The following is a 72089-nucleotide window of genomic DNA, read 5'->3' on the forward strand; positions in this document are numbered from 1 at the left end:
GCTGACATTTCTTCCCCTCCAATGTTCTGCTGTCAGACTAAAAACCTTTCCACTTAAAATAGATACGTATGGTAATAGATATCTGAACGAAAGATCAAACAGACATTAAGCACCGCAAAAAGAGCCTGCTAAAAAGATGAAGTCACCCTCTAATGACATTATTATGACATACAAATTAAAAGAAGAACCAGTAAAGAGGATGATAATGCTATTGTGTTACTCAGGTATTTTACCAACAAAATGAAGTTACTTTCTATATCTATCCACTCAACTGACTTATATTCTCAGGATAAAATATACATGAAAATACATTTTTCTTCAACACTAGGAAGAAAAAAATCACCAAACAAACTATCTCTCTGTTTTGGGTTGGTATATAGTATCAGATGAACACTGTTTTTCAAATGTTTGATCCTGTGCCTCAAAAAACTACAAAACACCATAAACCAAAATTAAAAACTTCTCCAGCAGTCTATATACAGGAGGTTCGAACTGAAAACCCCCGAGGAGGGGATAATTATTACTTTGTTGTAAAGCAGATGCATTTTTGGAAGCAGATGCATGCAAGGTAACCTGACTTTGGGAAACCACATTTGAAGCAAATATTTATTTGTGTAACAAACTGAACACTTTCTACCAACCTATTAAGCAGATAAGACTAGCTCAGACCTTTGTTATGACATTTCATAGGTAAACTGAAATAAAATTTCAGTTGCTACAGTTTCAGTGGCTCTTCAACTATTCAACCACAGCATTTGGATCCAGCTAGTTGAGAGCCATGTCATGATCCTCCAACAGTAAAACCTACAGAGAGGGACAGAGGGAACCTTGAGACAAGGCTTAAAGGGTAATTCCTGAGGACTAGGCAGTTGTGAAGAAGACAAAATGTGTGACCTCTGAACCTCACAGATCTGGGAAATGCCTACCCAATAGATCCAGGAACCTTCACTTATAGAGACAGCCTGCGTTACCACTGGCAGCACAGTTCCCTGAGGAGCGGGGCTGCTGTGAACATGACCCATCACATCTCCAACCTACTCTCTTCCTACAAGAGGAGGACATCATAGATCAGGAGTTAATCAGCTTCTAGCAGCATTAACATCTGCTTAAATAAAAAGCGGAGACACATGCTGACCAGAGTGCTGTTTCCTACCCTTATTCCCTCTGGCACCTGCACTTTGCCTCCCACAAGCCATGAAATCATAACTCCATGAAGCTGCTACAGGCTCTAGAGAAATGGAGGAACTATTTCCCCTTTTGACTGCTTTGGGGAGGAGATGGGTTTCCCCACAGCATTGTATTTTTCTTAGCTGCTTGAAAGATAATTTTAAGCACAATTCAGCTCCTAGAGATTACTAAAGATGGCTTCACGGGGGTCGTATTTATTTTATTTAAAAGACTCCAGATTAAGTGTGCTCAGTTTGCATGTAAAGGTGTTTTTCTAACTCTTTTAACTCAACCTGGGATCTGAAAGTAGAGCTGGGTTATTTCCTTATGGTGTATCACCAGCAGTAATGAGGCTTCTGCAAACCACATTCTGCCTTCAACCCCACTGTATTCGGAGTATGCCATCAGGAATACTTGCCCGACCCTACTGTCTTCAGTGGGTTTGACTAAGTGTAACTGATTGGACCTGAGTGAAAAATTCTGTTGATGCATGAGGAGGAAGAGAATCCAGCTCATGCTCTCCTAGCCGTGTTTGCTTTCCGGGATGAATAGGAATAAATCATAGTAAACAATATTTTGGTTTATAACGCGATTAGCTGTAACTGAGTAAACCCACGTGCGTATCTGTGTGAGAAGGTATGATTCGGACACTCACTTTTCAGACTAGAACAGCCCTTTAGATAGATATACAGCAATAAAATGCATTTACCTTTACTAACAAAGTATTCCTTTCCTTTAGTAAAGAGAAGGATTTTGTTCCCTAGTCATCTCTAGCTGATTTTTTTCTGCCCTCATCTGCCAGCAATGGATTAACTGGTCTACTGGTCTAGCTTTCCACAGTTCCTTTGGAATCTAATAGCTAAAGCTTTCCTGGGCTCACTTTGAAGAAGTTGACTTCATTTGACCTTACCTGACACAGTAACAGTGTCGTGTCCACATGGCAGTAAGCATCTGTTGATTTGATTTATCTACACCATGTATAATACTGCTGTTATTTGGTTTAGCTCCTGGTGTTTGCCTGGAAAAAATACAGTCATAATTCTCAGGTTATCATCAAATAAGAGGCACAGCATAAATAATTGGTTTTAAAGCCACAGCAGACCAGTTGGGGTTCAATGCTGCAAAGATCAATGCACATGCTTAACATTAAACTTAACAGTACTCCCACTGAGTGCAGTGGGACTAGTCGCATGCATAAAGGTAAGCAGGTGTGTAAATCTTTAGAAGACCAGAGCTTTACAATTATCATGTACTAGACCTAAACCAAGACATTTTACAAAACAAAAATCAGAAAAAGAACACTGCATTCCTAGAAAGATCTGATACCTTAAGTGAGCATGTTTTTCCAGGTTTGTCTACCCTACAAGTGCAGCACTCCAGCAACACCGCTGTAGTTAGTGTTGGTCCTGCTTTGAGCCAAATAGACTAGATGACCTCCTGAGGTCTCTTCCACCCTTCTAGTCTATGATTCAATGAACACTTATGAAAGCAACAGAAGGGATTTTTCCATCACTGTAGCAAATCCACCCACTTAAGGGGTGGTAGCTATTTCAACAGAAGACTTCTTCCATTGATCTAGCTGCATCTACACTGGGGGCAGGCTGGCCTAACTACATCACACAGGTCATGAAATTTTTCACAGCCCTGAGTAATGTAGCTAGGCCGACCTACATTTTAGGCATAGACGAGGCCTTAGATAGTAAGGTCGTTGGGACAGGGTCCAAGTTAAGGGGTTAGCTATTTAAACAGACAGGTCAATCACCACAAGCCTAAGTTGATTACCCTTCCTATAGTTCAAACCAACCCATGGGAGCTCAGAAGAAGGAACCCAGTTAACTCTAATTGTGTCCTGAATAACTCAATATTCATCCTGAATTTGCCACTGCTCTGTGCATGAAACTTCCATTGACATCATTAGAAGTTCTGCAAACAAAATGGATGCAAAATCAGGCCCTTAATTATTATTTGTACTATGGTAGTGCCTACAGGCCCCAGTCATGCACTAGAATCCCATTGTGCTATGTGTGTAAAAACATGTCAAAAGAGATGTCCTTGCCCCAAAAGCTTACAATCTAAAAGCTGTTCCTTTTCTCCTCTGACTGTTTTTATAGCTATCACACGTTTATCTGATTGCACTGTACTTTTCCTAACATTTTTATACTAAATATTAAATGGCTGTATGATATTCAATGTATTTATTTTTGCTTTTGGGAAGTGCTAATCATTAGCTAATCTATAATTACCACATTGGTGAGGAGAAATTAATTATTAATAGAGATCTTCATATACACCTGTGACAAGATTTGAATTCAGCGGGCCAAATTTACTGCCATAAACGACCAGCAAACGTGTATTTACACCAGCAAATGAGTGTAGAATTTGTCTCAATACCTTTCTGACAAAGCAATATGTGGAGCTGAATTCTCCAGACCCTTGGCCCTTGTGTAATCATTTACACCTGTGCAAAGCAAATGTAAAATAGACGGATGGTGACATTAGACGGATGATGAGACACACTAGGTTTGCACTTTTAGAACATATGTGAATGACAGCACAAGGCAGTAGAGGATCAGACCCTTTATCTCGTAACAACAGAAGGCCTGATTCTTTTGTCACTGACAAGAGTGTAAATGAGAAGTGACTGCATGGAAGTCAGTCGAGTCCCATAAGTGTACACCCGTCATAAGTAAAAGCAGAACAAGGCCCATAGTCCTTATCCATGGCACTTTAAAAGTATTATTCTAGCCACCAGAGGGCTCACATTTTTCCTATTAATTCAAAAGAAATATTTTTGAGAATGACTAAGAGTTAGTAATGTTTTGAAGATAAAGGCTGTACAGTTCAAACAAAGTATGTTCCTACCAAGATCGGCCTCCAGGGGAAACAACATGACAATCAGTACTTACATTATATAATGTGTTCAGCTTCTTTCATTATTTGTGTTGAATGCACCCATTGCAACAGAGGCTGGAAGCCCCACAGGCAATTAAACAAACAGATCAACAACAACAACAAAAGTAGTGTTGTTTATATAGTTTCATTAAATGCAGGGTGTTTGGGAATGGTTGTAATTGAACCTAAATGATTCATTTGGCATGGGAGGGGGCGGGGGGGGCCAGTTATGAAGTGCATTAATAAAGTGCTTCCTAACAGGACTTGAATTTGTCACTAAATTACACAGTGGAGGTGGTTAATGTTGAATGGGATTTGCAGGTATTATTTTGGACACCAGAGGGTTACCATATTTTTTCACTAGTGCAACAGAACTGAAGAGAATGAAGAGGAGGGGGAAAGTCCCTTAAGAAAACAAAATGTGTGAAAGTAACAAAGTTCTACAAAATACATTCCCCTTGTTAATGCCAAGATCTACCTGCATGTGCAATCTCATTAAAATAAGATTCAAATGGCTGTATTTGCAAAAAAAAATAAGAATTTTCTACCCTGACTTCAGTACAACCACTCTCTATTTACCTTGGTGTAAATGACATCAGCCTGTGGCCCACTGGCTATAAATTCCACATATATAAGACATCTATTACAGTAATTTTTTTGCACGTGATATTAGTTTGAGTTGGTAGGTTTGCAAAAAATAAGATAAAATAAAACACAAAACAAATAAGATTCCAAACAGTGTGGTATTGTCAAGGCAAAACCCCAGATTCCAATTCCTGTTCAATCCTGTCGAGCTGGTAATGGCGTGCTCCATTCCTAACTTGGCTTCGATTCACTACCGTGACTCTCAATTCTCAAAAAATACATGATTCATCTCAATACTATTTAGGGAAGGACTCACAATGCCTTTGATAAGTCAAATGATGGTCAGATATTTTTCTTCCAACTCATTAATTTTCCCAAGAAATAATGGGCCAAATCCTTTGGTAAGTTACACCACTTAAGTCGATGTACTGGTTGGATGGTATCCTACAGCAACTTTTAACCTACATTGGAACTAAGCACCTCTTAATCATGAACAGGTTTGCACCACTTGGTTTGTGTTCTCTGAAATCCTTTTACAAGACCCCTCAAAACCATCCCTGAAACATTAACAAAACAAACTCCTGCACGTTAACCAGTAGCCTGGGCAAACTTCACCTGGGATAGTCCACTTAGTGCCAAATCCTGGCATGACATGGAGATCCTTGGGGCCTCAGCGTTCCACAATAAGCACCACAAAAGTCATCGAGACTAACAAGAAAACTGAAGCCCCACAACTCCCTGAGATGACTGTGTTAGATCCTAGGTGACTGCCAAGCCTTTCCTCCCCAGGGCTACAGATCATGAGTCTGGTTCTTCCCTGCCCCATGGCTGTCATGTATGGCAGTCAGCTGCTGAGGGAAGCTGTCAGAGAGGCAGTGCCTCTTGGAAGGAGTGGATCTCTCTCCCCTGCTTGGCAGTCAGTGTTGGAAAGGCCAAACTGGTTGTGTGGCCAGAACAGGGAGCTCCAAAATGGTCCGGAATATGACCCAACCATTCTGCTTCTTCTATACATGACTCCACTCTCTTCAATTTTATGTATATTTTTGCTGCTTGGGGCACTTTATGTTCCCACCCTGCTGGAGCTATATGGCTCAAGGGCTGTGCAAAAGAGAGGCGCATAATCTGACAGGCTTCTCAGGTGTAGGAACAGAGCTTGTCTGCATGAGCTCCAAGCTCCTGCAAGCAGCTCTTGCATGTCAAAGCACAGAGCAAGGCTGGGAGTTTCTACCGTCCTTCCACACTAGACCTGACCTGCTCAGGATTGCACAGCCGACTTCCATGGTAATAAGAGACTGCCACATACCATATGGCCTTGACATGCCCCATTCTTTTCTCCCGATGTGTTCTATTGGAAATGGCATTCTTCACTTCCTGCCCTAAAACTGCTGTGTGAGGCTGCTGTGCACTGTTAAACAACAGTGGCATTTTTCTACAAAATTGTCTTCACCCTAATGGTGGGCAGGCAATGTAATCTGCAAATACTATACATATAAGCCCCGATCTTGCAAACATGCATAACTGCATATTGATTTCAATGGGGCCACCCACATGAATACACTTATGCATGTGCTTAACTTTTTGCAGGATCAGGGCCATAGTTTGTACAGTCAGTGTTTGGGGTGAAAGGTGCTATATACATTTAATATCATTGTCGTTAAGACATTGAAAATGATGAATACTGTATTTGCAGATCAGGCTGTGAATAAAATTATACTTTTACTTCAAGTCAAATTATTTTTAAAATTACTAAATTTGGTTAAAAAACAAAATGGGAGGGGAATGTTTTATAGCAATATTGAATCTCAGGTCAAAGAATCAATGCCAGTTTGACTTAATGTTTTCATGCGTTTAATGAGACTGTTTCACACAGTTGTCTACTGAAGGCCATATTATGCAGAGTGGAGAAAGGGTATAAATGTTACAATGATTAGTTCAAAAATACAAAGTGGTTAATTTTTAGTTCAGAATTATACAATATAAAAAATTCTAAATTCCAAAATGTAAGCATTCTTCTTTTAGCTGCATTGCAAATACAGTCTAAACTTCTTTCCTTATTTGGGGCCAGATTCTGATACCTGTCATGCCCACTTACTACACAAGCACTCCCTATGATTTCAAGGAGACTAGTCATGAAGAAAGGTACTATTCCATCTGAACCAAGTGCATCGGAATCTGCCTCCTTATAACGAAGACATGACAGCTACTCTGATGCTTTTGGGTTCAGTATTATTCAGAAGTTTCTATTTTTATTTTTAATAAGATAGTTACCTTCTAGACTTTGTATGATTCATTAGAATTAGGAGACTTATTGAGAAACCTAAAATAATATAAAATCTCAATATTTAATACATTGAAATGAATTATATTTTAATCTATTTTTCATTTCTTTTCACTACTTGAAGTTTATGTGCTTTAAAATATACATAGAGTTTCCCACTGAGTTGCAGAAAGTAAGGAATTGAGAAAGAAAGATGACAAACATTTATGGCCAGATTTTCCTAAGACCTTAGCAACCAGCAGTTTCTGTTGTTCTCAATGGTGTTCTCAATGGGAGCATTTTTGAAAACCTGGTCTCAACTGTTGATATGGGGCATTCTGAAAATCTGCCCATATTATGTAGATTATGGTAGTGCCCATAGCAAGCAGGGTGCTGTCCAAACACAAAGGAAGACACAGTGCCTGCCCCAAAGCATGTAGAAAAGACAGGAAGATAAGGGAAATATACACCCATGGCATGGCAGATATTTAATGTCATCGCCAGGGTGCTGGAACAATTTGCATAGTAGGGGTGCTGAGAACCACTGAACCAAACTGTAAACCCTGTATATAATGGAAACCACTTCAAGCCACGGGGTGTGGCAGAACCCCCCAGCACCCCTAGTTCCAGCACTTACGATTATTGCTAAAACACTGAAAATGATCCATATTGGATTTTTCATATCAGGCTGTTAATAAAATTCTCCTTTTACTTCAAGATCTCTCCTGTTGGGCTGCAAGGACCCCACCTTCCTCCACATCCTCTCATTCCACCAGCAGGTACAGCTCCAGCTACCGCTGGTGGCCTGTGATGGGGAGGTCCTAGAGGGATCCTTCCTTGTGCCCTATAAGGGGGCCCAGTACCAGGTGCACTATTCCTTGGGGGAGGCTTGGTGCTTCCTCTGCCAGGCGAGCCCACTGTGGCAAAGGCCAGTGCCCAGTGGCCAGACCCTGAGCCTTTGTGTGCACCCCTCTCCAAGGCAGGGTGGCTATCCCCTCTACAATCTGCGGGGGCCGGTCTTAGGCAATCTGTTGCTGTGGCTGTGGGTGCCAAGCCCATTGTGGCGCTCAGTCCCAGCATCATTGAGGGCTCTCTTCCCACACCCGTTCCCTTGATCCCCGTGCCCAGTTGAGTGGTGCCACATCCTGGTGACCTAGCCGCCGGGGGCCCTGATCCCAGTCCCGCCCCTAGTCTTGATCCCATTCTTGTTCCTCCCACTTCTTCCCTTTTCCACTCCATTTCCCATGCTACTGCCGCCCCTGGGGTTGTCTTCTTTCCCTTCCCTGCTGACAACCCCCAGGAGGCATTTTTTGTATTTCCCTCTCCCGGCCCAGTCACGGCTGCTGCTCTCCCTCCACCATCACCCCTTGTGCTGGGGATCGAGGCAGGCTGCATGGCGGGCTCCACCCCATGCTTGCCCATCCCCAATGGGCTGGTGTGGGATCCCCAGTCTCCCCAGCAGAACTGTACTTGGCATTTCCAGATTGAGGGACTCACTCTCAACTAAATGGCACTCACTAGGCAAGGGACATGGGCAGGGCTGTCCTTAGACATTTTGGTGCCCTATGCAGCCCCCCCGTGGGGGGGAGCATCCCCAGGCCTCTGCGGGGGGCAGGAGCAGGCTTGGGGGGCAGGGGGAAACCCGTCCCCCAGCATGAGCCAACGGAGTGGAGCAGGTTGGGGCCGGGTTCCTCCAATTCCTGCCGTCCAGTGATTGCAGGGCAGGCCTAACCCCGCACTCACAGGGCGGCGGGAAATGGAGTGACCCAGCCCCAGCCCGCTCCGCTCTGCTCCCCTGGCTCCCAGCCTTGGGACTTGGGGGGCAAGGGGGAACCGCCCCCCAGCACTCACTGGCAGCATGGCTGGAAGCCAGCAGAGCAGAGCGGGCTGGGGCCTGGTCGCTCCACTTCCCGCCGCCCAGTAAGTACAGGGTGCGCCCAACCCCTGCTGCAGTCCCCTGGGACGTAGCTCAGGTGAAGGGGTGGAGTGGGGGTGGGGCTGGGGCAGAGCAGGGGTGGGGGCAGCTTTCCTGGCCAGCTCAGCCAGCTGGGGGATCGGGCTGGCTACTGGAGCAGCACGCAGCTGCGCAGGGCACCAGGAAATTTGGGACAATTTGGGGAAAATTTCCTGGTGCTCTATGCAGCTGTGTAGTTTGCATATGGGTAAGGATGGTCCTGGACATGGGTTCCAAAGCCCAGTGAGTTGAAAGAGAGCGGGGACAGCTATTTATATCTAGTGGTGTGGGCCTTGCCTAAGGGCTCCAGCCACTATTTGACCCTTTTTCTCTGCACTGTGAAAGAACACAGCTAATTTAGACTCAATTGAGAGTCTTGTTACAAACCGCAGAGCTGAAATCACTGATACCTAGGTCTAAGTATTAGACCAGCTTTGAGACAGTGTCTCTGATGCAAAAGACTGCCCAGCGAGCACCAGCAGTGAGGCTCCCCCACTAACAGCTGAAATTGCTGAGACCTGTGTTAAGTGGGGGACCCTAAAGACATCGTGGCAAGCGGCCAGCAGGGTGTCTGGTGGAGAGGCATGGCTGGCGAAGAGGCGCAGCAAGCGGGCAGCAAGGCAGCTGGCAGAGAGTGCTAGAGCAGAGCCCCACAGAGATGGGTGGCGAGTGAGTGCCTGAGCAGCAGAGCGAGTAAGGTGCCTCCTTACCCCCCACCCTTCACCCGGGGTGGGAGGTGAACTCTGCAGATGCACCTCTGAACTCTGGGTCTGCACTGGCTAAGGACAGCAACTGTGAGTGGGGTGCAGAGAAGGGACGGGCACCTTAAAGGGACTTTTGAGTAAGAACCTGAGGGGAAAAGGACACTGCCCAACTTGCTTGGTGGTGGGTCTTTTGCTCATGGTTTATGTTTATAAACCGTTGTGACAAAGTTCCTCCTCTACCTTGGTGGGTCTTGTGCTTATTTGCTCACCTCAGAGATTCATGGCAGCCCTCAGTTTGGCCGTTTTCGTGAACCCACAGTCCAGGTCAACTCCTCCTGTGTCTGACCAGGAGTTCGGAGGTTTGGGGGGAACCCAGGCCCGCCCTCTACTCCGGGTTCCAGCCCAGGGCCCTGTGGAATGCAGCTATCTAGAGTGCCTCCTGGAACAGCTGTGCGACAGCTACAACTCCCTGGGCTACTTTCCCATGGCATCCTCCCAACACCTTCCTCCTGGTGTCTGATAATGCTTGTACTCCTCAGTCCTCCAACAGTACGCGTTCTCGTTCTCTTTCTCCTTCTCACTCTCAGCTCCTAGCTCCTCTTGCTCCCAGCTCCTCACACGTGCACCACAAACTGAAGTGAGCTCCTTTTTAAACCCAGGTGCCCTGATTAGCCTGCCTTAATTGATTCTAGCAGCTTCTTGATTGGCTGCAGGTGTTCTAATCAGCCTGCCTGTCTTAATCGTTTCCAGAAGGTTCCTGATTGTTCTGGAACCTTCCCTGTTACCTTACCCAGGGACCTACTTAACCTGGGGCTAATATATCTGCCTTTTATCACTCTCCTGAAGCCATCTGGCCTGACCCTGTCACACCGTGTTTGCAGTGTTTCCCCAAATTAATGCCACATTATTTCCCTCCTTTTATTAAAAGTTTTTTGCTACACTCAGACTCTGTGCTTGCAAGAGGGGAAGTATTGCCTCTTAGAGGCACCCAGGGGGTGGCGTAGGTCACTGGGTTCGGGCTTGAGCCGGTTTTCCGTTGTATTGTTGAAAAGGATCCCCTAGATACTGAATCCGGCCCTTGTTTCTGCCAACTCTGACTGGCAGAAAGGTTACAGATGGTCTGTCATTGACTCTCTGTCCCTGTACCAGGAGAAGGCATTTGACAGGGTGAACCACAGGTATCTCTTAGGCACTCTGTGGGCATTCGGTTTCAGGCCCCACTTCATAGGCTTTCTCCAGGTGCTGTGTTCGGTCAAGCTCAAATGAACCCTGAAAGAACCCATCAGCTTCGGGCAAGGGGTGCATCAAGGCTGCCCCTGTCCAACCAACTGTACACTCTGGCCATCAAGCCCTTCCTCTGTCTCCTCTGCAGGAGGTTCACAGGATTGGTGCTCCACGAGTCAGATTTGTGGATGGTGCCTGTCAGCGTATGCCCATGACATTCTCCTCATGGTCCAGGACCCAGGTGACTTGGTGTAGGTGGAGGCCTGCCAAGCCATCTACTCAATGGCCTCCTCTGCCTGGGTCAACTGGGTCAAGAGCTCTGGACTGATGATCGGGGACAGGTGTCAAGTGAGCTTCCACCCACCCGTGCTCCAGGCCATTCGGTGGAGTGCAGGTCCGCTGCTCTATCTGGATGACTTCCATTTCACTGCCCATACCTCCCTGCTGGAGAACTGACACAATTTGGAAGGCAGGGTGGCTGAGCATCTGCAGAGGTGGACAGGACTGCTCTGGTGCATTTCCCTGCAGGGGAGGGCGCTGGTGCTTAACCAGCTGGTCCTGTACGTGCTCTGGCACCGGTGCAATAACCTGAGCCTGACCCCAGGTACTCTGGCCCACCTCCTAATTCTGGGTTACTTCTGGCCAGGGCTGCACTGGGTCTCTGCAGGGGTTTTGAGTCTTCCCCTGGAGGAGGGGTGGACGGGGCCTGCTCTGCCTTAGCAGTCAGGTCCATGTCTTCCACCTCCAGGACCTGCAGAGACTCCTTCATGGTGCAGGCAGTCCGGTGTGGAGTGTGCTGGCACATACCTCCCTTCATCACCTCCAAGGGCTCTGATACACCCGACCGCTTTTTCCCCTCCATCTGAGGGGATCTTCCGCCAGACTTGTCTGACATGCCAGTCTTCTAACAGAACCTCCTCTGGACCTGGAAGCTGGTCTCAGTGACTGCCGAGGGGGAAGATCTCCTCACAGAGCCCTTGCTAAACAGCTCAGTGTGCAGACGGCAGAGTCTTCCTCAGTGCACTGGAGGTTGGTCCTGGCAGATACATGAACATCAGAGACCTCCTGGACTATGACCAAGGGGACTGGATGGATCCCCTGGCGCTAGCCCGTGCATGGGGCTCTCCACCCCTCATGTCCTCCGGCGCATATTCCACGTGGTGAGGGCAGCCTTGTTGGGTTTCCCTCAAGCAGTTCCTGTTGTCGGGTGCTCCCAGCCCACCCCTCACCTCTGGCCCTGTAGCCTGTGCCATCAGGCCCTTGCCCTGCTTGTACCTCTGGCTACTCCCCTGCATCATCCGAATCGGTTGTGGGACCTGCAGCTGGTTCATTTCCAAACCGTGCCTAGGAAACATCTGTATGTGCTCGTGCTCCATACCCTTTATTTACTCACCCTCGTGTCCTGCTCTGACACCAAGTGGCAGGACCTTCAACCACCTGTGGCCGGTGAGGAGCCCTGGTGGGCCAGTCTGTAATTCACCCTACTCTCCCAGCCTGCTAGGGGTATTAGTTGGTGGCTCCTTCATAGAGCTGTGAGCATGGGCGTGTACTTAGTGTGGTTCACCCCCCTCCCTGACACTTTCCCTTTCTAGGGCATGAGGGAGACCTTGCCGCACACTTACCTCGAGTGCACCAGGTTGCAGCCTTTTTCCTGGCCCCTCCAGAACCTTCTCTTTAAGTTCTGGCTGCACTTTTCCCCAGACCTCCTGATATTTGCACACTCCACCTGTGGCCCCACGAAGTCACAAGACCTCCACGCCAACCTCCTCACGGCATTGACCAAGGTGGCCATCCACTATACCAAGGGGAGGATGCTGGCTGGAGAGTTTCTGTGCAACTGTGGGGCCTATGTCTGATCCTCACTTAGGTCACATATCCGGGTAGAGTTCTTCTGGGCTGCATCCACTGGTTCCCTGGACGTCTTCGAGGAGCAGTGGGCACTCTCCAGGGTTCTCTGCTCGGTGTTTCCCTCTGACTTCCTGCTTTTGACCCTTTGACCCTCACTCCTGTCCCTGTTTTCTCATTTGCTGTCCACTGGATTTACTTGATCCCTGGGTTCAGTGGCTCTTCCCCTTAGACTGCGGCAGGCACCTTCAGATGCAGGCGGGCATTGCCCAGCACTCTGTCACAAACCATACAATAGGGGGATGAATGTGGTCAAATATAAGCAGCTTGCTAAAATACTGGGTGGAAAGATTGTTCTTTGTGTTATTTCTTACCTTAGTTTTTGTTATTTTATTCTGCATGCATAGAGTCTATTATACATTTTGTAACATCAAATTAATGGAGAAAATAATACTGTAAAAATGCTATTGCAGGTGTTAAAACAATTAACAGTCGTCTATAGTGATGACCTCAAGCCCTGTGGTACCACTGTTGTAAACTGTAGAGGTTTGGCCTGTTACTGGAGAACAGTATTTTGTAGTTAAAAAAAATAGAAAGAGACACTGAGTCAATGACCCACCAGTGATGATCCTGAAAATGTGATTATTCGATAGGATTTTACCACTGCAAGGTCATCAGAGGTGCTTCAATCCTCTAGCACCTTTACTACTCACCAGTCACAATTTTGAGTGACATCCTTTATAAAGAGGAATTTTCATTAGTCAAGAGTATACAACAGCTCCTTTGATTAAATATGGATTTAAAATACATGATAGAGCAGAGTAGCCTAAAAAGTACCATCAAGTGTGTTATATAAACAATATGCATGTTCAAAATTAGTACATGTACCAAAAGAGAGACTTACTTGATACACTAAATTATGGTTTGCAGTTGCCTCTTCACTTTCTTCTTTGTGGTAATTTACATAAATAACTGTGTAGAGTTGGCCTTAAACACCTACACATTTCAAGCACAGGTTAAATTATAAAAGAGATTGCAACATCTTCTTTGTCCATCATCATTTAATAAATCAACAGGTCCATTTCTGAGGATTGATGTAATGGTATTTATGAGCATTGGCAAAGTCATATCCACTTAACTGATGCAATTAAGCAGTGCCTTGCTCTTATTATAATAATAATGGGTTGACTGATGAGTAATTTATTTCTTTCCAATGTAACTGACAAAAAAAGATTATATTCCTAGACAATGCAATGTATTTGGATCATAAACCTGCTGCCTTCTCATCTCCACCATTAGCTTAGATTTATCCTTCCCAGAGAGTGGTGGAATACACTTTAAACAAAGTATCATGTTTAATATGGAGGGATGCTTCTGATTGTGTTAAATCCTGCACAGGAGTTGAATATTTTAGTAGCCATTTTTATAAGAGTGACTTGGGACTGAATTCTTATTATCTATATAAAAGATTCCAGAATTGTCACTCTGTGTCTCACTCTGAAGCCTAGAATGTCTGTTGAGTCAGTACGAAGTGATGGAAACAGCTACTAGCATGGTTGAGAAATATTTTTGTTGAGAATATTACCAGGTTCAGTCATTACTGGGATACGTGGTCTGCTACCCTCCAATTTTTAAGTTTTCAGCCATTTTGGTGTTACAAATCAAATTACACTCAGGAGACAGAAGGTATGTACTTATGTTATGCCAACAGTCCAGTCTTCTTCTCCTTCTCATGTCCTTGTCACAAACTAGATGTTTTTGCAGAACCGTGCACAAGCAATGGCTCTTTCTGTCAGTGCAGTGAGGTCCTCCTTTGTACAGGTCTCCCCAAAGAGTCAGCAAGTGAGCAGGTGCTCCAGGGTCTGCAACTCACCACACTCGTATATATTCATGCCATTAGAATAGCCCCATTTGATCATATTAGTCTGTGATCTGTCAGTTTACGTGCACAGGCGGTTCAGATTTCACCATGTTGGCCAGTCTGTATCAGCCCCTCCAAGAAGGTTCTCCTGGGGTTCCAGATCTATTTCAGTGCTTCTGACTGCACACAGCTTTCATCCGTAACCTCAGTCATGCCTCGCCAGCTGTCATACCCAAAGGCACAACACTGATTATAAAATGTTCACTATTTAAGGCATTTGGTTACTTCTGTGTGACCATATAATGAATGCTTGGATCTTCCATCTGCCGCGATCTTTCCATTTGGCTTGCTACCTTCCTCCTGACATCAGGTGTGCAATGCCAGCCAGTAAGTACAGGCTATCCTTTGGTGTTGGCTTGAGTCATCCTGTTATTCCATGACAACTGTTGTTTAGAAGACGGTCTAATTTCTTAGCATGGATGGATCATTCCCACACTGGACATGAATACTTTGTTTTGAGGTAGCACAAGGCAATAGCAGTGGTTCGCAAATAACTGGATTGGCTCCCCGCTTTGAGGTAATCAACTCTCAGAGGATGTTGTAACAGGTGCTAACTTTCCCTTTCATCTTCTCTACATGTGCTTTGAAGGAAAGTGTCCGATCTAATGTCACCCCCAGGTAGACAGGGTTTGGGTGGTTAGCCAGTAGGATTCCATCCCTGGTGATGATTAATTTCTGCTTGGCTTCTCTATGGCATAGGTGAAAGGCTGTCACCTGTGTCTGGGTCAGGTTGGCATGAAGTTGGTTCTTATTGTAATAAATTGAGAGGTTGCTCAGTGCATGTCAGTCTATTCTCGACAGTGGCAAAGTCCTTCTCCTGTGACGTGATGCATAGATCATCAGCATACTAAAAGTTCCTCGTATTGCTCTGTATGGGATGATCATTGGTATATATGTTGAAGAGGATTAGTGCTAACACACTGCCCTGGGGGAGGCCATTTTGTTGTCATCTCCAGCAGCTCCATTTCTTGCACACCTATGTATGCAAAATGTCTGTTCTCCAGAAGAGCTCAGATGAGCTGCACTATGTGGTAGTCAAGCATAAGGCTGCAAGTCTTTCATGGATGTCAAGGCAGCCGCAGGGCTCCGGGCCACCCCCCGCTCAGAGGAGTAGCGGCAGTGGGGTACAGGGCCGCTCCTCCCAGCAGCAGCGGCGTGGCTCCAGTCCATACCCCGCCAGGAGCAGCAGAGGAGGTAACGGGGCCCCGGGCCACCCCCTGACCAGAGCAGCAGCAGGGCTCCCTAGCTGCCCCCCCCCCAAGATCAGCAGCAACCGCTGGAGCACCACCCCCAGAGCAGCAGCATCCACTGCAGCGGCCCCCCTCACCCAGCCCTTAAGATTTAGTTACGGGTATTTTTAGTAAAAGTCATGGACAAGTCACTGGCTGTGATGTTTTGTTTATTTCCCATGACCTGTCCATGACTTTTCCTAAAAAGTACCCATGACTAAATCGTAGCCTTAGTCATCTGTCATATCATAGACTTTGACAAGCGAGTCCAGACCATTCTGATATCAGAGGTAACTCAGCCAATCACGACACTTACTCTACAGGTAATCTGCATGCAGAAATTTCATTGGTTGTATGAGGGAGAATGCACAGATGGTGGATTACTTGGCCCAACTTGCATACCTGCGCAACACATGGACTTTGAGCTACTAATGTCGAACAGAAGGTCAGAAACAAGCCAATTAACCTCCATGCCAGTAGGATTTGTTTTGTGTTTTGTTTTTTAATTTCCTTCCATTTGTCAATGTGCTCTGCACACCATCTTCTCCTTTTTCTATTAACACCTTGTAGAGGCTTGTTGAACTCAGCACCTTTACGTATTTTCCCTTATTATGACCCTTTGGGATATTTGCAGAGACAAAATTTCTCGATACTTTAAATGACTGCTTCTTGGAGCAGCTGGTACAGGAACCCACAAGGGGAGAGGCAACTCTCGATCTAGTCCTGAGTGGAGCGCAGGATCTGGTCCAAGAGGTAACTGTATAACAGGACCACTTGGAAATAGTGCCCATAATATAATAACATTTAACATGCCTGTGGTGGGAAGAACACCTCAACAGTCCCACACTGTGGCATTTAATTTCAGAAAGGAGAACTTTGCAAAAATGAGGAGGTTAATTAAACAGAAATTAAAAGGTACAGTGACTAGAGTGAAATCCCTGCAAGCTGCATGGACACTTTTCAAAGACACCATAATAGAGGCTCAACTTAAATGTATACCCCAAATTAAAAAACACAGTAAAAGAACTAAAAAAGAGTCACTGTGGTTTAACAACCATGTGAAAGAAGCAGTGAGAGATAAAAAGGCATCTTTTAAAAAGTGGCAGTCAAATCCTAGTGAGGTAAATAGAAAGGAGCATAAACACTGCCAAATTAAATGTAAAAAAGTAATAAGAAAAGCCAAAAAGGAGTCTGAAGAACAGCTAGCCAAAAACTCAAAAGGTGATAACAAAATGTTTTTTAAGTACATCAGAAGCAGGAAGCCTGCTAAACAACCAGTGGGGCTGATCGAGATACAAAAGGAGCACTTAAAGACGATAAAGTCATCACAGAGAAACTAAATGAATTCTTTGCTTCAGTCTTCATGGCTGAGGATCTTAGGGAGATTCCCAAAACTGAGGGTCTTTTGTAGGTGACAAATCTGAGGAATTGTCACAGATTGAAGTGTCACTAGAGGAGGTTTTGGAATTAATTGAGAAACTTAACAGTAACAAGTCACCGGGACCAGATGGCATTCACCCAAGAGTTCTGAAAGAACTCAAATGTGAAATTGCGGAACTATTAACTATGGTTTGTAACCTCTCCTTTAAATCAGCTACAGTACCCAATGACTGGAAAATAGCTAATGTAATGCCAGTATTTAAGAAGGGCTCTAGAGGTGATCCTGGCCATTATAGACTGGTACGTCTAACGTCAGTACCGGGCAAATAAGTTGAAACAATAGTAAAGAATAAAATTGTCAGACACATAGAAGAACATAAATTGTGGTGCAAAAGTCAACATGGTTTCTGTAAAGGGAGATCATGCCTTATGAATCTATTAGAGTTCTTTGAGGGGGTGAACAAACATGTGGACAAGAGGGATCCAGTGGACATAGTGTCCTTAGATTTCCAGACAGCCTTTGACAAGGTCCCTCACCAAAGGCTCTTATGTAAATTAAGTTGTCATGGGATAAGAGGGAAGACCCTTTCATGGACTGAGAACTGGTTAAAAGACAGGGAACAAAGGGTAGGAATAAATGGTAAATTTTCAGAATGGAGAGGGGTAACTAGTGGTGTTCCCCAAGTGTCAGTCCTAGGACCAATCCTATTCAACTTATTCATAAATGATCTGGAGAAAGGGGTAAACAGTGAGATGGCAAAGTTTGAAGATGATACTAAACTTCTCAAGATAGTTAAGACCAAAGCAGACTGTGAAGAACTTCAAAAAGATCTCACAAAACTAAGTATTGGGCAACAAAATGGCAAATGAAATTTAATGTGGCTAAATGTAAAGTAATGCACATTGGAAAAAATAACCCCAACTATACATACAATATGATGGGGGCTAATTTAGCTACAAGTAATCAGGAGAAAGATCTTGGAGTCATCGTGGATAGTTCTCTGAAGACGTCCATGCAGTGTGCAGCGGCAGTCAAAAAAGCAAATGGGATGTTAGGAATCATTAAAAAAGGGGATAGAGAATAAGGTGGAGGATATCTTATTGCCCTTATATAAATCCATGGTACGCCCACATCTTGAATACTGCATACAGATGTGGTCCCCTCATCTCAAAAAAGATAAACTGGCATTAGAAAAGGTTCAGAAAAGGGCAACTAAAATGATTAGGGGTTTGGAACGGGTCCCATATGAGGAGAGGTTAAAGAGGCTAGGACTTTTCAGCTTGGAAAAGAGGACACTAAGGGGGGATATGATAGAGGTATATAAAATCATGAGTGGTGTGGAGAAAGTGAATAAGGAAAAGTTATTTACTTGTTCCCATAACATAAGAACTAAGGGCTACCAAATGAAATTAATGGGTAGCAGGTTTAAAACAAATATAAGAAAGTTCTTCTTCACTCAGCACACCGTCAACCTGTGGAACTCCTTGCCTGAGGAGGTTGTGAAGGCTAGGACTATAACAGGGTTTAAAAGAGAACTGGATACATTCATGGAAGTTAAGTCCATTAATGGCTATTAGCCAGAATGGGTAAGGAATGGTGTCCCAAGCCTCTGTTTGTCAGAGGGAGCAGATGGACGGTAGGAGAGAGATCACTTGATCATTACCTGTTAGGTTCACGCCCTCTGGGGAACCTGGCATTGGCCACTGTTGGTAGACAGGATACTGGGCTGGATGGACCTTTGGTCTGACCCAGTACGGCCATTTTTATGTTCTTATGTTCTTATATGTTTAGCACCTTTGTTGCACCTTTACAGATTTGTAGATTAAGGGCCAAATTCTCTGCTGGTTCTAAATTGTTACAGCTTCATTGACTTTAATGGAGCTGCTCCAATTTACAACCAGCAGAGAATTTGGTCTTGTATCTTGAAATGGGCACAAACCATAAACTTTGATCAAAATACTCTCAAAATACTTTGCAGCTGAAGCCTAACTCTGCTTACACATTATTATTTTATGGTCTGTTTCAAGTGTAAATCCTAAAGTTCTCAAAGGCCTACTATATCCATCTTCATCCTGTCTTCCGCTGAACTACAGCAACAACTCTTGTCTTCCCCGTAATATGAGCCAAATGTTCTAAGTGCTTATTTCATAGTTTCATAGAGTTTAGGGCCAGAAGGGACCATTAGACTTGCCAATCTGACCTCCTATGTCACAGGCCATTAATTTTCACCTCATTACTCCAATAAATGCTCATCCATGTGGGCACTCATTTGACTGCCAGGTATGACCCTGAGCAAATCAGCAGTGATTACAGAGATCTGGCAGCAAGCATGAAGGAGTCAGGGGCACAGACTGTGTTCCTGTCCATCCTCTCAGTTAAGGGTAAGGGCCCAGGCAGGGACTTGTCCAGAGCAATAATAGATACACTTGTTGCTTTAATAGGGCCAATTTCACAAAGCTGAGAATCATTATGAGCCAAATCAGCTGGGAGAAAGAATATAATTAGAAAAATATGAATGTTAATTGGAAATCATTTAAGAAAACTTTACTAGATGCCCCAAAAGCCACAATTCCAGAGCTGAAGAAGGCCATACTGGTTAAAAAACTGACTTGGTTTAGAGGGGAAGTGAAGGCAGAGGTGAAAAATTAAAAAAACAAACAAACCCAAAATATATAACAAATGGAAGAAAGTGGAAGTTGATAGTAATGAATATAAATCAGAAGTTAGGAATTGTAGAAAATTGATAAGGGAAGACAAGGGACACAAGGAGAAATCTGTGGCCAGCAGAGGTAAGGATAATAACAAGCTTTTCAAATACATTAGTAACAAAAAGAATCCTGACAATGTATTGGTCCATTACTAGATGGAAATGGTTGAACTATCAATAATAATACAGAAAAGCCAGAAGCGTTCAATAAATATTTCTCTTCTGGATTTGGGGAAAAACAGATGATGTAGTCTCATCATGTGGTGATGATAATACTCTTTCCATTCCACTAGTATCTCTGTAGGATGTTAAACAGAAGCTATTAAAGTCCAATATTTTTAAATCAGCAGATCCAGATAATTTGCATATTAGATTTTTAAAAGATCTGGCTGAGGAGCTCACTGAACTGTTAATGTTGGTTTTCAATAAGTCTTGGAGCACTGAGGAAGTTCCAGAAGATTGGAAGAAAGCTAATGTACCATTTTTCAAAAAAGATACAAAATTTACTTGACACACATTAAATGGAATAAAAACTGGCTAACTGATAGGTCTCAAAATGTAAATGTAAACTGAGAATCAAGTGGCTGTGTTGCAGTGAGGTCCCACAGTGATCAGTTCTTGGCCCTTTGCTATTTAACATTTTTATCAGTGACCTGGAAGAAAACGTAAAATCATCACTGATAAAGTTTGCAGATGACACAAAAATTGGGGGAGTGATAAATAATGAAGTGAACAGGTCACTGATTCAGAGTGACCTGGATCACTTGGTAAACTGGGTGCAAGCAAACAATAGGCATTTTAATATGGCTAAATGAAAATGTATAAATGTAGGAACAAAGCTTACAGGATGGGGGACTCTATGCTAGGAAGCTGAGACTCTGAAAAAGGTTTGGGAGTTGTGACTGATAACCAGGTGAACATGAACTCCCAATGTGACATTATGGCCAAAAGAGCTAATGCAATCCTGGGATGAAAACAGGGGAATCTCAAGTAGGCGTAGATACGTTATTTTACCTCTGTATTTGGCACTGGTGTGACCACTGCTGGACTATTGTTCCAGTTCTGGTGCCAACAATTCAAGAAGGATGTTGATAAATTGGAGATGATTCAGAGAAGAGCCACAAGAATGATTGGAGGATCATAAAACATGCATACAGTGAAAGACTCAAGGAGCTTAATCCATTTAGTTTAACAAAGAGAAGGTTAAGGGATGAATTGATTACAGTCTGAAAATATCTACATAGAGAACAAATATTTAATAATGGGGTCTTCAATTTAGCAGAGAAAAGTATAACACAATTCAATGGCTGGAAGTTGAAGCTAGACAAATTCAAACCAGAAATAAGGAGTACATTTTTATTTGTGAGAATAATTAACCATTGGAACAATTTACCTAGGGTCATAGTGGATTCTCCATCACAGACCATTTTTAAATCAAGATTGGATGTTTCTTCTAAAAGATCTGCTCCAGTAATTATCTTGGGGAAAGTTGCATGGTCTGTTATACTGAAGGTAAAACTAGATGATTACAACAGTCCATTCTGGCCTTGGAATCTATGAAGGGGGATGGATAGCTCAGTGGTTTTAGTATTAGCCTGCTAAACCCAGGGTTGTGAGTTCAGTCCTTGAGAGGGCCATTTAGGGATCTGGGGCAAAAACTGGGGATTGGTTCTGCTTTGAGCAGGGGGTTGGACTAGATGATCTCCTGAGGTCCCTTCCAATCCTGATAGTCTAGGATTCTATGAAAGCAGTGTAACTGTGGTACCACAAGCAGTGGCAGCTGAAGCACGGTTTAGTTGTGCCAAGTACAAACCCACCTGAATCTAGCGGGCACATACTCGGCACAGCTGAGCTAAGCCTCCACTTCTGCCACCACTGATACAGTGGCTAAGTGCTATTAACACTCGCGCTAGCTTGATGAGAGCTAGCACTAGTAGATGTACACAAGCAAGTGAATCACACTCCTCGCTCATAGTGTAGATGTAGCCATAGAATCATAGACTCCAAATCCAGAAGGGATCATTACAACCACCCAAAATTTTCTGACCCAGGTGGCTGTTGGGTAAATCATGCAGCCTCACAATGATAGTGGCAGCTCTCAGAGAGAGACAGGGCCACCAGAACACTCTGCTAGAAAGACAGGGGTCACCTTCCTAACATCCTCTTCATTTCAGGGACAACATTTCAGGGACCCACTATTCACTTCAGGTCTTTAGCTGCCTTGGGAGGGGCCTCTACATAGAGCTTCTCCCTCTCTGCCCTCCCACCTCTCTCATTCTCCCAGCAGTGGCCTGTCTACTGAACACACACATTCCCTTGCATGAGGGCCTAGCTGACAGACCCAGCCTGCACCACCATGAGTGCAGTGTATCTGAGGTGGTCTCCTCATCTGGCTGGTAAGTGCCACATAAGTGTCCATGCTGCTGACAGCCTGGTGGGAAGTTAAAGAGGTGATTCAGACTTGTGACATGACCAGTGACACAATGAAGACCTAGCAGAGGTAGGAGATATGACTTGTGTGAGTGGGCCTAAGAGAGATGCTTCAGAGGCCCATTTGTTAGAAACTGTAGGTGCTCAACACATATGACATCAAGTTGATTTTAGAGTTAAAGCCAAAAAAAGAGACTGGTTTCTATGCACGGAATCCAAATTTCAAAAGCAGGATTAGATACTCCAAAAGCTGATGTACATAATTTTTACCACATGGGCACCCACCATCTTCTCTGATGTTGAGCCATTGACCAAATGGGACAATGCCTCAGACTTTCAATGCTGGCCTTTAGCAATTTCCTGGAACCTCCGAAGAGGATGAAGAGTGCATCTGACCTAGAGCATGTATTTTACATATGCACTCATAGCTGTGTTGTCTATCATGATCCATGGTGTCCTATGCAGTGGCCCTTAGAGGAACAAGAGCTAGTTGTGCTGCTTTTCATTCAAAAATATTTATATGAAGATTCCTCTCTTTTCAAGACCATGGTCTAGGCACCTCATTCCTATAGCCTGTCAGGAAAATCCTACAGCACGACAGCAGAGACTGAATTTTGTAAAGCCTGACCTTTCCTCTCCAGATCCTCCTCAGTCATCTTAATGACTGAGATCACCAGTTGCTCCTCTCTAACTACAAGCCCTAGATTCTGGAAGACTGCTCTTTAAGATTCTTCTTTGGAATGGTGCAGAAGAGCTAGACACAGATTCCCTGTTACCTAACAACTGTTACTGCCATTATTTTGGTGAAAGTCCATGGAGCAGATGCAAGGCCAAAGAACAGAAAGCAACATTGGAACGGCACTGTCCAGTGTAAAATGCAGTGTCATGAGGGATCTGCAAACATGCACTTTTAGATGCCAGATCAAGATGTTGTCTGCTGCAAAGTCACTGGAGCTGACTACCTGTACTGCAAGCTGAAACAAGGCAGGAAAATGAGCAGAGAATCTTGATGTTGATTGGCCTGCCTGTGAACCAATGAAGAGGAGGCAAAACCCAGAACCACAGAAATTATATTTTTAGCCAAACTTTTTTCCAGCATCCCAGTAAGTCATATGGAGTTTTGAGAACTGTTGTGACTATGTGGTTATTGTACCATTGAAGTCTGGAATATTTTATCTGACAGAATTCAGAACAACTTGTTCATTTCCAGTCAGATGCATCTGGAATTCAGACTGGAGATTGAACCTAAGTATGAAGTAGCCTGGTTGTAGTTTGTAGATAAAAGACCCCGTCACTATGCTAACTGGGTTCATTTTTGTTGTTGCTTTATTTTTCTTGTGGTATTTATTCTAATCCAATCAAAATAACTGAAGTTAATTTTAAAAGGCTTTTTTCACTTATTAGCTCTTGGGTGACATAAGAAAAGTAATTCACAATGAGGATAATATCCGTCTGAAACAGGTGATCCAGCAGTGATGAAGAGGTCTCTGATTAATTGGGGAAAGGAAAGGTAAAAATGGCTGTGTATGGTAAAAACTGATGGTTTCAATTTTGACAAAAAAGGTGAAAAGGATTTTGAAGTGTAAGCAGAGAGGGTGCCGCAGTATTTTTATGACAACAACAACAATGAAGTGAGGCTCAGGAAGAGATCCATTTTCCTATTCCTAGTTAGGGAACAGGAATGTGCAGCTCTGGAAGGCTTAGGATTTCCTCAAGAACATGACAAGATAGACTATAAGGGTTTGATTGAAGTGCTTAAAAAGTTCTATGAATCCCAAACAAACTTCACAGAAGACAGAGATACAAATTTCATTTAGAAAACCACAGAGACGGGGAAAGCACATCTGATGTTCTAGCAACTCTTAAAAATCAGTCCCTGACCTTCTTTTTAGTAATCATCTCTGAGAAGCCCTCAGACACCAGAGATCCAAAAGGGAGAGGGGCTGCCAAGAATTGTTCACAGAGACAAGTAAACCTGAAAGGAGCAATGGTTATCATGCTGGTGTTGGAATCCACCAAAAGAAACATACTGCACTTTGAGAGAACACCTCTGCTTGCATTTCATATTGAAGAAGGAGAGGCCAGACCTGAGACAAGGAAGTGGACATGAGTTGCTACACCCTGGAGGAGACCAGCAAGTTGGAAGGATCCACATTTTCATTGCTTGGAAACATCACATCAGTCAGAGCAATTACGCAGTAGTATGGGAACTGTGCCAAGGGAGGGTATTCGGGTCTCGTTAGTCATGTACATCACTGGAGAAAGGAATTAAATAAAAGGAAGCTGTTCTCATTAAAGGTATGGAAAATCACCTAGTTATGTGAGTATCTAGGAGCTAATTACATAATCTGCTCCTCATCATAATGAGATGACTGGTCATTTATATCACTTCTTAGAACCGCTTATCGCACAAAATAAGCAGGATTCAAATGCTACATATAAGGTTATATAAGTACCAATAAAGGAACTCCACAAATGAAAATCGATACAGGTGTTGCAATATCTGTAATTCCCGAAAAACTGTACATGAGTCAAATTAAGAGAAACAAGTACAGTATTGAATAAGAGTCATTAGGAGATAAAAGTTATGATGGCTGCAGGTGAGCATAAAGTAAAAAGGTATCTGTTTGCTGTTAGCACTGACTGTTACATAAAGAGATTGTCCTTCACAAAACATCTGAACAAGGCTAACTTGCATTGCAATTGTAGGAAACATGCATTAGCTAGCTAGTGAAGTTAAAACAAACGCTTTTTTGATATATGGCTTAGTGAAAGGCATAACAACAAATATGTATGCGGTTAAAAATGCCATTCCTACATTTCTTAATGCTCCTCCTGTGCCTTATGCTTTGCTAGAACATATAAAAAGGCAAATTAGAAAATTGCAGAAACAGGGGATAATATGACCTGTAGAGTTTAGTTTAATTTTGTGTGTTACTAAACCCAATGGTAGTGTGAGGATTTGGGGGAACTTTATATATAGTCACCTTAACCTTGGTTGGAAGTGTATGGGTACCAAAGTGATAGGCACAGTACAAGAATCTAAATGGATCACTATCCATCCAATTCCAAAACCACATAATTTATTTCCTAACAGGCAGGGGAGTGAAGTTTATGGAACCTGATCTGTTCCTAGGATTTACAAGTGGCCAGATAGCCAGATTCGTAAAAAATCAAATAAAATCTAAGATTAAACATATATATAAAGCTTGCTAGGTATGAAAGGCACCCATTCAGTGTAGCTAGTGCCCCTGCCATATCCCAAAGACTAATGCATCTGTTTTGCCCAGATTTCTATTTTATTGTCTCCTTTTTAGAGGACACTTGAGAAATCTAGAATGGGTTCTGAAAACGTGGTAAAAATATGGGTTTAAAATTCAAAAAAATAATAATAATGGTGTCTTCCAGAACCAAGATGTTTATTTAGGCCATAGCACAGATACAAATTAAACACAGCCCTTAAAAAAATAAAGAGGCAAAAGCCATTGAAAAATGTATTGGTACCCAAAAATGTTTCAAAGTGGAGATTATTATCTTCCATAATAGGCAAAAACAAACTCAGTGTCTTTGTTGTTACAGAAAATTTTAAATGGGTTTGGACTGGAAAGAAAAATAAACTTTTGAGGAACCAAAGGCATATTTCCACCTTAACCCAGAGCTTCCTTAAATCAAAAACAAGGAGACCTGGGAGAAAGGTCAGAATCTGGGAGAAGCATGGACCATTATAGCAGGGACCAGGGAGAGGCAAGAGGGAACATAGAGGGGAAATAAAATCAGTATATTAGATATCTCTATACTAATGTGAGAAGTACGGGGAATAAGCAGGAAGAACTAGAAATGCTAGTGAATAAACACAACTATGACAAACTTGGCATCACACACACTTGGTGGGATAATATACATGACTGAAATATTGATATGGAAGGGTACAGCTTGCTCAGGAAGGACAGGCAGGGGATAAAAGGGAGAAGGTGTTGCCTTATATATCAAAGATGTATACACTTGGACTGAGGTTGAGATTGAAATAGGAGACAGACTTGTTGAAAGTGTCTGGGTAAGGATAAAAGGGGTAAAAACCAGGGTGTTGTCATGGTAGGGTCTACTACAGACCATCTAACCAGAAAGAGGAGGTGGATGATGCTTTTTTTAAACAACTAGCAAAATCACCCAAAGCACAGGGCTTTATGGTGATGTGGGACTTCAACTGCCGAGATGTATGTTGGGAAAATAACACAGCAGGACACAGATTATCCAACAAGTTCTTGGAAGGTATTGGAGACAATATTTTATTCCAGACGTTGGAGAAAGCAACTAGGGGAGAGGCTGTTCTAGATTTGATTTTGCCAAATAGAGAGGAACTGGTTGAGAATTTGAAAGTGGAAGGCAGCTTGGGTGCAAGTGATCACCCAAGGAATGGTAGGAGGGAGAACAGCAAAATAAAGACAATGGATTTCAAGAAGGCAGACTTTAGCACACTCAGGGAATTGGTAGGTAAGATCCCGTCAGCAGCAAGTTGAAGGGGAAAAACTGTTCAACAGAGTGGGCAGTTTTTCAAAGAGACATTATTAAGGGCACAAGAGCAAACTATCCTACATCTTAGGAAAGACAGGTAGAATGGCAAGAGACCACCCTGGCTTAACCAGGAGATCTTCAATTATTTGAAACTCAAAAAAGAGTCAAAAAGTGGAAACTAGATCAAATTACAAAGGATGAATATAAACAAACAATACAATCATGTAGGGACAAAATTAAAAAGGGCAAGGCACATACATAATGAGCTTAAACTAGCTAGAGACATAAAAGGTAATAAGAAAACATTCTACACACATTAGAAGCAGGAGTAAGACCAAGGATAGGGTAGGCCCATTACCCAATGAGGGGGAAAAAACAATAACAGAAAATGTGGAAATGGCACAAGTGCTAAACAAGTTTTTTGTTTTAGTTTTCACCAAAAAAGTTAGCCGTGATTGGACGACTAAGACACTGAATACCAGTGGAAATGAGGTAGGATCTGAGGCTAAAATAGGGAAAGAACAAGTTCAAAATTACTTAGACAAGTTAGATATCTTTAAGTAACCAGGGTCTGATGAAATACATCCTAGAATACTCAAGGAGCTGACAGAGGAGATATCTGAGCCATTAGTGATTATCTTTGAAAACTTATGGAAGACAGAAGAGATTCCAGAGGATTGGAAAAGGGCAAATATAGTACCCATCTATAAAAAGGGAAATAAAGACAACCCAGGGAATTACAGACCAGTCATCTTAACTTCAGCACCTGGAAAGATAATGGTGTAAATAATCAAGCAATTAATTTGCAAACACCTAGAAGATAATAAGATGATAAATAACAGCATGGATTTGTCATGAACAAATTGTGTAAAACCAATCTAATAGCTTTCTTTGACAGGGTAACAAGCCTTATGGATATGGGGGAAGCGGTAGATGTGGTATATTTTGATTTTAGTAAGGCTTTTGATACTGTCTTGCATGATTTTCTCAAAAACAAACTAGGGAAATGCAATCTAGATGGAGCTACTATAAGGTGGGTGCAAAACTGGTCGGAACATGGCTCCCGGCGAGTAGTTATCAGTGGTTCACAGTCAAGCTAGAAAGACTTATCAAGTGGGTTCCTGCAGGGATCAATTCTGGGTCTAGTTCTGTTCAATATCTTCATCAATGATTCAGATCAGTGGTGGGAAACCTGCAGCCCATGGGCTGCAGGGGGCACATCAGGGTAATCCTCTGGTGGGCCGTGAGACAGTTTGTTTACATTGACCGTCCACAGGCACAGCGGCCCGCAGCTCCCAATGGCCCCGGTTCACCATTCCTGGCAATGGGAACAGCAAACTGCAGCCACTGGGAGCTGTAGGCAGCCATTCCTGCAGACGGTCAATGTAAACAAACTGTCTCACGGCCTGCCAGCGGATTACCGTGACGGGCCACATGCGGCCCATGGGCCACAGGTTGCCCACCACTGATTTAGATAATGGCATAGAAAGTACCCTTATAAAATTTGCAGACAATACCAAACTGGGAGGGGTTGCAAGGAGGAGAGGATTAAAATTCAAATTGTCTTGAAACACTGGAGAAATGGTCTGAAGTAAATAGAATGAAATTCAATACAGACAAATGCAAAGTACTCCACTTAGGAAGAAACAATCAATTGCACATATACAAAATGGGAAATGCCTGCTTAGGAAGGACGACTGCAGAAAAAATCTGGGGGTTATAGTGGATCACAAGCTAATATGAGTCAACAGTGTAATACTGTTGCAAAAAAAGCAAACATAATTCTGGGATGTATAAGGAGTGTTGTAAGCAAGACACAAGAAGTAATTCTTCAGTGAGGCCTTTTCAGTGTAGAGCAGAGCGGGAGTATTGTGTCCAGTTCTGGGCAGCACATTTCAGGAAAGAGGTTGACAAATTGGAGAAAGTCCAGAGGAGAGCAACAAAAATGATTAAAGGTCGAGCGAACATGACCTATGAGGGAAGACTGAAAAAACTGTTTAATCTGGAGAAGAGAAGACTGAACAGGGGACATAACCGTTTTCAAGTACATAAGAGGTTGTTGTTACAAGGAGGAGGGAGAAAAAATGTTCTCCTTAACCTCTGAGGATAGAACAAGAAGCAATGGGCTTAAATTGCACCAAGGGAGGTTTATGTTGGACAATAGGAAAAAGTTCCTAACTGGCAAGGTAGTTAAGCACTGGAATATAAAAATTACCTAGAGAGGTTGTGGAATCTCCATCATTAGAGATTTTTAAGAGCAGATTAGACAAACAGCTACCAGGGAATCGTCTAGATCAGTGGTTCTCAACTGTGGTCCACCATTTGTTCAGGGAAAGCCCCTGGCGCACCGGGCCGGTTTGTTTACCTGCCGCGTCCGCAGGTTCGGTCAATCACGGCTCCCACTGACCGCGATTCGCCGCTCCAGGCCAATGGGGGCTGCAGAAAGCGGCGCGGGCTGAGGGATGTGCTGGCTGCCCTTCCTGCAGCCCCCATTGGCCTGGAGCGGCGAACCGTGGCCAGTGGGAGCCGCGATCGGCCGAACCTGCAAACGCGGCAGATAAACAAACCGGCCCGGCGCGCCAGGGGCTTTCCCGGAACAAATGGTGGACCACAGTTGAGAACCACTGGTCTAGATACTAGTTAGTCCTGCATTGAGTGCAGGGGACTGGACTAGAAGACCTCTTGAGGTCCCTTCCTGTCCTACTCTTCTCTGATTCCTCCTTTATTAATATTATGCTTCTCCAGTGCTGGACCTGTAATTCTACATACACTTAAAGACAAAGACACAACCACTATCTCTTGTTCACTCTCCCATCTAACTTTTTTTTCCTGTGATTGCATTTGTGTTTAGATATGAGAAAGAGAAGCCCATAGCACACTGAGTGGGTAAATAGGAGCCCCAGTTTGATTCATTTTGGGATCTTTATGTTTTTTGTGGTTATTTTCCCCCCAGCACGCAGGAATCAATCAACAAGTCACAGAGTGGCACAGATGATGTTTAAAATGTACATTAAATGCTGCTAGAAGAGTCCACAGAAATTAACACTATGCCATTAATCTGATCCAGTTAAAGTCACTGTAGTGAATTACAAAGGCATATTTGTTCTTCAGGAGACATAACACCCAGAGCCAGATTCTGACACACTCGTGTTGAATAGCATCTTACTCCATGAGTGATTCCATTGCCTTCAACATGAGTCAGGGTATCAGAGACTGGCCCTAAATTATTTGTGCTCACAGCAGACAGAATTCTCTGATCATGGTGCAGGAGAGTTTTCTAGCTGGCCACCTCCCACAGCACTTTTATTATGACACTGAAGCTCATTAATATAATGGATGTATAGGGCTACATTATAGGTTTTACAGTCAGAGGTCTAAGGAAAGCACACAGTGACAACACCCAAGCAGCTGTAACAATGAGTCCTGGCCACTCAGACACAATCCAACAAAACACGTAAGCATGATCTTAATTTTAAACACATGAGCGACCTCCTTGACTTCAATGGGCCCCCTCATGTGCTTAAAAATGAGCATATGTCTAGGTGCTTTGCTGGATTGGGGTCATAGGACAGGGAATGCAGAATGCCACAGTGGGAGCACACTCAGAAACAGAGTCACTATATTATTTAACAGGTGTAGCGTGTGCACCTACCAGCACCAGCCTGCATCTTTTATTGACAAATGTGCAGGAAGGGTTGAGTCAGGTCACATTCTCAACTCCAAGACACACAACCTTTTGGGTCTATAACGCTGTAGACTCTGAGAACCAGTCCCCTTGTGACCTACACTGGGGGCATGAGCTTCAGCATTCTTGTCCTCTCCAGTGTGGGTGTGATAGGGATCAAGAGCTCTCAGCCTCTGCTTTCTCCTTCCCCAGCATACCTGTGCTGAGTAAGACACAGTTTGGATCTTAAACGGCTGTTCATAGACTGTTTTTCTACTGCAGCAACCAATCCAAATCAGCTGGCATGGGGAAATCTTGGGTTCAAAGATATAAGGTATCTCATTAGCCTTTTCTACAACTATTTAAAAAATAAATTAAAGTTAACTTGTCTATTATCCTTCTTAAGATGTTAGCACTAAGCTTCTACTAAAGTTAATGGGAATTGTGCATGGATATGGAGAGGAGGACATGGCATGAAGTGCCTATTTTTTCTGGTTACCCAGATAGCTTTTTCTCTGAAAATCAATGCACTGGAGCCTTGTTGAATCTATAGCCAGAAAGCTAAAAAAATTAATCCAGCAGAGGTCTGAACTTCTTTCATGTGTCTTAGTGGGGAATATTATCCATAGAGCCCATTTATGACCATTTAAGTGAAAAATACTATTTAAACAGGTAGCAAAAACAGCCTCCATCTTTAAAATGCATTGTAAGTGTCAAGTGGGTACAGCATTAGTCAGGACTGTGAGTGTCCATGCACAAAAGTCCACAAAACCAGGACAAGATCCAGCTTGTCCTTTTGCAGCAAAATACACTACTCCTTCTTACCTGTTATTTTAAGGTATCTCGTAGATATTTTTCTGGCTCATTCTCATCAAATGTAAAAACTTTTATAAGTACCGGAATTTTATGTTTACAGAAAAGTGGAAAATATCTCAGCAGATTTTTTTCCTTTTTCCCCATATATTTGGATTGCTTCTTCTCATAAACTACTGACTTTTCAGCTACAGGCTATGACTTATCCCCTGACAACTCTAGTCTCTGCGATAAATTGTTCAAAGTCAGACCTGGGGCTGTGTCAGTTCCTAGAATATCTGGGTTTTATATCTTCTCTAGGCTCACTTTAATTTAAATAATAAAAAATGCAATCTGACCCCAGATGGAATAGAACGCATTTTACACCAGATTGCAATGTACTTTAGCAAGTACCTAAAAGTGCAAACTCTTATTTTGAAAATAAAACACATGCATCATAAAAATAATGCACCCCACTAGCAACATTTAAAATGTTGCACAATGCAAAGAATAAGAGCTAATTAGGACTTTGCTAACACTAGTGCCGTATTGTAAAATGACAGTGGATTGGCTTTCTCAGTACTTCTATTTCAACTGATGTCTGCGTTCACGCTTCAGAGTAACAGCCGTGTTAGTCTGTATTCGCAAAAAGAAAAGGAGTACTTGTGGCACCTTAGAGACTAACCAATTTATTTGAGCATAAGCTTTTGTGAGCTACAGCTCACTTCATCGGATGCATACAGCGTTCACGCTGTTAGTTTTCAGTTGGGTTCATCTATCTTATTTTGGGGGTCAGGTGAATTATTAGTAATTAATTCACAAGTTTTAAAATTTTCCTTTATTTTTCAGATTTATCCATTGCTTTTAATAATTCTTTTAGGAAAAAAAAACCCTAGGGTAGCCTAAATTCTGCTTTAATGTGCACCATACAAGCACAGAATTTAGGCCTAACAATCAGGCTGACTTCCTTCTCTCTCTCTCTCTTTCTACAATACCCTGGATTAGGGGGAGCTCTCACAACTCTTATGTTTGGTGGGAGTGGTTCAGGGCTCACCACCACTTGAGAGATGTGAGCTGGGGAAGCTAAATCAAACAGGCCAATAACAAATGAACTCACATGTGATGAGACATATGAGATGTCACTGGGAGAAGATTATGTACTTCAGAGCTGTGGCTCTCAACCTTTCCAGACTATTGTACCCCTCTCAGGAGTCTGATTTGTCTTGTGTACCCCCAAGTTTCAACTCACTTAAAAACTACTTGCTTACAAAATCAGACATAAAAATACAAAAGTGTCACAGCACACTATTACTGAACAATTGCTGACTTTCTCAGTTTTACCATATAATTATAAAATAAATTGATTGGAATATAAATATTGTACTTACACTATAGCATATAGAGCAGTATAAACAAGTCATTGTCTATATGAAATTTCAGTTTGTACTGTCTTTGTTAGTGCTTTTTATGTAGCCTTTTGTAAAACTAGACAAATATCTGGATGAGTTGATGTATCCCCAGAAGATCACTGCATACCCCCAGGGGTACGTGTACCCCTGGTTGAGAACCACTGCTTCAAAGGGTGTCCTGAGCGGGAGGGGTGGTGGTTTTGGGGGTTTTGAGGGCTGAGTGCGAACCAAATGGATTGAAATTTCATTAACCTGTTATTTTGCAGTTACCAGAATTGTATTTACAAGTAATTTATTTTCTGTCATTTCAAGCTGGTTCTCTACTAATGATGATTCAATTAAAAAAAAAATCTATCTGCAGGAATCTGTGCTGTAACACTTTTTAAATTTCATTTCAAATTTTAGTTCAATTAAAAAGATAGCAAAAAACCCCAAAAGCATAAAACAAGCTGTTCAACCCAAAACAATGTTTTTTGTTTTACTTTTCCAGTCCAGCCTCCAAACTGAAAAATCAGTTATTTGCACAGCTCTAAGCAAAAAATATTCCAGACTGTACTGAGATGCATCTCAAAAAGCAAAGGTCTATCTAGAAGGCCCCAAACAGTAGCCTACTGGATAATGTAGTTCTCACTATATTTTCTGGTACTTCAGAGTCGTGGATTTCACACATGCAAGAATCTTTGATCCCACATTTTTGGCAGCTGGTGAAGAGATAATGAGCATTAAGCACAATACAAGCAAGAACAAAACTCAGTAAGTTTCACAGAGACAAATTCAGTGATGACATGATTAGAGGTACAAGCTATATGTTGGGGTTAAATTCTGCTCTCAATTGCGCTGGCGTAAAACTGGAGTTCAGAATTTGGCTCTCTGTAGCGAGATCATTTTTAAAATGTTCACTGAGCAAATAAAAGAAAAAAACGTTTATTCAAGCTTTTTGAATTTCCTAGGCTGATGTGACATTTATTATGCTATGTCCCACACACATCTTGCTGCATCTGTTTGTTGATTACGTAATGTAGCTAATGCTGCCAAATGAGGACATAGCCAACAAATATAGCAAAGCAGCTGAAAGACCGTTTTCTTGAAGAAAAAAAAAATTGGTTTTACATATTAATTTTGGGGTTTGGGTTTTAAAAAGCTCATATTGGGAGGGGCGGGGTCAGACTCACTAGGGCATATTTTGCCCTCAGCTACATCTTCACATGCACACCCGGAGTCAGTTCTGGGGTTGAAGTGGGTCCGGGTGGAGGTGCCTGCATGCACATGCATCCCCACCAGGGTCCTGATGTCTAGAGATGCTGAGCAGCCAGAGCTCCCACTGAAGTCAACGGGAGCTGTAATCCCGGAAGGCTACAGTGAGCATTGGAGTCGATTTGCACAGATGTAACTGAGGGCAGAATTTGGCTCAAAACATGCATTTAGGGATAAATGGCATAGGAAGATACCCACATTTTTGCATACACTGGGAAGCTGTCACACCTCTCTGCCTCACCTGCTTTCCTCCTTCCACCAGAACATAGGGTGACCAGATAGCAAATATGAAAAATTGGGACACTTTTTTTTCAGGGGTGGGGAGGGTATAGGTGTCTATGTAAGACAAAGTCCCTAATATCGGGGCATCTGGTCACCCTACCAGAACAGGCCCTGAGGATCACTCCTTACCCATTCAGATGGATGGGGTGGATGACCTCCTGCCCCCTCAAATGGCTCACTCTCTAGGTCTTCATGGGTGCTAAATGGTCCCCTCCATCTCCTTTTCTGGGGACATCACCAGGCCGGGACACTGCTCTCCCCCAGATCCTTGGGATCTTCATGACACAGGTGAGCATGAAGCAACCTGACCTTTCCCTACTGCCAGAGGGCAGCAGGTAAAGTAAAAACTCCACTTCCACAGCACTGGCTGTAATGCTAAGTCCTGCTAACTCCCTAAGACTTAGGGATATTCTTTGCCCCTGAACTTAGCCAATACAGAAGGAAAGGAAATGTCTGATTCTCCCTTCGTCCTATTGGAGTGACTACTTCCCTTCAGGGGAACCACACTAACTCTCCTGGGGGACAGTCTGTTCTTGCACAGCCACTATGGAGGGAGAGGGTCCACGTGCCTTTCCCTCTGCCTGGTGAATGGAAGGGCTTAGGCCTCCTGCCCATGACCACTCACAACATCACACTTCTTTTCAGTAACGAAATGGGCAAAAGGCACAAACCGCAAAACCAGGGGGTTCATTTTCCTAGTTCATTTCAAGCTTACAAAAGCTGTCTGCATTCGTAAAAAAAAGAGAGACAGAGAGAGAGAAAGAAAAGCTGAAATGTGGCCGCTTTTCCTGCAAAAACTTGGGCCATTTTGAAATGTTATTTTTGAGCAAAACAGTCAATGGTTAGAATTCTGAGATTTTAGTCAGATGAAGATCAAAAATATGAAAGACAAAGCACTCAAATGTGTAAAAATTCAAATGTTTGTTTCTTCTAGTGCAAACTGGACCATTTCACAAACCAGTTGGTGAAAGGCACTGGAACACCAGCATGATCGGGCCATAGGTCCAAAATACGGTAAAGTAAAATTGCTTGGCATGAACATGCAAATGGTTTTTTGAGAGCTTTTGTGGGAAAATGAATATTTTTTCATAACACCAAGTAATATCCTCTGAATTTCAATTATAGTATTCAAGAAAAGTGGAATGATCTCCAAATGCAGATGTCCTAACAAACCCGTTTACTATGCAAAGAGAATACAACTACTTTTGCACTTAATTTTTGAAATTATGTGTGGCTGAATTTCAACCTTGAACTTGGCTATGGACCAAACCTAAGACCAACAGAGCCTAAGCTTGTTTTTTTTTTTATAAGACCCAATCCTGCCATATGTTTACCAGTGATATCATAATAGTCTGTGCAATATGCAGTCTGCTGTGGATTTTGCCACAGCTGTCAATAGAGCTCATTCATCATGGACCCTAGATAATTGAAGCACTCCATCTGCTGTTTGGCCACTATTATCAACTGTGATACTTGTGTCAGTAACTTACTAAATAATGGTCTGATCCTGCTTCCACTGAAAAATCAATGGTAGAACTCCTGTTGTCATGAGTGGTAGCAGGATCAGCCTTAATTCACTAGCCTTTCAATTCTGAAATTGTGAATGACTCTCAAATGCCTCGTTTGATATATAAGGGTGATCTCTGTCCCATCTTGATTAGATTTCAGGACTCACAGGTAGAAGAAAAAAAACCACACACAAAATTCAGCATGGCCTGTCATTATCAAATAGTCTCTACAGGCTGTTTATTACAAATGTGCACTAAGGGAAAGAGCAGACAAAATAGAGAAAGACAAAATGTTCTAAAGAAACAACTTATGTCAATCCATAGGCAGTAGTAAAACAATTCATAAGTTGGGTGTTCAGTTTAAAGCCATTTAATGTACACTACTACTACTACCTAGTTCTTATATAGCCCTTTTCATCAGTAGATTTCAAAATTCTTAACAAAGGAGATCAGTATTATGACTTTTTCTCCAGCAAAATTCTTTCATTTGCAAGTTCCTTTCTTCCAATTTCTGAATTTTTGCACAAAGCCTATTTTTGTCCTTTCTGAAAAGTAAAGCAACAGGTGCTATTTTTAACAAAGAAGAAAGAAAATGTTGTTGCCCTCCCATGAAAGGGTCCACACCAGAACCTTAGGACAGAACACCCTGGAACTTTGAGTTCAGGTTCAGACCCAGATAGCTGCTCAGACCCCACCTCTAGTCAATCTTTGACTCCCATTGACCTTAATTGGTATTCATTGACTTCCTTGGGAGCAATTTTTTTCCATTTCAGTGAAAATTGTCATAGAGCAGACACCCCCGCCCTCTCATGGAGATTTTACTTTTGTTTTTCCTTGTTCTCAATATTTAAAATAAAGGCCTTTCTGATTTAATATATGTGTTTGCTCTTTGTGTATGCAACATTACAACACTATCCAAATCAAAAATTCTAAGAGATGATCCTGTTCAGGTGTTCAGCAATTCCACTCTCAGCTAAAAACCAGAAAGTGTTAAATGTGCAAAGAGAGAAAATCATTTTGATTCTCTAAAAGAAACAAAACCTTAGTTCCAGTTTTAGCCAGAGGCTCATGTTGGTTCATAACTTTATCCAGACTGATCTTTCCATCTCTAAGAAAAACACAGAAACTGTGCATTGGGTAGGTTAGCAATAACTTTAATGCTTTATTGCTTGGTTTTGTATCTGATTCACAAACTAAATCGGTAATCTTACCACTGCAAGAGACAGATCAGAAGGGGCAATTAGGCAGAATGTTGTCCTCTAATGTATTCCTTTAGCAAGACATCCACAGGCTGTATGTTTAATGGAGCCACTCTGAAGTCAGTATGCCCTATGAGAAAAAGAGTGAACAACATTCAAGAACTGCGAGGGTTATAAAAAAACAAATACACAATACAGGGGATGATGCCAGTCTTTTAGAAGTCCCATCTTGATAGAAACAGGCACAAACATTCCTAGACTTTGGAGTGCTAGAAATCAAGATCCCAATTTTGCATTTTCAACTTCTGTCTACATTTTGACAATGCTGTTACTACAGAAGCTGCTATGGAACAATCTACCACTGAGGACGTCACATTCCCAGGCAGACAGCTATTAAAAAGTTAATAAGAGAGGGTCATCCAAATGTTATAAATATCAAAACTCTTCACTGAAATCTTAAGGCCCTAAAAAGGATAGAGAAGGAAGAATCAGCCGCAGGATGTATACCGCAGAACTGGTTTCTTCGTTCCCGCTGACTTTATACTACAAAGAGCCCAGGGGCTTTTTTCTCAAGGGAGCATTTTTTTACCATTCTGGTTTCCCTCTAGATGCAGTAGAAACCAGCAGTGCTTGCTGGAGGACACCATCTTAGACCAGCTAAGTGCTGCTGGTTTAGGACCTGGAACAGCACCCTAAGGTGGCAGAAATGTAGCATGGCAGGTTTCCATTGAGGTGACTGGGAAAAGTGCAAGTGATTAGTTACAGTAGTCTGTTGGTTTGTCATCATTGTCGTTCAAGGTTGATTTTGGTGGTCCCTTACTGCCTCCTGGACTGCAAAAGCCAAGGTGGCGTTTTTTAATGGTTAAAACAAAATAAAAGGGGAGGTGGAAGAGAACATTAAAAGTGGTTGGAGTTACTGATTGAAGCTGAATGGAGGTAAAGCCAAGGAACAAAGACACAGGTCTCCAGTGTCAATGGAGACCAGTTCAGACTAGCCCTCAGTAGAGATGGGAGCTCTGCTCATTAATAAAGGTGGGGTTTTGGAAGGGATAATAGCAATCTAACTAAATAAAAAGGTTACCCTGGTGTTGGACACATAATGAACCTCTAACCTATTTCTGTCCTTCTTTCCCCCACTGAATGAAACTAGTCCACAGCCCACCATTCACACCCTCAGCTGTAGTGTGACAGATGTGCAGACCATTAATATCTGCTACTCATTCCAAGTCATTAAACTGAAACTCTGCACAGGAGCGTAAGCTATCACCAGGGGACCTGTGGGATGGGGGGTTAGTTCATTTTGCTGGAAGAGTCATTCTTATTAGAGACGTAATAGGGAGGAAGAAGTTCACATCCTGACTGGAGTTACACCAGTCTTGCAAAATGCTTGTGAAAATTTACCATCCAAGGCACAAGTTCTCTATGCTGTCTCTTTACCAGGATGAAAATTTCACTGGCCTGTCAAATATAATGACATACCCCAGGTGAACAGGCAATTAGAATATAAAACACTTTTTTAGAAAAACTGTAAAATTAGAGAGCAGACAAAACTGAAATGTTCCACTGTCCAGGGGAAGGGGGAGATCCAAGATTTTGGTTTGGTCCATTAGAAATAGACTCCGATAGCAAAGTTCAGGTCAGGAACACCAATAGTGCATTGCTAAATGCCTCTATAAAAAGCTGAATGGATGAGTTTGGGTGCAGTGTGAACTTCCTTCAAAGTCTGAGGTGTTCTGATCCAGGTGCTGTAGGTGGATTAAGTGATCTCTGTGCCATTTTGTTAACTTCAGAAAACAACCACTACAGTGGACACTAACTGGCACCTCTGTGGGCAGTTTTATGGGAGGCCAAGGATGGAATGAATGTGGAGACTGAACTCCCTGCGGCACAAACCCTATGCATTGCAGAGCTCAGCTCTGTGGGAGACCCTAACAGGGCATCACACATGAGAGGCTGGGCATGTGTAGGTTAGGAGCCAGGGTAATTTCCACTGTGTGGATGTTCCTATCCTCACCTTATGGTGAAAGGAGAGGGAACAGCAGCGGCTACATAGCAACCCATCCACCCAAAGCCCAGTCAGCTACTAAGGCTAAAGTGCTGAGCCGAATTTGCCCCATAATCACAGCCTATCTTTTAAGCAAAAGTCTCATACCATTAGCATGGGAATAGATGCTCACAGCCATTTCCCACAAACCCAGGCATTATGGCACTCCTCTGCTTTGGGTATCAGAATTCTCTGTTCGTCATTTAAAGGCAACTAGCTTAGCTAATTCTATCAGGGCTGAATTTGTAGGCCTTATATGCCATGAATTCATAGCATTTTTGTAGACTGCATGACATTCCAACAACTGGCTGACTTTATAATGTTGCAAGTGGGTGAGTTTTTGCTCACTCTCTTGCAATCTCTCTGTAAGCAATGCAAGCAGAACCAGGGCAAGTGTCACAGGCAATATTCAGTGGCAATTCCGGAAACTTTGCTGCTCAGAAGAGGCACTCAGCCAGCAGAGGGGAAAGAGAAAGGCTCATAGCTGTGAGCTTGCACACTTTGTAACAAAAATGCTACTGATGAGGCAGAGAGAGAAATCTGGAGAGGTGACTTTGGGGGGTCACAGAAGACTAGTTTTTGCCAACAAACATGAACACTCACAATCAGATTGTGGCCTCATGCCATTCACTGTTTTATGTGCTATCTCATCAAAATATTTGAATTTTCAATGGCTGGTTTAAAGGCCTACTTGTTGCAATATTATATATCAAACTCCTACAGGTTTTGAATTGTACAGATACAAAAGAAGGGTATTGAGGAAAGCTGGCATTAAGAATTTATATTGTTCTCGATTAACATTTTCCTTCATTCTAAAAATTGTCAAGTGGCTGAAGGTCACTGAGCAACATGGCAAAACTGATGACAGACGGGTGGCCAAAAAAAAAAATCACTGGAAAATGAAAATCCTTCATTGTCCAGATTAGAAGGTCACAAATTGCCATTTTAGATTGCCTATTCTAAAGGAGTCCCACCCCGCTTAAGGTGTCAGCTCTTCAAAAAGAAGTATTGTAAATATCGCTGCCATTTACATGATGTCATTTGTGAAGGACTCTGCTGATGTAAAGGTTATTACCCATTTATAAACATACGCTATTGTAATCATTAGCACCCTTTGTTCTTCAAAGGATATTTTGTTCAATGGAGTTACATTCAAAACCAACAGGATTTTCTGTAGTCCAGTATTAAAGACGCTGTCAACTTAATTTTGGCCCAACATTTATATAAAACCAATAGACATGACAGGTTTTATATATATATATATATATATGCATTTAAAATATATATCCTGATGGAAACAGCCGGTTTAAATAAGCACTTCCTTGCAGGATTTGAAATCCACTCCTACCGCACTAGGAACCCAAAAGCAAAATTGACTGTAAACAAAAAAGTAGCTGATTTCATTTCCCAGGCTGAACAAAATGAGAAGAGTAAACAGCACACATAAGTAGTGGCATGAACATTAGCTATTTTGAATTATTTCACGTTTAATAATCAAGAGAGGCACTAGTAATAAGTTTACAAGATATGCTTTTTAAATTGACAGCATCCCATTAATAAGGTTTTACGTTGGTAGAGAAGAATCCAGAAGCTCTTGTCAAATTATGTAATTCACTCTGTGTTTGTGTGTGTATGTGGTGGGGTCTTTCTGATGACTCCTTAAGAACTGAGGTCCTGTTTGCTCTGTATGGTCAGTGATGATCCCATGGCACTTTTTGTAAGAGCAGAAGTTTTTCCCAGTGACCAAGGCAGAAAAATTCCCATCACAAACTAAGTTATAGTGTGTATTTCATGCCATTGGCTGCACTTCAATGGCTTTTCATGTATATTATTTGTAAGACACTTTTGGATTTTTCAGAATGAAAGGGGCTACGAAAATGTAAAAGGATTCATATTACTTTACATACTATGGACCGGTTCCCACTGGAGTCAGTGTCAGAACCTCCCAATGACTGCAGTGGAAGCAGGCCTCGACCCTTTTTACAGGGATCACGTCACTCACTTCTGGATAGCACACAGCAACCATCTGAACCAGCACCCACCCACAGAGGCGACGTGCAGAATAGGTTCTCTAGCTGAAAATGCAAAGAGCATTTTAGATGTGTGGAATATAATTTTACAGATGAGAATTCCTCCAACAAGCTATTACAGAACGGGATCTTTCAGAGCACAGTTCATCAGCATCTTGGTGGTATGAACCATCAAAAACAATGACATATTGGTTCACTACTGACTCATAACAAGCTGCTTCCTTCTTATTATTAACCATGTTTATTACAATAGTGCCTAAAGATCAATCTCGAATGGGACCCCATCATGCTAGGTACTGTAGAGGGCCTCTGCCCCAAAGAACTTATAATCTAAAGAGACAAGACAGACACAACGTGGGGGAAAGGATAGAACACACGAGCACAGTGAACAATGTGATGGCAGCAAATGGCATGTTAGTGTCAAGATTTGTTTATTTATTTATTTGGTTGGGGGTGGGTTTACTTAGGAGGTGATCAGCTGAATGGAAAGAAAAGGATGGGAAGAGGGTGAGGGGGACAGGGCAGGGGAGAAGAGGGTAGGACAGGTGTGGCATGAATCTGAGATGAAAAGATTGTGAAGGGCAGGGAAGGAGAGGGTTGGTGCAAGCAGCCAATCAGTACGGGGCACAGAAAGGCCAGTCAAAACTGGAGAAAGTTCTCTAAGTGTCCAGAGGTCCCTGCTTTGGCTGCCTCCTGAATTACCCAAAGTATCACCTTCAACATCTTGGTTTTCCTTGGAAGTCTTCCATGCAGGTATAGGCCAAACCATGACTGGCTTAGGGCGTGATCCAAACCCCATTAGAGTCAATGAAAAGACTTCTATTCGCTTTGAATCAGCTTGGATCAGGCCCTTAGTTTATGAGACTGTTGTATGGCTGTCCTTAATAGCATGGAATTTTTAACGGATTTTAAAGTATTTTGTTCATTGTTTCTCTACAAGGTACCTCAATAATACAATATTTATATGCATAGGAAACATGACTGATTCAGGATACTGCACATTTAAATGCTGCTCTTCCTACTTTTCCCTTTAGAAACACACTTACAAAGCTGTAATCAGCAGCAAGTGAACCGGATCATATAAAATAAGAACGACTGTCATCTGAACCCACTGAGAACCCAATTTTTCCTAACAGGTTAAAGGTCATATATTTTTAAAAATCATTTAAAAATGTTCAGTCTTTGTTACCGATAGCACCTTGTGTTATTCCAGGTGACTCTTTTACAACACATTTGCTTTTCACCATTAAGAATGTGTTGTAACGTAGCAGTGAAGCTGATCAGCTCTTCACATTGTCCAGGCTGATTAAAGTGAGTTTCACTTTCTAGTTCTCATGCCCTAGTGCTATGCTGTGATGTCTGGGATGTGGATTTGCTGGAGAAATCATGTGTTCACAAGATTTCCAGACAATTTCTGAAAACTAGGGAGGTTTGGATAGTTTATATCAAGGTGGGATAAACATCTGTGTCCCCCAGAACAGAATCCAAACACTGTGACTTTCATGGTCTCTCCGTCACCATCTATAACATTTGGATGGTGAGAATATTCTATGCAGGTTCCTCCCTTTAGCAGGGTAAAATTGATTCCAAGCTCTGTAGTTGCCAACAGGACAGAGTGCAATGACTGTATCTTTGTGCTTTCTGAATTAAATCAACTAGTCTTCAGAAACACTTCAGTCGGCTGTTTCTACGGACTTTTCCATGGCACTTGTGGTATCTGAGTACCGCACGTATGTGAAAAGTTTTATCCTTGCAACATTCCTATAAGGCAGGGGAGTATTATTCTCATTTTACAGATGGGGAACAAGGGCACAGAGAGGTTAAGTGACCTACCAAAGGTCATAGAGAATGTCTGTGGCAAAGCGAGATCTTCTGAGTCCCATTAGGCAAAAGACCATCCTTTGGAAGACAGATAAATATTTTAATTACACCTTGTCTGTACAGGGAAGTTGCACCAGGTTAACTTAAATTGTTTTTTAAGCTGATGTCGTTAAACCATTGCAAAAAACTGTGTGGACTCTCTTATTTCAGTTCACGAGTGGTGTATTTCAGGTTAGCTGAAACCTGTTCCTAAATAAGAGTGCCCATGTGGTCTTTGGTGTCAGCTTAAGTCTACAGTTTGAATTCACACCTTCAGTTACACTGGTGCAACTTTCTCATGTGGAATAGCCCTGAGACATGGACCTGAGCTGAAAAGTTCAGATCTGGATCTGATCTTCTGTGAAATTCAAAGGTATTCAGATGTGGGGATTTTGAACCACCCAGTGATAAACAAAAGAGCTTCAAAAGTACAGATCTGTAGCAAGCCCATCTCTAATTTTCATAATATTAATATTCTCAGTACAACTATCCTGTCAAAAGGTATTTTTAAGAACACTAGAGGTTTTTTGACCAATTGTATGGGGTTTTGTTTTTTTGGTTTTTTTACTAAAGAAGCAGTTTAATTGGTTTGAATTCCTTCAGGGTCGATTCAGAACACAGCGACATGGAGGATTATACCCACAGTACTTATGTTACTTTTCTCCACAATAAACATTATGAGTGAGTTAGCTGAGAGTCTGTACTTATAGCTGTAACCTACTATTGACATGTGTATAAGTTACAAGAGGAGGACCTCTATCCAGTTACTATGTAATGTTCTATCAGTGAAATTTTTAGGATTTTTGAACAGTGTACTCTGTATATGGCAACTGCTGGTTAGTGTTTGCCTATTCTTCGCTGCCTAAGGACTCTGGTTTTGTCTTAAGGGTCCGCGTAAGGTCAACTTCCCACCCCCCAGCAGTGTCATAGAAAACTATGCTGAAGGTGGAGGAAATGCCTCCCTTTACTAAGCAGCCAGTGTTGATAAAACAGCTCTCTGTTAGAATAGCTTTCTGGGCAAACAGTGAGAAGGTTTACTCATTCAAACAAAGTTAAGAGTGAGCAAATTCTCTTAAAGATGTACCTCTGTCTGAAATCTTTGTTTCATTTTCAGTTACTTGATAGAAAGTACAGATAAAGACAAGTAAGACCTTCCTCCAGAAAGCCTCTGTGCTCGTGACAATGTTTCTTTTGTGTATAACAGAGGAGCATTAAAAAATATCTTCACTATTGTATTAACGTCCTGGGAGAAAACATGTGATGAGAAAAAATAAACAACCATTGTTAAAGACTTTTTTACATATACGAGTTACCATTGTTTTCTTATTCTTTCTGAAAGAAGGACAGCACAAAAAATATAAACTCTTCATCCTGACCTAGTTTCAATGAATTTGATACCAATGTGTCGTTTTGGGGAAAGTGATCAAAGGTAAACGGTGGCTAAGGAACTGCTTGATTTGAAAACATGTGATTGCTATTACAGCATGAAAGCTGTAGATCATTTTACTACTGCTACTATTTGTTTGTTCATTCTTCTTTAGAATTGTGGATGGTATCCAGACAAATCTTTCATTAAGCACCAACAATATACTTGTACGTTAATAAAATAAGATTGTGGAGACAGAAGGCCCTGACTGGGAAGACAGGATCCAATTTCCATATGCCCATTAAATGCTGAAGGAGTTTTTATCTAAACTTCAGGGCAGCTTGGAACCATCTTTCCCAAGCAGATCTGAATCAAATATTGAATCAGAACCCTTTAAACTTTGGATCTAGACACAGGTAAAGAACCTGTGCCAGAGAACTACACCCCTAATGTCTCCATGGATGGGACCTCTGAAGTGGGTTCCTACAAAGGAATGCAGAAGGAAGGAAGTGGATGTGCCACACATAAATAGTGACATAGCCAGGAGGGGTCTGTTCACAGCATATGTTTGCATAAACCAGAAGAGCACGGGGTTGGCAGAGTCCACTACTTCCACTCCAGCAGTAGCCAGCAGCAGGCCAGGCTTCACCTTTCTGCCATATTCAGGATTGCATGCTCCATCTCTTCTGAATTAGGTTATAGTTTTGTGCCAGCACAGCCCTTGCACTCAGGCTTTGTTTTTCTCCAAGGACTGAGCCCTCTCTAAAATGATTTAAGCTAAATGGTGTTCAGCAGAACTATGTGGAAGGCTGCCCTGTTCTCTCTTTGTGGGCCAAATCCTTAAATGCCATACAACACATAAGTAAGCAGTCTCATCCATAGCCTGGGAATGGGGGGGCACCGAATCCTTCCCTGGGCCATGATACTTTCGGGAGACATTTCATGGCTGCTGCTTCAGCCTTGGGGCTGAAGTGGTATCAGTATCCCCTGCATTCCCCTTTTGTTGTGTGCGTGCGTGGGTGCACGGGCCTGTGGATCCATGTGGTTGCAGTTACAATAGCATGTTTTCACTACTTCCTTGCTCAATTCAGACCTCAAATCCCCCTCCACATTTCTATAAAGTCAATTTGGCACACTCGGTACAGAATTCTGTGCACACTCTCCAGTACCACAGCAGTTCTGCCACCTTAAGGGCCTTTCTCAACCATGGGAGAAGTTTAGGATTTTGCATATTTTTTGATTGAATAGGTTGTTATGGGCCCCTCCCCACGTGTAACATTTTCCCTGACAAGCAGAGCCCTAAACACCTACCTGTTTAATCAAAATATAGCCACTGTTGAAAAAACCAACACAGACCCCTGGAAACTTCATCATATTCAAGAAGCAGAAGATAATTCTGGAAAGTAGCAGTTAAAATGAGTTAGTGCCTTCAACCACAGTGAAAGCCATAGATAGTCTGAATGTAAACAAACCATTTTTGCCCCTCACTGAGGCAACAATTCAGCATCTATCCCTGTGCTCAGTACATACTGAACTGGAGGCTTACATGTTAGTGCAGCGTCAAAGTTTTTATGAATAAAGGTTGTGTGCAGCACTTTCCATTTCTTTGCTTTGTCTGTCACAAGTGACGGCTGTTCTTGACAGAAGGGAACTACTATTTGCATAGAACATCTTGCTTATTCTAACACATAAGCAGCCTCCTTATGTCGTGAGACAAAAAGCATCACAACTGTTATAAATCTTCTGAAACAAGGATCAATGTGAAAGCCAATGGATATAATTATCTAGTGTATGAACCTTAACTACATAAGCAACACGACCACGTCATACAGAGACAGAGCATGCCAAAAATCCTGGAACTTCACAGAAGTTTGAATCTGGATTGGTGTTGAGATCTGTGTTCTATGGCTCAGACTTGTCTCCAAGGATTGTCTGAATATACCGAATTACAGTGGTGTTACTGTGTGATTGGTCCTCAGAATAAGCTGTGATATATCACTATGTAACTTGGATATTAACTCATGCTGGTAATTTAGATAGATACACTAAGAGTGAAAATGAAATTTAGCCTTGTTTATTTCGTGAAGGACAGATGCCCATACTGATTTCTTTAAATCTATAAACAGGCTTTGATACCACTGACTACCAGATTTTGTTGAATCGGCTGTGGACTCTCAAATTAGTGGACAGGATTGCCTTTGAGTGTTTCTGTTCTAGTGTTCCAGAAAGAGCCCAGAGAGTGGTAGGCAATAATTGCTCATTTGTCCCGAGGGGCAGATATGGTTCCAAGGGATTCTATTCCTTCAGCTCAGCTTTGAGGACTCTAAGGTAAGTAAGCTGTCAGGTATTGCTCTCTCTCATCAAATCCGGGTGGAATGCTATCTTTGATCTCCAGCATGTGGAGGAGATAGGGGCTTGGGTGAGAGCAGCCTTCAACAGAGTTGATCAATTACTGTTAAAAAGACTTATCTGAAATGGATGGCAAAGTATTACCATGACTTCAAACATTCCTCTTAGATAGGACTTGGAGTTAGGCATGATGGCCTCAGTAGCTAGCACTGCCTGAAAGCCCTCGCTTGTTGAATTCCACAGGGATCAGTATTGTTCCCTCCTTTTCTCCAATCCCTACATGAGACCATGCGGAGAGACTGGAAGGCACACTGGACAACTTATCCCAAAAACAGGCTGACCAAACCCAGCTTTGCATCTCCTGCTCAAAAGACGCCATCAGCTTTGTCAAAGATAGCACAACGCCTGCAACAGATCAGCCCTGGTTCAAACTGAACCCAAGTGGGACTGAGGCAATGCCAGAGGGAAGGGAAAACACCACAGAGCTAGCCGAGATGCTGGCCTGTTCCACCATTGAGGGCATCTGCCCATTATTCATTAGCATGGTGTGAAGTTCTCACTCATAGCTGATGGTGGATACCCAGGTAACAAATGTGGTTAAAAATGCCTTATTCTGCTTCCAACTTGTCTGGAGACTCAGCCCCTTACTGCCAGAGGAGATGCTAATAACAGAGATCCATGTATTCGTCAGCTCCAGAGAGAATTCCTATCTCTCAATGTAGCTTGGGATGAAGGAGAAGGTAGCAATACAAGAATTCTAAATTGTGCAGAATGGAGCAATCTGTCTCCTTACGGGGGAAAAACACCCTGGACACAGCCCACGAGTGCTCAGCACCTTCTGCTAACTCCCACTTTATTTCTGATGCCAACTCAAGGCCTTGAACAAGTGGGGTCCAGGCTACCTCAGAGACCCACTAGCCATTCACAACCCACTGAGACAACTGCACTCCAATGGGGCAATGCAGCTAATTATACCTAGGAGGCCTTTGACTATAGAATGACCTACCTGAGAAGAGATTATGCAGCCCTGTCAGCCATTTGCAGAGCACTTTGCACAACACAAAGGATTATTACAAAAGCCTTCCTGCAACGACTGAACACAAGAAATTGCAGCTACAACAAACCACCTCCCAGTAACATATGCTGAGGAGCTAGGGGAGAAAGAGTAAAGTCCATGATAGACAACACTTTGTAAGTACTAATGTCTGTGTTTGGTGACTGGACACTCCACCTGATGACCGCTCTTGAAATAATTTAGATTTGAGACTGGTTGAGGCTCAGTCTAGGTAATGTTTGCAGGCTGAGGGAAGCTGTATAGCAAAATGGTGCCTGCCCTCTGACCAAGTGAGGCTACCCTCTTTGTCAATGAGGGTCACAAATTTCAGGGCACTTTTGGATGCCAGATTGCACCTGTATTTGGCATGATGACTGCAAATGTTTGGCTCTTACATGGATATTGCTGAGGTGACCTGTGCCTTTGTGAACTCCAGACTGCCTTACTGTTACCTGTCTACCTCAGTCTACCCTGGAAGGCCACTCAGATGCACAGCTACTGCGGAATGCAGAGCCTCCTCGCTTTGCTGCACTACCTTCAGTGAGCACATTACGTTAGTGCTCCAAAGAGTGAGTTGTCTCCCTGTTTGCTTTAGGTGTTGATATTGCTCTTTGAGAGAAAGAGTTTTAAAAGCTGCCTTGCTTTTCTGCATCTGCAAATGGTGGGCACAGTTTTGCACTTGCCATTATTTGTTGATTGAATTATCTCACTCAGGCATCTAAGTACCTTTTCTGTGGCAGCAGTTGGGTAACTGGCATCCATTTCATTCAGTTCTTTGTACTCTCAAAACTGAGAGAACAAAAAGAGAAGCAGGACTGAGGTCCATTCAGACACAAAATTCAGACCCTCTAGCCCTATATGGTTGAAATCATAGATATCTTGTCATTGCCTCTCTTTCAGAGCACTGGCATAGCAGGTGAGTTCAGTTTATATGCTCTTGCTTACAATCCTTAGTTCTGAATGTCTGAAGGTGGTGACAGGCTGTTCTCAAAGGAAATTTCACAATAGAATTCACTTCCCTTGTTGATTTGTTAGAGCCCAGGCCCGTTGACTTTCAAGTCACAGTGAAAGACCCTTTTCAGGTGGGATATACCCCTGCTTGCTTCTACTTGCAAGATTTAGGCACTTAAAATTTAAGTTGACATAGCTAAAACATTCAGGGGTGTGAAAAATCCACATCCCTGAGGACTGTAGCTATGCCAAGCTAACCCCGAGTGTAGATTCACCTAGTTCAATGGAGGAATACTTCCATCAGTTTAGCTACCATTGCTCAGGGAAGTGATGTTCCTACAACAATGGAAAAACCCCTTCTGTTGCTGTAAGCTGCAGCTACACTATGGGATTATGCCGGCGTAGCTACTTACCTGTGCTATGTTGCTGTAGTCCCCTGTAGTGTAGATGTATTCTCGGTATCTTTAAATTTAGTTTGAGGTTAGTTATCTAAGTGTGTATGTGGTTTTTAAGTAATTTAGGTGCAAGTACTGAAGATACAATATGACGGGTGCATTTTTAAAAATAAATAGGCCAGATCCTCAGTTGATGTAAACTGGCATGACTATTGATTAAAGCGGAGCTACACCAATTTACAGCAGCTGAGAATCTATCCCAATGAACGTAGACTGTGCAATACACCGGGCAAAGATAAAATATCCCGCCTTAAAATTGTAGTTCTCCTTGTAGTAATGCAACAGTGGTAAGAATCTTTTGGCTTTAAAGAACTCTGACATAATTTATATTGTATTAAACTGCCCTCTGACTGAAGCAAGTCAGTCAACTATAAAGAATAAAAGTCAATACATTAAGAAAGAAAGAAAGAAAGAAAGAAAGACTGCAGCCCTCACCATCTGCAGTAGTCACAGTATTTTTTGATATTTAGCATGGGAAGTGCCACTGCCAAGATGCCAAGTGTTGAATTTTTAATGGTGCCTATTGTATCTACTTGAAAGACTTCCCCCACCATTGGTCCCAATCCTGTGATCTGATCCATATAAGTAGACCTTTGTGGACCCCCTATTGACTTTAATGGGACCTCAAGTGGTCATTAGGGCCAACCTGTGCATTTGCAGGATCACCACCCATTGTTTGTAGTGGTATAAGGGTGGCTCCTATCTGCTATGTGAACCGTCAAACCCGCCAAAATGTAACTATGTTGTTCAGAACAGCAAAAAATTTGAGAGATTTCTGGTCTACACTGACAGCAAAAAATATTTTCAAATACTTACCTTTCCTGCTCTGACACTATTTCAGCAGGTTGATGGAGTTCCAGGGTCTTGTTGTGCACTTGTGTTGTTTTAAAGACTGCACAGTGTACTAATTCCCCTTCAAAAGAGAAATCCAATTTCAACATAACCTTGTTTTTTAAAAAAGAACATGGAAAATAGTAGTAAATTTCATTTTGGCTCAACTGATGTAAAAAAAATGCTTTTAAAACAAATTAATGTCATCTTCTAACCGCAATGTCTGGACGTGCTGACAGAGTCTGCCAATGTCCCCTATACCCTAAGAACAATAAACATATATCTTGAAAGAAGGATTAAAATAAAGGGCCCAACCCTACTCCCATTGAAATCTACCCAGCAGAAACATTTTTGATGCACTGAGCAAACACTGTGGTTGTTGGGTCCTCAAAAATTCTGTATTAAGTTCTGTCTCTGGAGAGGTGCTTAAAAATTCATAATACTGTGTATCTATTGATGTATTTAACGGAACTCTGGAGTAAGAAAGTAGAACCCTCCAATACTGTCAAGATAACACTGCCAAATTTTCCTTTGGATCTATACACTTCCAGATGAAAAACTGAGTTCCCTTGGGAGTATAGATATTATAGTTGGAGATGACAGCTTGGATCTCTATTGTGAGAAATTATTCATGAAATTAGCAATTCTTTCCTTTTAAGGTAAGAAGGTGAAATATTATATCTTCACTCATATTTCCTGCAATAACCTAATCTGCAGCTCAATATAACAGGACATTTATCAACAAGAACTAATTTAAAGGTTAGTTAGGTAGGATAACAAAAAATAGAGCATAGCTGCTTGAAAGTGAACTTGCAATGAATACCAAGTACTAAGATAGTGTGTATCAAGTTTAGAGCCTCTGAGATGAGGCAGTTAGACATATGCCTTGTGGGGCTCTCTCACTACATAGCTAGCCTTTCTCCTGCTCACAAACTGCATTAGAAGAGCTTTGGCTTTACAACAGAGCTGCAGTGACTAGCACACCATGAAAAAAAAAATCCCTCTTCTGTCTGCTACACGAATATCCGATTGTCGATAACTCATTCAGTTGTTAGGACATTGGACTGACATGGGAGTAAGTCGTGCACTGTGACTGATATACTCCATTGAGAGCTCCAATACAAAGCATGCAGCAGACATAAAAACACAAGTTAAGCACTTTTTCGGAGTGTGGAAGAAACAAGCAAACCTTCCGTTAAGCATTTCTCATGCCCTCCTGTTTTTCTTCTTACTCTCAGCTCTCCTGGCCCTCTGGCATGTGCGTTACACCAGCTAAGACTCATTTAGATTCCCTTCATCTCAGAAGCAGGGAGCCAAAGTGAGAGGTATCAGAGGGGTCGCCGTGTTAGTCTGGATCTGTAAAAGTGGCAAAGAGTCCTGTGGCACCTTACAGATTGAGCTGATGTTTAAGGGATATAAGTTACATGTAAGTAAATGAGTGTGAATCTAAGTCCAAAGGGAGTCCCGGCTGGTCTAACATGCAAGTTTAATCAACTCAGACTCATCTCTGAATTTGACCCTCAGTTTGAAGATTCTAGACGCAGTCATTTCCTGAATCCTGCAATTCCTCTAAGCCCTGAACATTGAGCATTTAATATCTCACCCGCACACGCATATACACCATATCCAAACAGATGAATATCCAGCTAGTGATTTTGCCTGACAGCCAAAAGTTCTTTTTCATGTTCTATATTTCAGTTCATGCTGTGGGATTTTTCACCTTCACCTTGCACAGAATAAGTTCTTTAGCTCAGGTATGCTAAAGTTATCCAGACTTTGGAACAGTTTGAGATAAAGACCAAGGTCAAAACTTTCAAAAACATCAGCGTGACCCGAGTGCCTAAATGACCTAATTCTTTATTGAAAATGAAACAGAAGTGCTTTTGAAAATTTTACTCTTAAGGGCCCTGCAATTTCAGGTGGCCATAAATCATGTAAATCTGTTATAATGGCTTATCATAAACAACCTTAAACCATCACAGAAGGAACATTTTTCTCTACTCCAAAGTTACAGTGCTATTTAATAATGAGGGGTCTATTTGACCCAACATTTGTAATAGTTACCCCAAGTAATGTCATTGCACAACTACCCCCCAAAAGCACAATCAGAATCATACAATCACCATGACAAACAAGAAACTGCATAGGTTTCAGAGTAGCAGCCGTGTTAGTCTGTATCCGCAAAAAGAAAAGGAGGACTTTTGGCACCTTAGAGACTAACAAATTAATTTGAGCATAAGCTTTCGTGGGCTACAGCTCACTTCATCGGATGCATGCAGTGGAAGATACAGTGGGGAGATTTTCTATACACAGAGAACATGAAACAATGGGTGTTACCATACACACTGTAACCAGAGTGATCAGGTAAGGTGAGCTATTACTGTGACTTAACCCAGATGTCTACCATGTATTCCCTGCTCCTCCCAAGCATAGCTTTAGGATTCTGTCCTCCTTTACGAACCCTGTGGTCTCATAAAATACCACATGATGACCCAAAAGGCATACCTTCATTCACATACATTACACAGACATGTCTACAGGTTTGTTTCCCAGTAGTCTGCAAAGACGGTGTTTAGCCTTAGGAATAAGGCAGTAGTATAGCGAGGAAGAAAAAGGTAGCAGGTACCGTTTGGATTTAAAGTCTTCCTCTGCACAAAGTGCTTGAAAATAGGAGGTATTGCCCCTGGTTTGCACCAGCACAGATAACTTTCCATTACCACTAAGTGTTTGCAACACCACCTCTGAGGTATCTGGGCCTTTCTATCCAAGGAGCTCAAAAGATGAATGAGTTTAGCCTCATAACACTTTTATTGTTCCCCTTTTACAAATGAGAAAACTAAGAGTCCCAGAGAGATTCAATAACCCCGTGGCAAAGGCAGGATTAGAATTTGCGCCTCCTGACTCCCAGGCCTAGGTCTTTACCTACAAGACCATCCTCACATCCCGCTGTTATAGCTGGAGAATTATGATTTACACAGGCCTCGGATGAGCCACAAATTATAATTGACTTCAGTTTGACGCAGGACACATGGTATTTACGAGGGCACATTGCACTGGGGTGCTGAACGGGAGAAGTCACGGCAGCACAGGGCAGCTTCTACTTGCATTACGAATATGTCCTCCCACTCCGCATTTGTCATATGGCAACATGTCACACAGTGCTGGTTTTATGTCTTTCCCCCCCACACACACCCCTACTCTGATTTCCACCCCTATTTTGACCTTTCTCCTGCCCATCAGAAAGTCCATTGGGTTGCAGGATGGTATCAAATCAGGACCCAAACATTTTGATGACAAGATTTTTGGTGCGCCCACAGACATGTCTCTTCCACTAAATTTGACAGGTGCAGAACAGGGATCTAACAGATTTACATGGCCCATCATACATAAATGGGCCAGTTACCAGGTTAGGAAAAGTAAGAGAATCTTTAGAATTTTTTTTAATTCATATTATGCAGTCACATTGCTATTGGTTTGCACTATTTCTGACTTTGTAGCAGACCAATGAACAAAGCCATCTCTACTGTAACTTCATTGCATAAAAGGAAGAACACTAGGGAAGAATTTGGCCCAGTGTTCTTTCATTCATACTGCACTTCAAAACAATGAGTCATAGTTTTAACTAGCGGTTTAAACTTCAAAGAAAATTAATATCATGGGCCAGATCCTCAGCTGGTGTTAGATAGCACAGCACCACTGAAGTAATTTACACCAGCTAGGGTTCTGGTCTCACACGTATACATTTACCTTAGCCAGAGCTCACTACGTTAAAGAAGCCCAAATCTGTCCTAGAAATATATAATTGCACTTTATCTTGAGGAGCCATTTATAAATAGTTTATAAAAGGTTAATAACTTGTTGATGTTACATAAATGGTAACTCAGTTACCAGTCTCGGTAAACCAGTCCAACAGGTTTCTTGTAAATATGGCTTATAAGCATCTATGCCACCTTCTACTGATGTGCTTATAACCATCTCTAACACAATACTCATGTCTGTAATATGCATATAAAATATCAATCATTTATTAACCCTTCATGAAGTATTTATAAATGTAACCTTAATACAAAGTGTGACCAAATAGATCCTTTCTGAGGTATTCCATTCTGGAAATATAAACAGAAAGTTAAAATGAATCAATATTACTATTCTAGAAACATGTGAAAGAGCTGGTTTGTAAACTGTATTCAGTTATGTATAAAAAAAATTCTGAAATCACCACTGCCCACTTCAGATAAAAAAAATCTGAAAATGAGAAATTTTAAATATATATTACTGAATTCCAAATTTAAACTATTTTGTTCATATAGATCTTTAAAAAAAACTATTAACATGTCCCACACATACATGTTTCCGTTATTTTAAAAGGGATTTGGCTTTCCTGGAAAATTATTTACTCTAAGGATAATAATGAAAACATCAACACAAACATGCACATTTTTTTATAAGTAACTGAAGGATAGGGCCAAATTCTGCTCTTAGTTACAACAGGGTAACAGAAAACAAAATCTGGGCTCAATGTATTAAAATAGATACATTACATTCCACAGAAATCTGGATTGTAGCAGCTGTGCTCAATCCAACAGTTTTAAGAAAATGTGGCTAGTGGTTTTTTGTTTTGTTTTTTCTCTTCTAAATTAACTTTAACTGGATTCAGTGGCCAAAAAGTCTAACAAAATTTAAGCATCTTTAAAAAGAAACAAACGGATGGATTAAGTTGAAAGCTTTTCTGCAACTAGCATTTCATAGTAAGCAGTAAAAGACTTTTGCATATGTTTTTATAATACTGTATTATCTACAAAGGCATATACCAGGCTCTCTTAATCTCTGACTGTTAGTAAGACAGGAAACATTTTAATTTTTCAGAAATACTTTTTGTACTATATAATATTGTCCAAGGATTACCTGGGCTTGATTGTTTAATCATTTCTTTTAAACAATGCAAATGGAAGGCAAAGTTATTTTGATCATCACCACAGGCTGAAAGGCCTTGGCTGAGATTTCATACCAGACAATAGAAGAAAGACTGCAAAGAGATAACAAGGAAAACATGATTAAATCACAGAAGTGACATAAAATCAATAGAAGCAGCCAAGGATCAATAATTCTTTGCTCTGAGTAACAGTCAGTAGAGCTTGTACTCATTTTCAGATTTCTTCAAGATTATTTCCTGTTTGATTTGTAGGGAGAGAGAGAGACTTTCTTTAGAACTCTTCTCTTTTTAGTGTTTTTATTAAGAGTCTTCATTTGTACATATTTATTGCTGAATGCATTAGCTACTCTCACTTTGTTTGCGTTGGTTTCTAAAAAGACCATCAGTAACAAAGTAATATCAATGTAGGGTGATTATTGAAGAAAAGTTGATGTGACTTAGTAAATGTATTAAAGAATTTAGGAATTTCCAACTTTTCACATATGGATGAAATGTAAGCAAGTATCATTGACTTCTGTATTTAGAATGTGCCAGCTTACTGTATTAGAATTTATTTCTGAACACTCAGATGACATTGGCATTGCATTAACTCAACAAATTCTGAAGGAGAATAGCAAAAGCAGAGATATTTGCTGTCAGGGAATCGAAAGGATCCATTACATATACTCTGGGAAAAAAACAAGGGCACCAGACAAATTGCATTTTGTAAATTATCTAAATTGTAGCAAAACGACACAAATAAACGGAGTCTGTTTTTCAGGCATTGCTGCAAATGCGTACTGCAAAACAATGCAAACCTCCACCACGCTCCAGAGGTATAGACAGTACAGATGTAAACCGTAATCCACCATTGATCTATACATGGAACAAAGGCAGTATATGGCCCTAGGTTTGCATTTGCAATTAACATAAAGGCTATGGGCCTGATTCTCATTTATACTACGTCCTACACTGTTCTGACAGGGTAAAGGGCCTTTAAATTGTGTATAAAATATCCAATAATCCCAGTGCTGGGCCAGATGCTCTACTGGTATAAACTGTCATCGCACTAATAATGTCAATGGAGCTATGCCCCAGTACTGATAACCCCCAAGGGTTCAAAAATCATGAGACAGACCTCCAAAATCACAAGATTGGCTCATGGGAATTTTTATTTTTAAGAATTCATTTTGGGATCTTTTAACCTGAGGTCTGGTTTTTGAACCTTCAGGGTACACTCCAGGCATGTTTTCAAGATGCTCCCTGCAACTATGAAGGCTAGAAACTGACTTTTTGATTTTATAATAATGTTGAAATTTTCACATAGTCAGCTGACTTCAGGAGCTGGTGCTTAAAGAGAAACACCCAGTGTGAAATCTTGGCCCCATTGTAGTCAATAGGAATTTTCCCATTGACTTCAATGGGGCCAGGATTTCACCTCGAATATCAGGAGACCTGCAATCGAAATAACGTGAGTGGGCAACACTGAGCCTCTTGACCCCAGCTGAGAGTCTGGCCCAGACAGTTACTCAGTCAAAAAGAGCAAAGACTGGGTCTGATTCGCCACTGTGCTCCCCTACATTCACTTCAGAGTAGCCCCACTGATTTCAGTGGAGTTACACCAGTGTGAAACTGGAGTAATGAAGCAGTGAAATAGGCCTCAAAGTGCACGCACACACATACACACACACTTTATTTATAATAATCCACTAAAGCTTCACATCCTGTCCATCAGACACACACTTAGGCCTGGTATCAGGCACATTTAGAAAACATTAGTACCAGTATCAGTTTTTAGCTAAAGTTTAACACAGCTGTAAAGCAAAGGTGCTCAGTCTGCAGCTCTTCAGCCACATGAGAGAATTTGGATTTGATCAATGAGCTTCCCATTGTCCCTAGTTCTCAGGCGGACTGAAAAGAACATCGATCGCAGGAACATTCCCTGGGTTTGTGTCAGGCATAAGGAGCATGGATGTCACATCACTGTGGGTACCCCGGAAGAGCTTGCTGCAAAGTGAGACCACCAGGATTCTTTCAGTCCCTGGGTAGGAAGCTTGCTGCAAAGGAAACGGACTACATCCAGGCAGTTACAAGTCTTCCAGTGTGGATCTGCTGATCTGGTAGAGACCAAAAAACAAGCACATAAAAAGCGTCAGGAACGACCCCCCCCGCCCCCAGGCACAAAGCCCTTGTCACTCGAGCTGGGCGACATTTTTCAGCTGAAATTTTATGTCAAAAATGCAGATGCTGGTCGACTAAAACATTTCATGATTGTGTGTTGATTTTGGTGAATTGGTTCAGTCAAAAAAGAGAAAATAAATTGGAAATGTCAAAACGAATCATTTTGACATTTCCAAAATGAAACATTTTTATTTTGGGGTCTAGGATCACAAGAGGATTTGGTTGCTATTGACAAAACTGAGGAGGGGGCACAGTGACATGCCTCAGTAGACTGATGATGAGGGAACTCACCTGGGATGTGGGAGACCCATGTTCAAAGCAGGACTCCTAGGAACAGCCAAGCCTGGAGAGAAAGCTTGAGGGGAACTTTGTTATTGTTAATTTCTGCATTAATAAAACCAAACCCTAGGAAGGGAGGTTGCTTGCACTCTACTTAGTGTGTGGATTGTGGTGTAGAACAGGTTAGGAAATGCACCTGCTTACCGCCATAAAATGGGACAAGAAAAAGTAAAAGGCAAAAGGAAGAGAAACGAATAAAACAAAAGAAAGGCGAGAAGAGACAATGAAAAGAAGAGGAACGCACAGAGGAGGAAGCGCCAACACAGAAACAAAGATGGAGGAGAGGACAGACAAACAGATGACAAGAAGTCCCAGCATGTCATTCGCTATGAGGACAATATATCCAACGAGCTATCCAAGAACATTCATCTTCTTCTCCGATGTCTATGAAGAGCAGCACAGGAGTGCCGAGCAATATGAACCACAGCATGGAAGACGCTTTGAGCAGCTAACCCAAGCCTCATAAGGGGGGGAAATAGAAAAGTACCAATGAGGAATCCTCCCTTCATTCAGTAGCCGGGAGTCAGGGAGGAAGAGGTAGAGACAAGACAAATGCCTGCCCACCCCTAAAACCAGGAAAAAGGGAGAAACAACTTCTGTGCTGAAAAGCTGAAGGGGAGGGACATAGAGCTATAAAATAATCATAGCAGAATGGCCTGGCAACATGCTCTGGACTTTAGTATTCAGGTGTAACAGCATTAAGTCATTAGGCTGAAACACCATAACCTACTGAAGCAACACCATGGGGACACAAGCATGGTGCTACAGCATCATGATATCAAGCTATAATTATTTGGTAGCTCTCTCTGGCTACACTGACTGGTGAAATGGCAAACCTGACCTCAGCTGCTCTGAAATATGTGCTATTTAGGAAAGTTATGTAAATTCAACAGCACTTAAGTTCTAAGTTTGGCATTATTCCTATTGCTATATACTGATATGCCACTTTTTCTTTCAATATAAATCTATTGTTATGGGTAAAATTGTTAAAGTTAGGTGCCCACATTAGCATGCATCTATTTGCACTGCCTAATTTGTGCAACGCTAATGAGGTGTTCAAGGAAATCAGATGTTTGCACATGCACAAGGGCACTTATACCTGGCCACATGCATGAGCAAACAGTAAATTTGCAAGTACACATTAGGTATTTTACATGCATAAGTGAGGCCAAGCAGGTGTATTTATGCAACTGAACATGCCTCCTTCTGAAAACCTTGCCATTAGATGATCAAATATTCTTAAAAAAAAACAATTATTTTCACCTAAAAACTTCCATAGTTAGTTGTGATGGGGTTCACTACATTCAGGTACTTGGTTATCACTGTAATCAACCCAAGTCATGGAAAAGTGGTCTCCAAATCATCATGTGACACTTCCCTTCAACACATGTCCAGCCCCAGATGTGTTCCAGAGTGCTGAACCTGAGTAGAAGGCAGTAGACGCTGTCAGGTTTAGTTGTTTACAAGCTTGTGAAAGGAAAGGATACCCGGTCATCAGAGGAACTAAACAGTCCGCAGCTTTACAGCATTTTATCTAGTTGCAGACCTTTCCCCTCAGAATTAAATTGGCTTTTGACAATGAATAAACTGTATTATAGGTGGGACTTGTCTCAATGTCTGTACTATAGTTAAGATTGACTATTTTAGATTATGTGAAGCTCCTTTTCCAGTTGCTCCTAAGTTTCACCTTTTGCTTCATCTGGTCTTTGCCAAACGATGATTTTCTGGAGAAGTTTGGAGAATAAAAATGTGTCAGCTGTCTTTTTGAAATGACAAAAGTAAATTTTATATATATAAAATATATATATATATAGATAGATATATATATATGGACACACACGCACACTTTTGCCATTATTAAAAAAAAGGTGGGTTTTTTTAAAGACCGCATACTGCATCAGCAGTTTTGGACAGAATATTGAAATGTGACAGGGAGCAAGTCAATGACAGGGGCTCTAGATTACACCTGCTGCAGATCTGGCCTAAATGCTTTATCCTATTGGAAAAGGAGGGATAGGAGAATTCTTAAGAGTATAAAGTTCCAGGACCAATTCTCCACTGCCTTGTCCCTTATGTAGTCATTTATACCAATGTAACGTTGATGTAACAGGCTATCAAATCAGAATTCTCCATTCACAGTGGAGATAGTGTTTTGCATTCACATTGCACAGACGTAAATGATTACATAAGGTGGAAGGCAGTAGAGAATCAACCCCTAAACATCTAGGTATTTATAATGTAACTATCACCAAGGTAACAAAATTTATAGCAAAACTCAGACCCAGTCTATCAAAACAGTTTTTGTCATCTCTATCCTTCCCTTTCAGAAGTGAAAAATTTCCTCTTAGGCCTGTAATTTGGATTCATGGTTAGGACCCTACCAAATTCACGGCCATGAAAAACACGTCACAGACCGTGAAATCTGGTGTCCCCCTGTGAAGTCTTTTGTGTGCTTTTACCCTATACTATACAGATTTCACAGGGAGACCAACATTTCTCAAATTGGGGTTCCTGACCCAAAAGGGAGTTGCAGGGGGTCACAAGGTTATTTTAGGGGGGTCACGGTATTGGCATCCTTACTTCTGCGCTGCCTTCAGAGCTGGGCAGCCGGAGAGTGGCAGCCATTGGCCGGGCGCCCAGCTCTGAAAGCAGTGCACTGCCAGCAGCAGTGCAGAAGTAAGGGTGGTAATACCCTACCATGCCACCCTTACTTTTGCGCTGCGGCTGGCAGTGGCTCTGCCTTCAGAGCTGGGCTCCTGGCCAGCAGCTGCCATTCTCCAGCTGCCCAGCTCTGAAAGCTTTGGAAAAAGTATCCTTCCTCTTCCCAGCCCCCTCGTGCTTTCCTCATTAGTAAGGGCGATTGTGATATATCAGAGTTCCTATGCTGATAGAAAAATGAAGAGAAATTCTTTCGGAATGTACAGCTAATGGCACATATAAATAATGTAAGAAGAAATCCATAGCTGTTCAGGGGTATAGGGTAGGCGCGGTCAGCTTTAGAAAACTCCCACCAAGACATCCACAAAAATAAAGAGGCAGAATTTAAGGAAGTTTCCAGTGCCCCATAGAGTACAGAGAACCACCCAAAAGTTATTTCCTGAGTTCTTTCCTTCCAAAATGCAGTATTTGAATCCTTGATATCTTGCACTGATGAACAAACAGACACTGTTTTCAAGTTGAAGTTTTCATTTAACAGTTTTTTAATTGCAAACAGAAGTTTACAGTCCAACAATATATAACCTGGTAAATCATCATTAAAATGCCTCGAGTCATAAAACAATGACAAGAACAATAATCAATATGTATATATCAAAAGTGAGAGGTTTATACTCTAACTGAGACAATAGCACAACAAAGCAAATGTTTGCAGTCTTTAAGAATAGCAATGTCATTTATAAAGTATGAGTAATAAAATCAATACTGCTGATATTAACCAATACCTGGGTGGAACTTGTTCTTGGACTTAAGACAGGTTTCCAGATAAGAATGTTGGCTATTCAGATCCTTTTTTCAGTAAATATAAATACATTGCCTTGAAGATATGTCTTTTTGTTATAAGAATGTGCTAGTTTTGTTGATACTTTATGCGCATATAATAAAATAACTATATGATATCTGCAGAAATAGAACATTCAGACTTTTTACTTCCCTACTTTATTGAACTTAGTATTTTCTTCTCCTTTAATTACAATAAATAACAAGTTCCCCGACACCTGATGAGGTGGATGAAGCGGGCTACTCTGGAATATGTACTTTGCATCACAATCAATTATATGTACTGAGGAGCTGAATGACACATTTAACAACTCACTATTTATAGGGCATGTAAAGGATGTCTATTCTAGAGGCTCTTACCTAACCTGAACTAGAAAGGCACTTAAAAAATTGAATCTGCTACTCAGAGCTTGGATTCTATTGTAAATTGCCATCTATACTTCTGTCTGACGGCTGAGCCATTATGAGCCAGCCACAAAGCTGGTGTAATCCTCACTGATGTCTTTAGTTTCAGTTTGCATTTTATGCATCTATCCCTCTGTGTCAGACAAAAAAAAACAGTAATAGTTAGGCAGATAAATATGTTACCAGGAAAAAAAATGATTTTACAAGAATAGTGTTTTAAAAGCCACTTACCTGGGTCATTACAGTACGTGGTCCAGATACTGCTCTCATTTACCACGGGGTAAGTTCAGAATAATGCTGGTGGAGTTACTCCAAGCTTACACCCGTGTAAAAAAAAAGGGGGGGGGGAATCGGAGATTTGGTCCTGTATTAATCACAACCTTCTTGATTTTTTCCTTCTCTTCTCCCTTTTTCTATGGGGTTCCTTCATGCTAACGCTTGGCTAAGATCACACAACGATTCAGTGGGTGTAGCACCCTTTTTAAGCTTATCTACAGAAAGGAGCCTGGCAATGATCTACCAGGGAGCCCTTTTATTGCTGGAGATGATCCAGCTTTTTTCCCTTTTTATTTTTCTTTTAAGTGAAGCAACCGCTATCAGTAGCAAAACCTACTTTGCCTGTAGTGTGCCATGATGGAACAGGGTTGAAGATGTTAGGTGAAATTCTGTTCTCAGTTGCACCAGGGTAAATTCCAGATGACTCCATTAACTTCAGTGAACTTACTTGGGATTTTACACTGGACTTAGGGAGAGCAGAATGTGGTTCCCTGACTGGCACTAGGAATAAATCAAAATCATTCAAGTGTAGCGCAAAAGCCTTAGAAAGCTGGGTAATTCAGCTTCCAATCTAACAAGCTGCAGCTTGTAACACAGAGGGAAAGAGGAAAAATTAGTGTAAGTTTTTTAACCAAAATCAGTTTACAGGTTTGAAGCTTACAAATCCATCTGAATAAGCCTAAATAACTAAATTCCCCCATCCTTCAATGTAAGGTTTTTACCCTTCCTATCTTTGTGTCTCTAATTAAAGTAATAAGAATTATCCAAATACCTTAATAGCAAACAAGTTAAAATAAAATAACTGTTTTGTTCTGCTGGACACAAATAAGTGTTAAGCTAGCAAAGCTTTTAGCCTGCTAGAGTCGAAGGATTTCAGTACTCAGGTTTGTCCAATAAAAATAATTCTGAACATTTTGGATCTCAACACAGCAACTAGCTGCTTAAAAATAGAACAGAATTGGGATATCAGTTTTGCAGCCAGACATCCATTTACACAGGAACCAATTACATCCAGAAGAGATGGGATTGCTCATGTAAAGTGCTTATGCTCATTCTAGTTCAGCAATCAAGGACACCGAGTTTAGAAACATTTTACAATAACCTCAGTAGCGGAACTCTGCCCTTTGGTATCACCGCACCCCCACTGAAATGAAAAATACAGCAGATCGAAGGAATGGTGAGTTTGCAATGAGAGTAAAAAGGAGAAACCAGACAGGTCAGTGATTTTTAAGTCACCCTGAAATATCAGTCTTGATCAGAAATATATATTAACAGACCCAGGTGCATTCACATATACAGGGACGGAACAAAGTGTTTTCAGGACAAAAATGTTATCCTATGGCAGGTTGGGATGCATTTTTTTTCATGAAGATTTGGTAGAAAACAAATGCGTTCTTGCTTCATGCCATCTAGCTTTTCCTATGGATCGAAGTCAGGATCCACCAGATAAAGTCAATCCAAAATGTATCTTAAGATCAAAAAAGCAATCCGCTTTATCCCAGTTAGAGATTTATGCACAAAGTCTAGCACCATGAGCTCAAGGAGGATGACATCTTTCTTCAGAGGACTTCACCGCCCCCCCCCCCCACAATTACGTTCCCTTAATTAATTATGCAACCTGAACTCTTACCATAATCTGCCTAACAGGTTACTTTCTAGCTCCCCCTTGTGAATCACCACAACATACTGTTAGTGCCATCCCATAGGATTATACTCAGCCTAAACTTGGATTTGTAATAAAATTAGTGATGATACTTACATAGCATGTTCATCAGTAGATCTATCAGCTTTTTGCAAGGGTAACTATGCATTTTTATCCCCATTTTACTGATGGGAAAGCGGAAGCATATGGAAATTAAGTGACTGGGCTTTTTGGCTTTGATCCTATTCCCAAAATATCACCATCAGCATATTTGTATTATCCTGAATTTACATATTTGACAAGACGTGTTGAAATCTGATACACGCTACTCATATACTCTTCTTCTCATAGCATGTCTTGTTTAATAAAGGGCTTGCTTTAACTTCAATCCAGAATCATGGAAAGTTTGATTTGGTAGGATAGGTAACGTGAGATCATACATACAATAGCAGGGTTGGTCCTCGGGAGGTCATCTAGTCCAACCCCCTGCTCAAAGCAGGACCAATCCCCAATTTTTGCCCCAGATCCCAAACAGCCCCCTCAAGGATTGAACTCACAACCCTGGGTTTAGCAGGCTAATGCTCAAAGCACTGAGCTATCCCTCCCACCCAGAATATCAGGGTTGGAAGGGACCTCAGGAGGTCATCTAGTCCAACCCCCTGCTCAAAGCAGGTGCAATCCCCAAATTTTTGCCCCAGATCCCTTAATGGCCCCTCTCAACGATTGAACTCACAACCCTGGGTTTAGCAGGCCAATGCTCAAACCACTGAGCTATCCCTCCCCCCGTCTTCCAAGGAAAATAATAATGGGAGATGGATACTCCGCAAATATCTCCCTGCAACAAAAGGAGAAGAAGCTGATCTTGATAAACAATTAAAACATGAGTGTTGACAAATCTGAGCTGTGTTTGTCTATTATGAATGATCAGATCATTTCCTATTTGTTCTTTTCCCTGATTGAAAGAACATAACTCTCAGAATCAGGAAGAGGGCCTGAAAAAGACACTGAGGCTTTAAATCTTCCTGGGAGAGGCAGCAGATAAACAGGATTAGGACATTTTGGAAGAAAATTAAGGCCTTTTTAAGCATCATTCTTAAAACTATAACTTACTGTAGAATGCATTAGCTGGTTGCAGATTTCCCATTTAAGTTTTCTCTCATCATATTCACATAGTTATTGTGTGCAAGAGAGAGAGCTACAAAGGGTGCTCTCAGATCCTTCTCAGGCATGTATAAATGCCAGTGTGTCAGGGCTCTGGTGAAAGGGATTGCAAACATTTTCCCTCTGCTGTGTCAAGCAGAGTCCCGATCCACATCAAATATGCCACGGATGATGCGGATACTCAAATATTAAAATTAAAATTTGCTTTCAACAAGTATTTATGTGAGAAAAACTTACATCACCTAAATGTTTGTGAAAGACAAATGCAAAAGTGGCACAAAGCATGGGTGATGCAAAGTCATTTTTACATTTTCATGAATATTTGTGAATTGATTGATTGATTGCAGTATTAACCCAATTTTGCTCAGTATCATATCACCCATTCCCTAAATGATATAGTTCAAAAAAGGAAGGGCATTATCAAACCACCTGAAACCACACTGCAGTTTTTAAACAGCTAATTTGCTATGCTATAGAACATTCAAGAGAACGCAGAGTTCTGTTCTATGACCATATATGGATTTTTAAGTGGTAGACTAAGAAAAGGTATAGCTTGTAAATTTGATTCATCAGTAGAAAACTTACTGGAAACAGTGATCAAGAACACAGTAGGGGAACACCTAGAAAGCTACTGTTTAATTAACGATAGTCAACATGGGTTCAGAGGAAATCGTGCCTAAGCAAATCAGAATTCTTGATTTCAGGATACAGCACCACACAAAAGAGAAACCTATTGTTTGAGGGTGAGCCACTTCATGGATAAAGAATTGACTTGAAAATATGGTCTAAGTGAAGCCAGGGCAGGACAGAAGGAGAACACTCAGAAGGGTTAGTATTCAGACCGGTGTTGTTCACCTTGCACGTCAATGATCTGGAAAAATCAGTGTGCAAGATGATGAAATTTACTGACTGTACTTGTCTGGGAAGACAGTCACTAAAGAGGGCAACAAACTTTGGACTGACATTTTTGGACTCAGAGCACGAAGAAACTAGTGATGGATGCTATTAAACATTATTGTATGGTGGAAGGGAAGACTAATGACAAACAGTATCAAAAAGAGCTGGGCTCTGAGTGAGATTTTCTAAAGCGCTCAGCATTAGCCTAACTCTTCCTATTCAAGTCATTCAGAGTTTTACCAACTGACTTCATTTGAGTTATGTCAATACTGAGCATTTTTGAAAATCCTATCACGTACCCTCAGAGGCTATGAAAAGTGCCAAGTTAGCAATAGACGCTATTGAAATAATGTGTCATACCAATAAAAGATGCAAATGATTCTGGGATTCCAAAAGAGAGGTGATGAGCATCACTCAGGAAAATGGCTCTGCAGAAGAGGGGACTAGTGTCTGCAGATCTGGAACACTGGAACATGGCCCAATGGATCGGGCACAAACTGGGTCTCGAGAGATCCAACTTCTAGTCCCATCTGTGCCACTGACCAGCTGAGTGACAGCAGGCAAGTCGCTTCCCCTCTTTATGCCCCTGTTTCCCTCCTACTCTTTGTCTGTCTTGTCTATTCAGACAATAAGCTCTTCAGGGCAAGGACTGTCTTCCAATGTGTATGTACAATGCCTAGAACAATGGGGCCCTGATCTCAGTTGGGACCCATAGGTGCTACTGTAATATAAATAAAAGATGCTCTGGTTCTGCTTTTTAGTTTTCATAGGATACCATAGAAATAAAGAAGGTGTGATAGAAGCTAATCAGAATTCTACCTGGATTCAAGGATTTTAGTGACACAACCAATTTAAGAGGCAGCACATCCACATCCTTGCACAGGAAAATATGAAGACGGCACCTGACTAAGGGCTTGATTTTGTGGTCTTTAGTTGGCAAAATTTCCATTGATTTCTGTCTTCTCCGGATTGAGCCTTAAGAGACCATGTACAAATGTCCAAACAATACTAGAGATAACAGCTTTACAAGATTGTCTGCATTATTGCCGGGTACAAGAATGAGCAGGGACAAACTTGAGAGGAAAAGGCTGAGGATGGGCCCAAAAGGGATTTAGGCAGAATTTCTTCACACAGAGTAATTCGTATTATTTACATGTAGCAGTTACAGACATTGTGAGGTACAACTTGCAACTCAGGAAGGCTGGATCCAGATGGGCTCTCTGGCTTCCTTCCATCATAATAGGATCTTTAATTTTCCAACATAAAGCAGCAACTTCATGCACATATTCCTTACTTCAGAGCAAAACTTGGTTTATAAACCTAAGTAGTTTAAGGATTAAAAAGTTTAGTCTATCTCTGCAAATAGCTGTAAATGAACTTTATCAAAGTGCAGGGAAAATCAAGCCTTCAGGTAAACAGGAACATTTGCCAAGTGGAAATCCCAGCCCTTTGTATATTTAGTAATGAGTGAAGATAAGATTTCTTTTTTGACAGCATGATGGATACAATCATAAAAGCAATCATGCTATTGTAACAGAGTATACTTGAAGAGTGAATGTGATGGCTGCAGCTTTATACTTTAACGTGTTTTGCTTTTCCTTTATTTAATGTACATGAAAGTCAGTTTCTCTGGCATGTGAAATGTTAAAGATTTTTTTTAAGCAATACAGACAACCTAGATCTAATTGTCATCAGACTCAAAACTGCTGACCAATTCAATTTCAATTATTTCTGACTCATTTAAGCATACTTATTTAATATCTTTTATGGAGAGAAAGGTACAGTAAGCACTGAACCACCAATTCTTGGAAGAACACTGGCTCATCAATTGTTGACTCTGACACTATGGTCTTAAAAAAAAAAATCAAGGGATTGGTGAGAACAACTGGTTAGTGCCCTAACATTTCACTTCTGGAAGCCTTGTTCAAATCAGCTTTAGGCTACAAGTGAAATGAGTTCACTGGTCTCAGCTTAATCCCTTCTGGATACTTATCTACATCACAAAAACAATATAATCTGACATGATTGACATCTGCTGATCAGGAGAAGGCCTTAGCTTGAATTACAGCAGTAGCAAGTCAGAATTGCAGTTTGATGACACAGATATCCAGGAAAGCTCTGACAGTGACTCACTGTGCTGGGCCTGGCTATAGTCTGGGCTAACCATCTTTCACTTTAATTAGTCTCTGAATCCACCCAAAACGTGAAGGTGATCAACAAATATGAAAAATACATGAGTGAAGCACAGCTCTGTGGGCTGATTGCCTTCGCTAATCAGGCTATGGGGGGACATTCACTACAGAAATAGGTTAACACCAACTTCTTTAGATTCTGTTTTCCCACTATGAATTCCTCAAAGTACTCACTGGTCCCAGAAACCCCAGAATGTATAATTCTGTGACATCAAACATCATGGATTGCACAAATGGCAATGAGGCTTTCCATATTTGTGATGTCCCATTCTGGCGTAGCTTCAGGGAATGCATTAAACAGGCTTTGGAGAGGGAATACTAGAAAAGGTTAACTATAACCTATTGTAGCTGACTCCCTCTTGGTCCAGATTGGCCTAAGCCTGATGCTGTGTGAGCAGTATAGACTTGAAATTGGCTAGTGGCAACAGCTAAAATGAGACTTAGGCACCTAAGTGACTTTCGTGCTTTCCAAAATTTGACCTAACCACCCCACATCCCGCTAGGGGCAGCACAGTAGGTATTCCACATAGTATAGTCACATGGACAGCTAACTCTTGGCAAGTTCACCTAAGAATGACATGTGTTGTTCTTTGCATTACAACAACCAAAGTTTGTATAATCCACACACCTCCTGGGTGTGGTGCTCTGTCCCATGTAATGGCACCAAGACCACTTAGATAGGGATTAATGAGTTTGTTCTACAGCAGTGATGGGCAACCTGCAGCTCGTGGGCCACACACGGCCCATCAGGGTAATCTGCTAGCTGGCCACGAGACAGTTTTTTTACATTGACCATCTGCAGGCATGGCCACCCACAGCTCCCAGTGGCCGTAGTTCACTGTTCCCTGCCAATGGGAGCTTTGGGAAGCAGTACGGGCTGGCCGCTGCTTGGGAGATGCGAGCAGCTGTGCCTGTGAACTGTCAATGTAAACAAACTGTCTTGCGGCCCACCAGAGGATTACCCTGATGGGCCGCATGCGGCCCACCACTGCTCTACAGCCTTAGCTAAGAGTCATATGGCTTTAAACTGATGCATTTAGCTCCAGAGGTCCCAAGTTCAATCCCGCTCGCTAACAACCAGGGTCAGTTGGTGTTACCCTTGCAATTAACAGAGCTATTTTTACTTAATCAGAAATTAGGGTTTGTCATTTGCTGCAGCTCATTCTCTGTCTCACAAAAAGAAAAGGAGGACTTGTGGCACCTTAGAGACTAACCAATTTATTTGAGCATAAGCTTTCGTGAGCTACAGCTCAGTTCATCGGATGCATACTGTGGTATGCATCCAATGAAGTGAGCTGTAGCTCACGAAAGCTTATGCTCAAATAAATTGGTTAGTCTCTAAGGTGCCACAAGTCCTCCTTTTCTTTTTGCGAATACAGACTAACACGGCTGTTACTCTGAAACCTGTCTCACAAAAGGGATCCCTTTGGCCCTTCCAGCCACACCCACATCCTTACACAACAGCTGCTCTGCACAACAATTGAGTGCAAAGGCTGAAACTTTCAACACTTGGCTTTTGTGGTAAGGTGAGTAAGGACCCAATCCCACAATCAGATTCACGCACATTGACCTTCACACCCAGGAAACTCCCCACTGATTCCCAGGGGATGCCACATTGGCATTCAGGGAGTCCGTCTGGAGTCAACCGGACTGTAACAAGTGCAAAGATCCACACATATGGATCCAGTTGCACAACTGGGGCCTTATTTTGGAAAAGTATGGGGCAAAAGACTCTTGTTCCTCTTTTGAGTTATGAGAGAGTGGGGAGGAAATATATACATTTCCCATTGAGAAAAGAAATACTAAACATGCTTTTTTGACCAGGCTATTTATGCTATATTGGGGAAGAGTCAACATGGCTTTTTTAAAAGGGAAATCATGCCTCACCATTCTATTAGAATTCTCTGAGGGGGTCAACAAACATGTGGTTCAAGGATGATCCAGTGGATATAGTGTACTTGGACTTTCAAAAAGCCTTTGACAAGGTCCCATAGCAAATGCTCTTAAGTAAACTAAGCATTCATGGGATAAGAAGGAAAGTCCTCTCATGGATCAGTAACTGGTTAAAAGAAAAGAAACAAAGGATAGGAATATATGGTCAGTTTTTACAATGGACAGAGGTAAATAGCAGGGTACACTAAGGATCTGTCCTCGGAACAGAGCTGTTCAACTTATTCATAAATGCTCTGGAAAAGGGGGGTAAACAGTGAGGTGACAGTTTGCAGAGGATACAAAATAACTTAAGATAGTTAAGTCCAAAGCTGACTACAAAAAGTTACAAAGGGATCCCCCAAAACTGGGAGACTGGGTAACAAAATGGCAGTGAGGAGGGGTTTGTTAAGAGGGAAAAATGTGTGAGGATGTAAGCCATCCTCAGCAGGAATTACTTGTGGGTGAGGGGGTATTACTTGTTTTTATTTTCTAGACCTCTGGCACATTGGGAGTGTGGGGGAAGAGGGCTCATAGGTGATGATTAGAACAGAAGTTCCTCCCATCTCCCTATCTAAATGTATTTAGGGACCCTCCTTGAGTTCCTGAAGGGAGAATGCTATTCTTCCACCTTCTCAACCACCCTGAGGATGTCTCTTCTAATTGTAATATCTGCTTCTCCGGCAGTTTTTCTGGTAGGAATGTGTTACAGATGATGCGTGGATCAGATCTACCCCTTGTTGTTTTTTTTCTTATCTTCAGGCCCCTGTAGGATTTTGTTGTCTACACAGAATAAGGAAGAAAGCATCCCTTTGTGCAATTTCCTTGTGTTTGTTCTCCCACTTATACTATCCTTTCCCCTAGCAGAAGAGCTCCAGAGATAACAAAGGATGCAGATTGGCTTAATCAGCAACTCAGCGCTCCCTCTGGAAAGAGTTCCTAATATCTCCTAGGGAAGAGCCCACCTGATTTAGCTTGCTTTGGCATTCCCACTGTCAGCCCAGAGCTAGCTTGTCTGAAGTAAAGCCATCAGCAACTTTCATTTCAGAGGGGGTCTGTGGGGGTAAAGCAAACAGCCACCTGCTGCTAATCATGGCCATTAGGCAGAGGCAAGCCCAGATGAGATTAAAAGGTGGACAGTCAGTAGTTATTATGAAGCAAAGATCATGGGATGTCTATTTAAGGCTTGAGCCTGGCTACAACCCACTTCTGGTGGGATCCTGGGGAGGTGGCCTGTGCCCATGGGTTTTTGGAGTGCTGTAAGGTGCTTTGGTTTAGTTAATAAATGTCCTGACTAATTCTGCCACCCGACGTGCTTGTATCGTCTTCATTTATTAGACAGGGCTCAGAGTGATACGACAACATGTAAAAACACTTGACTGAGCATGTGCAGTAGAACATATGCCTAAAAATAAAAGAACAACTCTTCCCACGCCTGTACTGTGCATGTATTCACAGGTTGGCAAGGGGATTCTGTCTGGTGTAGAAGATGAAATGGACCAGTTGTGCTTTACCCACTGAGGGACTGGGGGGGATTTGTGGGCCTGTGGGAGGGGCGCAAGAATGTTGGGCCTCTAGCTATGCTGATGTACCAAGATCTCCAGTTAAATCCTACAGATCTCTGCTAAGACCACAGTCCCAGATTCTCAAAGGTGGTTTGGTTCCTAACTTCCATTAATTTCAGTGGACGTTGGGAGCCTAAATACCATTTGAGGAGCTGGGTAATGGTCTCTGCAAAGAACAAGCTGTTCCTGCAAACGGCTCCTAAGCCACCCTCCCTCTTGGCAGCATGGGGACTCAGGAGCTGCCATGGCCTCATGACCTATGTCTAGGCCATGCACCTGCCAAGGGAGTTACTGGCCCAGAGCAGGACTCTGCAAGTGTTAAGAATAGAGGGATTGGAAATTTTCTATAAAAAAACTTTTTGACAGAAAATTGGCTTTTCTGTTACACTAATGTTTTCTCAGGATGTGTCCTCAAAAAAGTTTGATATTTCATCGGAAACCTCTCCTCTTCCCAGCCACACACAAAAAAAGTTTTTCTGCAATTTTCAGTCAACATTTTTCAGTTTGGGGCCAAAAGTTTTCAGGTTTGGGGGGGCGGGGGGGTTCTCACAGAAAATTTCAACAGCCAAAAGTTTATTTTACATGAAATTTTCCACAAGGGAAAAAACAATTTTCCAACCAACACTACTTAATAATGACAGGCTTAACATTAACTTCCACATGTTGTTGTAATTATTATGATTAATTCTTTATTATTTGTATTAGTAGAGCATCTAGAACCACTAGTCATGGACCAAGACCCAGCTAGGCGCTGTACAAACTCAGAACAAAAAGAACAGTCCATACCCCAAAGAACTTATAAACTAAGTATAAGACAAGAGACAGCAGATGGAAACAGACAGGTGGGGGAGTGCAAGTAAACAGTGATGCAATCCTGGGCACCATGATAGGCACGTGATCTCTGCACAGTAGCAGCCTAACTGTTGTCAAGTTTTATGTCGGTATCATGACAAAAGAGGAGCTTTGAAGAGCTATTTGAAGGTGGATAGTGAGGTAGCTTGTAGACATATAGAATGTCTGGCCATGCCCCTGCTCTCTAAACCCATAGATCCTGGATCAAATAGTGTTTGTGTAAGGAGGTTTCCAAAATCTTAGAGGAGGGGACATGATACTGTGTTGGCTCCTCTCCCACCAGGAGTTTTAGGGCTAGTGTAGCAGGCTCTCCATTTCTTTCATCCCTTTTGCATTGTTGGGGATGAAGGGAAATAGTTCATGCTTCCTTCAGAGCTCACAGTGCAA

At 41.9% G+C, this 72089-nt stretch overlaps 1 long non-coding RNA gene across 1 annotated transcript; it reads right to left on the reverse strand.

The window, feature by feature from the left end:
- Positions 1–19142: 19142 nt before the first annotated feature.
- On the reverse strand, positions 19143–50573 carry LOC122464355. The gene is made up of 3 exons (XR_006288303.1): positions 50563–50573; positions 34187–34305; positions 19143–19153 (listed from the first exon to the last, which is right to left on the reverse strand). It is a non-coding gene; the product is annotated as an uncharacterized LOC122464355 (long non-coding RNA).
- Positions 50574–72089: the final 21516 nt, after the last annotated feature.

The sequence above is a fragment of the Chelonia mydas genome, chromosome 2 (genome assembly GCF_015237465.2).
Source record: "Chelonia mydas isolate rCheMyd1 chromosome 2, rCheMyd1.pri.v2, whole genome shotgun sequence".
In the NCBI taxonomy this organism is placed as follows: domain Eukaryota; kingdom Metazoa; phylum Chordata; order Testudines; family Cheloniidae; genus Chelonia; species Chelonia mydas.